Here is a 72089-nt window from a genome sequence, read left to right on the forward strand (position 1 = left end):
AATGTCCTTAACATTTAGACTTCACATATGAAGTTAAGAACATGATGTCATAAAATTTAACAACGGAAGGTGCAAATACATGACACTTTATCCTTAATATTTACACAACACTCATAAAGTTAAGGACATTATGTCCTTAACATTTACACTACACACATGAAGTTAAGGATACTATGTCCTTAACATTTACACTGCACATATGAAGTTAAGGACATGAGGTCCTAAAATTTAACAACAGAAGGTGCAAATACAAGTTAAGGACATTATGTCCTTAACATTTACACCGCACACATGAAGTGAAGGATGCCATGTCCTTAACATTTATACGGCACATATGAAGTTAAGGACATGATGTCCTAAAGTTTAACAATGGAAGGTGCAAACACATGACACTTTATCCTTAATATTTATATAGCATTCATGAAGTTAAGGACACCATGCCCTTAATATTTATACAACACTCATGTCTAGCGCAAGGGTATTTCCGTCCAGGCGGGTAAAATTTATTAAGCATTGACTAAAGAGTAAAGACATCTCTAATTAGTGGTAATTGTGCCCTTACCCCTTCAAGATGAGCTAAATAATAAAAAAAATTAGTGGTGATAGCCAGCAATTAGAATTTAGTCACTATTTTAAATGTATTAGCCAAATAACTACTCTTAATGCAAAAATGATATTTGAACAAAAACACTTCTGCTTAAAATATGAAAGAACTCTAAGAATGACTATTGAAGTATAAAAATTTACTGGTTCAAACTCTAGGAATTGTTCTTGGAATTTAAAATGTGCATTCAAACTCCACCAACAATTCCTAGATTTTGGATTTTTAATAGTTCGAACTCCAATAATATGATATAATCTAGATAACTATCGAGCAATTTGAATTCTAATTGGAGGCAACTTTTATACCCTGACGGCTACATATGCAATTTCGCCAATAGTTAAAGACTATATTATATTTGGTGGCTATACTTGTACTATTTAGCCTCCTAGTATAAATAGCCCTTAAGGCTCTCATTTTAGACTTAGCTTATTTTGACATTGTGAATGAAAACTTATTGAGAGTGTTTGGGATGAATTCATATATTGGTTGATTACTTGTTAAGGTAAACTTGCAGGGGATTGCTTCCCCTTGAGGGTTATCCTATAGTCTAGGGTTAATTAGGTTTTAATTGAATGGGTATGTGAGATAGATTTCAAGTGTTCTTTCAATTTTCTAATAAGTTATTTGCTAAATCTCTATCTTTCTATCCTTTTATTTGTGTTCTTATTAGTTTGCTTCCGCGTTCTTTGTATCATAGCGAAGATTAAAGGATTTGTTTCACAAATTCCTTGATTATTTGCACTGATTTTCATACCAAAAAAAATATTTAAAAAATTGAATAAGCCAAAAAAAAAATCCTAAAATAGCTTGTTTTTCTTGTTGGGTCTTAGTGTTTCGATTTTCATTGGAATCTATGGCTCAAATCTGATTTGGTTTGGTTGATTGTGCTAAATCCATTTGGGGTACTGATTTGTGAAGTTGGGATCGAAGGGCGCGCACTCCATAGCTGCTGGGTTTCGATTTTTTTCTTGAAGTGGCGATTGAGAAAAGAAAAAAAATTAAATAGTGGGTGTTGAATCATTGCGTGAAATCTGCTGAATATCACTATTTGGAACCCAGATCTATTGATTTTGTTGCCTGGAACTTAAAACACCAAGTTGTCCGCTAGGGGTGTCAATGGTTCGGTTCGGCCGGTTATTTTATAAAATTTATACCATACCATTTTTCGGTTATTCTGTTATGTATAACAAAAATTAGACTTTCTGAAACCGTCTTAATCATGTCAGTTTCTCTTCAGTATCAGTACGGTTCGGTTAATTTTCGGTATATTTTAAATATCATTTAAAATTTACCAGTAGAAGTAGAATGCAATAACAGATGTTCCTTTATAGGACTTAGCAAAACTCTCTAGACATTTTTACTGTTTAAAGGGTGATGAATTAAAAAAAATGAAAGATGGCTAGAGTATAGATCCATCAATTATTCTACAACAACGTAAAAGAAACCAAGCAAAGGCAAAGAAAATATAAATCACACGAGTAGAAATATATTAACCAAGCTAGGACTCAACAATGAAGTCTATAGAAGATTAAATATTCAAAAAGATAAATCTAAATGATATGAAAGGAAACATATTCAATACATTGTAGTTTGCTACTCATAATCGCTAGAATACTTTGTGTCTTGCTAATGAAGATACTTGAAATAACTTAGTGGGCGTTTGGACATAAGAATTGTAAAATTCCCAAAAAAAAGTGAAAAAGTTTTTCAAGTGAAAATGTTATTTGAAAATTAGAGTTGTATTTGGACATGAATATAATTTTGGGTTGTTTTTGAAGTTTTGTGAGTAATCTGAGTGATAATTTTGAAAAACAACTTTTTAGAGTTTTTCAAAATTTCCAAAATGCATCTTCAAGTGAAAATTGAAAATTTTATGAATAAACGCTGATTTTGAAAAAAAGTAAAAACTTTTTGAAAAAAAGGAAAAAAATTCCTATGTCCAAACATGCTCAAGTAGAAGTAGCATAATAGGTTTTGAGAATTAGTATTTTGAGTTTAATTACTTCTTGACTTGTAATAGTTTTCATAATTCCAAGGCCCAAAGAAAAATTTAATGCATTATTATTTTTAAATTTACTATATAAATATATTTTTCACATGTAAAATTTATTTGGTACAGTTCGGTATTTTTTCGGCTTATTTTCATAAAATAAAAAACATACCCTAATTATCGGTGCGGTTATACAATTATGTAAAAACCTATGATTTCTTTAAAAAAAAAATCTAAAAATCGGTTCGGTGTATTACGGTTTGGTCGGTTTTCGAATATCCATTGACAACCCTATTGTCCGCCATTGAAGTTTCAATCAAAGCTTTGTCGAAATTCACGAATCTGCGATTAATAAACAAAAGAACTTGGTTCGATTAATTACGTTGGTTTGCTGCTAGATCTGAGTTTATTTTGTGAATACCATTGAGTTGGAGTGGAAACTTGAAGAAGAAACTCCATTGGCAGCGATGGAAAAAAGCTTCGAAGCTTAAGTTCAAATTGCCGGTTTTCGAAATTGAGTTTTATTTGGAGTGGGTGTTGTTCCAATAGATCGGGTACGTCTTGTGGAGCTTGTATATCGAATTTGAGACTGAGTTGTTAAGATTCGAACTACTTTTGGACTGATTTTCAGTACCAAATCCAACGAGGAAGAAGTGCTGCAATTTTTCAGATTTTGTAGAAATAGCCACATCTTGGAGCATAATTTTGAAATAGCCACTTTTGTCGAGTAACCCATTCCAATTTCTAAAATAGCCTTTCTAGCTTGTTTTTTGTGCTTCTTTCGCTCTTTTCTTGTTTATTCTAGCTAGTTTAATTAAGTATTAGTTCATACTTAGTGATAAACTAGTTTTTGTGTGCTTTATTTTATTTTGTGCTAAATTTTTGTGCTTTTTTCTTTAGTTTCGTTGTTAATTTCTTGTTTCCATTGTCCTTTAGTTATTTTATCTTCTTTGTTGAGTCACATAAACTCCATTCTCGCCTCGAAGTTGAAGGTCCACTTGAAAGTGCCTTGATTGAGTTTGATATCAACTTTGGATATTCATCCGGGAGTGGAAAAAGGCTTGAGCGGTATTCTTAGAGTGTGTACCTAAAAGCCAAGTGCACAAGAGTGGTATAATTTGAGTGTAATCTTTGAGGGATATACCAAGGGAGTAAATTGGAGAGGTCCTTTTACTTTTAATTTATTTTCTTTGTTTGTAGGTACTATGTCTTTGAATATTGGAAATACTATAACTCCAAGGGAAGGAGTCTCCAATGAGACCATTTTGGAGGCTTTACAAGCTTTGATTATGAAAGTTGATGACATGGAACAAGTAAAATCTCATGACAACCTTCTTAACCAATGCAAGGCTTGTCACCTAATTTTAACTAAGGAGTGGGAGCTAGTGGAACAACATAAACTAGTTCTACTCCAACCGTACCACACATTGCAAGGCTAATTAATCAATCACAAGCTAGAAAAGAAAGAGTTGAGCAACAACAATAACCTCTTAGGCCACAATGACCGCAAAATGACTTTGATGATGATTTGGACTATGACGATCAATATGATGAACCGGTTAGAGTCCAACCAAGAAGGAATAGACAATGTAGCTTTAGAGATAGAGAGAGGTGGAAGACACAGTAGGGGATATCAAGGTAGGAACTTGGATGATATTTATGATTATAATTATGGTGGATATAAAGAACATGGTAGAAGGTGGGGAGATGAAGAAGAACGTGGTCTTAACAACATCAAGACTTCACTTCCTACTTTCAAAGGAAGTAGTGATCCCGAGGAATTCTTAGAATGGGGAATACAAATGGGAAAGATGTTTGAGCTTAATAATGTATCCGATGCAAAGAGGTTCAAGCATGTCATTTCTAAACTTGTTGGTTATGCTTCTTCTTGGTGGGAGAAAGAGAAACGGGATAGAAATAGAAATAGAGATATTGTCATTGATTCTTGGAGGTTTCTTAGAGTGGTTATGAGAGCGAGATTTGTGCCCGAAGAGTATATGAATGACTTGCTTACCAAATTTTTACAACATGAAGCAAATATACAAGAATATTGTTACGACCCAAAATCCGTTAAAGGTTGTGATGGCACCTAACACCGCTGTCAGGCAAGCCAAAAATAATTGATTAACTTAATTACTCATTTTAGTATTGTTGAAATCATAATTTACTTCAATTAAATAATAAGAGATAAAATTTACAGAGTAAATGGAAATGTTTCCACAACTACCATACTGAACAACCCATAAATACCCCAAAAATCCGGTATCACAAGTGCATGAGCATCAACTAGGAAGTAAAATAAAATACAGTATCTGTCCCGAATACAAATTGGACAGGAAAAGTATATAAATATTTCTGAAGGAGACTCTGCTAGCTGCGGATCGTAACATGGGATGCAACTCACCTAAGTTCGTGCAATAACCGCGCCTCTGCGCTCACAAGGCCACTAGACATATATGTACCTGCACAAAAATGAGCAGCGAGTGTAGTATGAGTACGTAAATCAACGCGTACCCAGTAAGTATCCAGTCTAACCTCAAAAAAGTAGTGACGAGAGGTCTACTCCGACACTTACTATGGGCTAACAATAAAATATCGATGTTATAATTAAGTATGAATTTTCATAATATAGCTGAAAACTCAATAAACGAAAATAATAAACATTCCTCTTACTATATGAAAATCCCGAATTTCATTCTCATCATTTAACAATTTATATCTCAAGCCAATGAAGCAATGCCATATATTATTAGTTCCAAAGAGTTATCATGCGCAAGTCATGCCGAGCTCGTACGATCCGATCTAACATAAATGTTTAAATTATGCATTGCCGAGGGTCGAACGACGCGAACCATAGATGCATCTATCTGCTACCGAGGCGTTCGGTCCGCTCCACAAAAGAGAAAAATACATTTAAATCAATCAATTCAATATTTATTAAGGGGCAATTAATCAAGGAAATATTAATTCTCATTAACGGTCAAGAAAATAAAGTTTAACCTCTTAAAAATTTTGTTTTCAAGTTTCGATAAAATTTAAGCAATTAAATTAACAAGTAGGGCGCAAATATCGCAAGTATAACATGATTTGGGTCCTAGACTACCCGAACATAAGCATAATAGTAGCTATGCATGGACTCTCGTCACCCCGTACGTATGTATCCCCCACAAATAGAAGAACATATTAAAGCAATTCACCTATGGGGTTAATTCCCTCTTACAAAGTTAGAAAGGAGACTTACCTCGCTCCGAAATTCCATAACCGGCTCCCAAGCCTTTCCAACAACTCAAACTGATGCCCAACGCTCCAAAACTAGTCAATCAATGTGTAAATCAATAAATACATACTCAAACGCTAATTGTAAATCAATTTATAACAATTTTCAACTCCGCTCGAAGAATCGATAAAGCAACCCTCGGGCCCACGTGCCCGGATTCCAAAACTTTTCAAAGATAAACACTACCCATAGCATTACGAACTAAAATATATAATTCATTCTCAATTTCATGATAAACTTCGTGGTCAAAATCTAAAAATACCAATTTTTAGGTTTTTCTTCAAAACCCTAAATTTCTACAAATTTCCATGCTTAAATCTATATATAAACTATGTGTTTAACTCACAATGTGTGGGGATCACTTACCTCATGAAGGATGACAAAATGGCACTCCAAAAATCGCCCCCAAGGCCGGCTTCAACGAGAGAAAATAGGTGAAATGAGACAAAACCCGATTTGGCTAACTTATGTATTCTGACCAGGCGACCTTCGTACCTACGCTCAGTGGACCGCTTCTGCGGTATTGCAGGTGTGGCAAAAAGTTCCGCTTCTGCGGAGGTCCCCCAGCTGCCCAGCCCGCTTCTGTGCCAAATCCCACCGCAGGTGCGCATTCGCTTCTGCGGCAAATGGTCCGCACCTGCGGACTTTGCTTCTGCGACCTCCTGGCCGCTTTTGCGGCTCCGCACCTGCGGCCAAAACCTCGCAGGTGCGGTTTTACCAGATAATAGTAGCTCCAACATTCATTCAAGCCCAAACTCGATCTGTTTACCATCCGGAATCCACTCGAGGCCCTCGGTACCTCAATTAATTATACAAACACATACCAAAACACATTACGAACTTAGTCGAGGCCTCAAATCACGCCAAACAATATCGAAACTACGAATCACCCTCCAATTCAAGCTTAATGAACTTTGAAATTTCAACCTTCTACAATCGATGCCGAAACTTATCAAATCACGTCCGATTGACCTCAAATTTTGCACATAAGTCATAATTGACATTACAGACCTACTCTAACTTCCGAAATCGGAATCCGACCCTGATATCAAAAAGTCTACTCCCGATCAAACTTCTCAAAATTATCCAAATTTCCAACTTTCGCCAAATGACCTACGGACCTCCAAATCCACTTCTGGACGCGCTCCTAAGGCCAGAATTATCATACGGAGCTATTCTCAGACTTGAAATTCCAAACGGACATCGATAACATTGAAATGCACTTCAACCTAAATTTATGAAATTATTCCAAATGCCAACCTTCCGTAATAACCATCGAAATACTCCTGGGTCATCCAAAACCCGATTTGGACATACGCCCAAGTCCAAAATCATCATACAAACCTGTTGGAACCTTCAAATCCCGATTCCGAGGTCGTTTGCTCAAAATCAACCCTTAGTTAATTCCTCTAACTTAAAGCTTCTGAAATTAGAATTTTCTCTCCAAACCAACTCCGAACTTCCCGAATTTTAATTCCGACCACATGTACAAGTCATAATATCCGAAGTGAAGCTACTCATTGCCTCAAACCGCAGAATGACGCGCTAGAACTCAAAATGACAGATCGGGTCATTACATTCTCTCCCACTTAAACATACGTTCATCCTCGATCGTCCTAAGAACTATTTCTGAGTTGTCCAAAATTACTGTTTAATACCTCGTGCACCTAACCGGGCTATCACAACTCAGTTGGTCACATTAGCTCGAGCCAGTATGAAATTCCTCTCTTTTATTTAGTCAAATAAGCCTTAGAGCCAAATTGCAACATATGAAATTCTCCACGATACCAGATTCTAACACACGAACACCGTATCAATCACCAGACTCCGTACTAAAACATGATAGTATACCCTTGCTGAATTCACACCTTGCACCGCATAATTCACATAACCATAATAATATCCCCGGACCATAATAGTTGCAATTTCATGAATCTGGTGCCCACAACACACCTCATGATACCTATAAGTACTGTTCCAACTCTCGCAATACTGCCATGACGAAAAACATGGGTAACACTCATAACTACCTGCCGAATAAACGATTCGTGGAGTCTCTCCTCCTGACAATAACCATTACCTTACTCTGAACTGAATAACGATATCTTCTCTTTAATGCACCTTATATAAATCTGGTCACACTAATTTCAAGTCCAATAATCTCGTCTCACCCAGTACAAGATTCTTAGGCAATAAGCCACCTCAAACACTACCAAAAGTCTCGCATGATGCCACAATGTGCCACCAAGCTACAAACTCGAATGTGATACATAAGGAAGAATGAACTCTGGAAAGAACTACTCAACCCACATAACTAATTAAACAACTGAAAAGATGTCATGAACCTTCCTCAGAAAATGAGGAACAAAACACACTAGAATAGATATGGGGAACTGTACTCCACATCCCTCTATTGCGGCGTGCAACCCAATCCACACATGATACCGTTGCGGCGTGCAACCCGATCCAACCATGATACCAGTGGCAGCGTGCCACCCGATCCAAACAGCATACCCGTGGTGACGTTCCACCCGATCCACACATAATAATCTGTAAGGAAATACTTACCGAGCTAGAATGCTCATGCCTGCAAAATACCCGAATGTCGACCACAAGCACGTCAAGTGCATAATACCATCCCTGGGGAGACAAATAGCGCGATATGCTACAAAACTCAAGCACGACTAAGGTGCGATAAATGACATGTATCTCGAGAGCAATTCTGCTCATATAACACCACAATTACACAGAATCTCAATACGAGTGCGAATAATCAAATCGCCTCACAACCCACACGACACAGTAGAGTATTATATGAAATAGCTGACGACGGAATTAACATCCAACCTCCGAATACTCTTTCATAAGGAATGCTATGCTGAATGAACACACCCAGGCTGGTGTAGAGTAAACATCTACATTTGGACCCCTCAACGGACCTCAAACCGATTTTGATTATACCATGCTTGGCAAATAAGCTCTCAAGGATCCACAATGACCCTCTTCCCATGACACGCAAGAGCAACTGTCGAATCCGGAACAAACTTCCACAACTCACAACCAACTGAATAGAGCGCCTTTCAGGCCTAAACTCTCACATTAGCGATGGTACCAAAATCTCCATAATTGGTTTCAATCTTTAATCAATCAAGTGACTACATGTCACACTTATACAATCTTCCCGTGGGATACACTCCCACGACCTTCCGCACCAGGTAACAAAGACTGCACATCCATACCACCAGCTATACAATGTTGTAAAGCGAATCGAAAGTCCACAAATCAGTACACAAAACCTCTTACACATGACACCGGTCTCAGGTGACGTTGAAGACAATACCAGCTTACTCTAAACATCTTAATTATTTCCTGCTCATCCGAGCTCGTGACATTCTCGTCAACACCGAACCGCAACCTTGATCCTCAGCTTCTAATTTCCCATGCCGCTCACTGCCCCTAACATGCCAATACATGAGAGTACAAGAATTTTACCATAACTCCTGAACCACTAATAGGATAAACACTTCATCATATATAAACCTTTTACTTAGCTCATTTCAGGAGAAACATTGCAACACGCGACCAAATTCTCATAACCGCAGAAAATACAACCCCAAGTAGTGGTCGAAACCACCATGACTCTTCTAGGATCCATCTACACATAACATGCCATAATAATCGAATACCTCCAATTCAATCAAATCATGGTGGTCGTCAAGACTCACACGTACCGCCCCAATCACATGTATAACTTACACGCTGAAGGAACTAACCATTGCCACCATCATGCCAATTCAACCATTGCTAACCGATCTGACTTTTGCTAATTTACTCTAGACTTTCCTTAGAAATAACAATGGCTCCATTCAAAATATATCGAACTCAATCGACACTCATCCCGAATGACCCCATTTCACGAGACCACATTGTCTCAGAACCCACAAACTATCTCATACCCTCCTTGGGCGCACATTTGCATCTTCAACTGGTACACCCATTATGATAATTCCTCTATGAATTCGAAGTTATTTCCTCCCTTTTCCTCCAATGCTACACCGCATACCGAAGATAACATAGAGCACTCTAAGCCCCTTTTCGTAATCCGCTGTAATGCTAGATACTTAGCCATACTACGCACTCGAAATCCTTAAGCACCGTATTTCAATTCTTTTTTTGAATCCACTAGGACCGTTGTTGAGAGTCACCTAATCTGACTTGTTCCCAAATACGATCAAACTCCAAGGCCCTGCTTGCACATGAACGCCCTCTCAAAGAAGCACCCGGCTGAATCACCTTTCTTGTACATCACATCTACATGAAGCATAAATCATGAGTCTTCCCAAAGCCTGAACATGAATCGATAAGGCCAATTGTAGCACACATTCCTGAAATTCTTTGCTCAAATCACCACTAATGTTCTCTTTCTTTAGTCGTAATAACCCACCAATATGCCGATAACCAGAAACCTCACAAGTAGACAACCATACAATCCAATTGTAGGCAGTGAGGCTCTCCCACTTAGCTTGAAGCTACCATTACATAACTCTGGAACCTACCAAGATTCCTTCTTCCTTACTGACATGACCTTGCGCAATCGACCCGCCAAATTCCTCGAAATCTTCCTGTTAACCATTTCATGAACGCTCCGAATCACTAGCCATATTCACATGTTCGACCTCTTACCGGGTAGCCAGTAGAATTCTTCGCAGAAGCTTCATCAACACTACGCAACCGTTAACTTGCTCACCGGAGATAACCCACCTGTAGAAATTCCATGCCGACATCTTCCAACAACGTTGCACCGAGTACAATTACCACGAAACTAATAAACCATCCTGAGCTCGTGCTCATTCACCAGCTGTACAAGTCCGTTATCTCCTCATGGACATCAGCTAAAGGTGCAACGATACATTCCAATCTAAATTCATGTTGCCTCCCTCTTTATATTAAGCAACTCCATCCTGTCATATCCAATCTTCCTCAGTGTAGTAGCCAATATTCCAAATTAGTCCGTAGACCTAGTCACTGTCCACCATGAATCCCAAATCACTCTAAACCTTCCTCAAGGCGTGTAGCTATCCTACCACAGAACCCATATGATACTCTGCCACTCTCCCACTTTGGTCAAACCCTCTCCTTTAAGCAACTACTCGACTTTTGTTTCCTTACACTTGGCCTTTTAGAAGTTTAACTACTGCAAGACACCTCCCATATGTCCTTCCTCATCCTTCACTGCCAATTGTTGCCTTAAATCAAAATTCATCTCTGTAGCACCTGAACCAACAGATCGCCACCAACTCTAAACCTCCCCGAATATCATCTTCCTTGAGCCATCAACATTAGGATTACCGATTTGATTCTAAACCACAGCACACTGCGACCTCTGACAGCCGCTTCCCCGGCACCATTCATAATACTCTGCCCCAAAGGCGATTTGAAGAAGGCCATAACACCGGCAAACTTAACACATTCAATCAAGGATGACAACACCACATCATAGATGAAGATTCCACTATGCTCGAAAATACCAAGTTTCGTTACTCCATCAACCCAAACCTGAACATTCTTAGTCCAATTGCCTTTCCTCCACTGGAAATAAAACACTGAACCTCTGAATCATGCATTGAGACAAAACCTCATTTCAAATCATCACTACCCGGACACATAGACAAGTATCCTACCATTACATCAATATTGTGCGATAACAACTCATGAACATCATAGCAATTGGTGCATAGCCCCAAAACCATCAGAAATACAGCTACTGAGCTGAGATGACCGAACATCCTTTCATAAGGCGACGATAGTAGCCCAATCGAATATGCATGGAGAAACATTCTGCACTACATTTGTAGTGCCATTAAAATTCCTTGATTCCAAATTAATAACAAGCGCTTCATGTCATATAAGATTAAATAGGAAGGGAATGTAGGCATAAACCTTAAAGGAATCAAATTGTACAATGAGGAATCAAGAAGGGAAATGCTCTTAATTGTCCTGTAGCCTCTCGAAGATAAGTATAGACATCTCCGTACGGATCCGTAAGACTCTACTAGACTCGCTCATGACTCGTGAGACCTAAGTGAATCTAGTGCTCTGATACCAAGTTGTCACGACCCAAAATCCATCAAAGGTCGTGATGGCGCCTAACACAGCTGTCAGGCAAGCCAAAAATAATTGATTAACTTAATTACTCATTTTAGTATTGTTGAAATCATAATTTCCTTCAATTAAATAATAAGAGATAAAATTTACAGAGTAAATGGAAATGTTTCCACAACTACCATACTTAACAACCCATAAATACCCCCAAAACCCGATGTCACAAGTGCATGAGCATCAACTAGGAAGTAAAATAAAATACAACATTTGTCCCGAATACAAATTGAACAGGAAAAGTCTATAAATATCTCTAAAGGAGACTCTGCTGGCTGCAGATCCTAACATGGGATGCAACTCACCTAAATCCTCGTAATAACTGCGCCTCTGCGCTCACAAGACGCTAGACATATATGTAACTGCACAAAAATTTAAAGCGAGTGTAGTATGAGTACGTAAATCAACGCGTACCCAGTAAGTATCCAGTCTAACCTCGAAGAAGTAGTGGCGATAGGTCGACTCCGACACTTTCTATGGGCTAACAATAAAATGTCGATGTTATAATTAAGCATGGATTTTCATAATATAGCTGAAAACCCAATAACCAGAAATAATGAACAATCCTCTTACTAATAGAAATTCCCGAATTTTATTCTCATCATTTAACAACTTATATCTCAAGCCAATGAAGTAATGTCAAATATTATTAGTTCTAAAGAGTTATCATGTGCAAGTCATGCCGAGGTCGTATAACCCGATCCAACATAAATATTTAAACTGTGCACTGCCGAGGGTCGAACGGCGCAAACCATAGATGCATCTATCTGCTACCGAAGCGTTCGACCCGCTCCACAAAAGAGAAAAATACATTTAAAACAATCAATTCAAGATTTATTAAGGGGCAATTAATCAAGGAAATATCAATCTCATTAACGGTCAAGAAAATAAAGTTTAACCTTTTAAAAATTCTATTTTCAAGTTTTGATATAATTTAAGCAATTAAATTAACAAGTAGGGTGCAAACATCGCAAGTATAACATGATTTGGGTCCTAGACTACCCGAACATAAGTATAATAGTAGCTACGCACAGACTCTCGTCACCCCGTGCGTACGTAGCCCTTACAAATAGAAGAACATATTAAATCAATTCACCTGTGGGGTTAATTCCCTCTTACAAGGTTAGAAAGGAGACTTACCTCGCTCCGAAATTCCATAACCGGCTCCCAAGCCTTTCCAACAACTCAAACCGATGCCAAACGCTCCAAAACTAGTCAATCAATGTGTAAATCCATAAATACATACTCAAACGCAAATTATAAATTAATTTATAACAATTTCCAACTTCGCTCGAAGAATCGATAAAGCAACCCTCGGGCCCACGTGCCCGAATTCCAAAATTCTTTGAAGATAATCACTACCCAAAGCATTACGAAATAAAATATATAATTCATTCTCAATTTCATGCCCAAATTTGTGGTCAAAATTCAAAAATACCAATTTCTAGGGTTTTCTTCAAAACCCCAAATTTCTATAAAAGTTCATGCTTAAATCTATATATAAACCATGTATTTAACTCATAATGTTTGGGGATCACTTACATAATGAAGGTTGACAAAATGGCACTCCAAAAATCGCCTCCAAGGCCGGCTCCAACGAGAGAAATGAGGCAAAACCTGATTTGGCTAACTTATGTATTCTGACCAGGCGACCTTCGTACCTGCACTCAGTGGACCGCTTCTGCGGTTCTGCAGGTGTGGCAAAAAGTTCATCTTCTGCGGAGGTCCCCCAGCTGCCCAGCCCGCTTCTGCGCCAAATCCCACCGCAGGTGCGCATCCGCATCTGCGTCAAATGGTCCGCACCTGCGGACTTCGCTTCTGCGACCTCCCGGCCGCTTTTGCGGCTCCGCACCTGCGGCCAAAACCTCGGAGGTGCGGTTACACCAGATAACAGCAGCTCCAGCGTTCCTTCAAGCCCAAACTCGATCTGTTTACCATCCGGAATCCACCCGAGGCCCTCGGGACCTCAACCAATTATACCAACACATCCCAAAACACATTATAAACTTAGTCGAGGCCTTAAATTACGCCAAACAGCATCGAAACTACGAATCACCCTCCAATTCAAGCTTAATGAACTTTGAAATTTCAACCTTCTACAATCGATGCCGAAACCTATCAAATCACGTCCGATTGACCTCAAATTTTGTACACAAGTCATAATTAACATTACGGACCTTCTCTACCTTCCAGAATCAGAATCCGACCCCGATATAAAAAAGTCCACTCCCGGTCAAACTTCTCAAAATTATCCAAATTTTCAACTTTCGCCAAATGACCCCAAAATGACCTACGGACCTCCAAATCCACTCCCGGATGCGCTCCTAAGGCCAGAATCATCATACGAAGCTATTTCCAGACTCAAAATTCCAAACGGATATCGATAATATTAAAATGCACTTCAACCAAAATGTATGAAATTCTTTCAAATGCCAACCTTCCGTAATAAGCGCCGAAATACTCCCGGTTCATCCAAAACCCGATCCGGACATACGCCCAAGTTCAAAATCATCATACAAACCTGTTGGAACCTTCAAATCTCGATTCCGAGGTCGTTTGCTCAAAATCAACCCTTAATCAATTTCTCTAACTTAAAGCTTCTGAAATTAAAATGTTCTCTCCAAATCAACTCCGAACTTCCCGAATTTTAATTCCGACCACATGTACAAGTCATAATATCCGAAGTGAAGCTACTCATGGCCTTAAACCGCCGGATGACATGTTAGAACTCAAAATGACCGGTCGGGTGGTTTCAAATTTGGAAGCTTACTTTGAAGAGTTGGAGACAACTAAGGTTAGAGCCAATCTTGATGATAATGGAAGACTCATGATTTCTAGATTTTTGTAGGGGCTTAAGCATGAAATCTCTAGCCAAATAACTTTGCACAAATTTATTACTATACATGAGGTGCCACAAGGAGCTATCAAGGTTGAAAATAAACTCCAAGAAGAGAGGCAACTCAAAGAGAGCGAATCCAAAAGTTACAAAACTTCATGGAGCAAAAACAAGAAAATTTGGCAATCTCTTTCTAATGACAACAAGCCAAAAGTTGAATCCAAGTGGTAAAATGGCAAAGGCAAACCAAAGGTGGAGGCTAAGGTGAGAGGTAACAATTCTAAACCTTATTTCCAAAATTCTAACTCTAATAGGTGCTATAAATGTCAAGGATATGATCATAAAATAGTGTATGTCCTAATAGAAGAACCATAATCCTTATGGAAGAAGCTTATAAAAGGCAAGAAAGTAGAGAATCATGTAAAGAAGAGGAGGCCGAATGTGAAGATGAAGTAGAATATGACACTCCTAATTTACCTTTGTATGTTGTTAGGAGAGTGTTGAGTGCACAAGTGATGGAAGATATGAACCAAAGAGAGAATTTATTCCATGGAAGGTGTAATATTAAAGATCAAGTGTGTTCTTTGATTATTGATTGTGGTAGTTGTGCTAATATTGCTAGTGCTTCTATGGTTGACAAGTTGAACTTGAAGACTCAAAAATATAGCCGTCCTTATAAACTCCAATGGCTTAATGAGTGTGGTGAACTTAAAGTGACTAGACAAGTCTTGGTGAGTTTCAAAATTGGAAAGTATGTTGATGATATTCTTTGTGATGTGGTTCCCTGCAAGCATGTCATTTATTGTTGGGGATGCCATGGCAATATGACAAGGATTCTCTAAATGATGGAAGGACTAATAAATATTCTTTTGAAGAAAATAAAAAAAATAGTCCTTACTCCTTTGACTCCATTTCAAGAGAGTAAGACTATAGGCATATGAAAGAATTGAGTGAGAGAGCCAAGAAATAAGGAAAAGAAAAAGATTGAAAAGAATAATAAAAAGAAAGAAGAGAGAAAACAAGAGAGTTCAAGTGTGTAACATTCTTCTTATAATTCTTTCATGACTAATGCTTTTCTTGCTAGTTGTTTGGCATATTGTGTAGATCCATTGACGAAAAATTCAAGAGGAAGTCTTCAAGAAAGAACTCCAAGTGAGGTGACCGAATCTACCCTAGCCCAAAGTGAAGATTCTTCCATTCTTCAAGGAGCTAAAATAGAATCTTTAGAAGTGCATTATGATTGCTAAGCCTAATACTCTTTCTTCTTATGATGAGCATAGTGATATTTCAAGTGATAGTTTGGATACATTTATTGATTAAATTGATTCTTTGAGTTGTGAAGTTACACTAAATAATGATTCAAGTTGTTTTGATGGTTAGAATGACCTATTTGCTTATGAAGAGGCATTGATTGAGGTTGAGGAAAGCATAAGGGTTGCATCTTTATGTGATTTTGTTGAGTTTGATCCATTGATTCCTATTGTTCATACTTTTATATTTTGAGTATCATTATTTAATTGGTGATGATTGCTTATTTGAAGGTGAATTGAGTGATAAAGTTTTAAGCTTTAGGCCATTTGATTCTTTCTTTTTTGATTGTGAGATAGAAGCTTTTGAGTTTGGTTTGGATTTACCAATCAAAGGTTTCATTTTTGAGAAGTCGTTTGAGATTACTAATGAGATTGTTTTGGAAGCTAAACTTTTTGAAAAAGAAGAAATTTCTTTACTTGGTGTAAACTTTCTAACCTTTTCAACTCATATATTTGATAGAGCTAGTTTGTTCCACTATACTAGTGCTTTAAGTTTAAAATAAATTGATAACTTTCATGTGGATTGGTGTGATGAGTTTAAGAAAAAGCATGCTAAATCTATCTTGAATGACAATATTGGTGAAGCCAAGATACTTGTTTTGTTTGAACATACCATTCATATTCTTAATTTCTCATGTCGACTTGAATTCAAGAATGACTTATTTATTTGGATTATGCTTATGCTTGGACTTGATAAAGTTATGAGAGTTAATAATTTTCTTGACAATTCTTATATTGGGTCACACTTGGTGTGTAGATTGGAGGTATTTCATGATAATTTTCATATTTTAGTTAGCTTTTATGCTCTCTTTTGTCCATGTGTATCATTAAATTTTGGTTTGAATGGTAGATTTATCTTACTTATCGTCTTGGATGCTTGAATTTACCATAAACTTGTTTATGTCCAAGTTGAAATTTTACTAATGGAAGCTCCCTTTCTTTTGTTTAAAGGTCCAAATTCGAGGATAAAGTTCTTTAAGGGAGAGAGGATGATACAATCTAGATAGCCATGGAGCAATTTGCATTTTAATTGGAGGCTACTTTCATAACCAGACGGCTACATGTGCAATCGCCAATAATTAAAGACTATATTATATTTGGTGGCTATACTTGTAATATTTAGCTCCCTAGTATAAATAGCCCTTAAGGCTCTCATGTTAGACTTATCTTATTTTGATATTGTGAATGAAAATTCATTGAGAGTGTTTAGAATGAATTCCTATATTGGTTGATTACTTGTTAAGGTGAACTTGCAAGGGGATTGCTTATCCTTGAGGGTTATCCTATAGTCTAGGGTTAATTAACTTTTGATTGAATGGGCATTTGATACGCTCAAATTATACCTATATAAATGGTGTAAGGCGGTCGACGTCAAATATAATGACCCAACTAGGTTGGGGTCGAATCCCACATGGAATAGGTGTGAAAAGGTTACTTGAGTAGCGTGAAACTTGACTTAAGCCATAGTTCTACTCCGTTAGTTTAAAAAGAGTTTTGTAATTGTGAATTGTCAAGAAAAGCTATTTTGTTAAGAGAATTTAATTAATTTGATTAAGAAACCAAGGTTGTGTCCCTATCAATGGAATGTAATGCTATCGGTGTTAATATGATATATTTCTAATGAAAGGTCCTTTTGATATGCAAATGGTTCCTAAATGACTACCCAATATTTTTAACATAAATATTTAAATACACAATGACCCTTTATGATTACCCAATCGGGCGATTTTAATAGTATTTCCTCTTTATGATTTTTCCAAATATAAAAGAGTTACAATTAAGAACAACCAATTTATGCCAACTAGACACCACTTATCCCTAAGCGATTCTATTAAACAAGATTTAAAACCTTGAGTTCTTGCTATTTAATTCTACCAAACCCTAACCCACTTTTCCAAGTAAAGATAGAGTAAAATGACACTAGTCAATGTTTGCAACCATCAACCATAAATGAAGTATGAGAAATGAATAAAAATCAACCAACCATTATATATATATATTTAATGGTAAACACCCATTAACATTACACCCACTTAGGGTCCACAACCTTGGTATTTAAAGTTAACTACTCATACTAGAATACAAGAACAAAGTAATAAATAAAGTCATAAAGCTTACAAAGAGGACAAAGTCTTGGATTCTCTCTCAAAAGCTTCCAAAATAATTATGTATTCAATGCTCTAAGTATAGCCTCTTTTTCAGACAAGATGTTTCAAAAAAACCCTAGTCATTCTATTTATAATGGTCCAAAAGTCGTGGACAGAAAGTGACAAAAATGATCCTGCAGATAAAATCTGCAACTGCATAATGGGCCACATAAAGCATTCGTGCTCCGCACATCTCCCTTTTTTAACCGCAGATCTGATCACAGAGTTTCCAGTTGTTCATTACATTTTGGTTGTGAGGTCTGCATGTTGGTTTCACGGCCGCATATCGTACCACAAAATCATCTTTGCTGGAAACCCTTCTGCATTTGTGCGATCACTATGCGGTCCGCATAGGAGTTGTGCGACCGCAAAATGAATCGCAGATTTGACTCTCAGATAGTGGGGTGGTCTGTTTCACTCTGTGATGGGTCTGCAGTCCGCACATCACTTTTGCGATTATAAACCTATTGCATTTATGCCTTTCCATGGGTTTTTGTCATCTTTTTCATGCTCTTGGTTCTTCAAGTCTTGTTTGCTGCAAAACACCAAAACTACATAAGAAATGACTTATAATGCTTTAAAAGATGAGCTAAAGCCTATGTAATTTGTATCAAAAGTGCCGCATTTCTACGACACGTCAATATTTGAGATAGATTTCAAGTGTTCTTTCAATTCCCTAATTAGTTCTTTGTCAAATCTCTACTTTCTATCCTTTTATTTGCGTTCTTGTTATTTTGCTTCAATGTTCGTATCATAATATTTTTAGATTTGAGTTTACACTATGCTAATGCTTTATTTTTGTCCCTCTTCCATTTGCAGTAGTTCATTTAGTTCTTATTGTTGCCGAGTTTCGACGAGTTCTAGCGCTAAACTTCTCTAATGACAAACTGGACACTTCTCAGGAAATCCAAAGCCTTAAAAGCTAAAATCTGAACCCTTGATTCAGAATTTGGAGAAACGTGAACCTCATAAAATATCTTCACAATTAACTCTTTAAAAGTTCTACATTTTATAAAGAACTGGGTGCTTAACTAGTGAAGACGAGAAAGAAAAATGTTCAATAATTCTCAAGTGCTTTACAGACGATCGTGGAGAAGAAGCAATCTTAAATACTACTCTGCTGCTATTGTTTGCTGAATTTTAAACAAAAATATTGTATGAATTCCAGCACCATATGTTGAATTTTTTCCTATAAAGGTTTCGAACCCCATGATTCATTCTTAGACTTCCAAACTCAAGCATACAGTGCTAAGGTATCACATATACGAGAATTTTAAACTCCCAAAACAATTTCTGGAGTTTGAACTTATAAATTTTATAGTTCAGTAGTCGTTGCTGGAGTTTTTTTATATCTTTGCCGGGGGAGTTATTTTTATCCAAATATGTTTTCGTATCAAAAGAGTGGCTAAATACAAATATCTTTTTAAATACTGACTAAACTTTAATAGGAGGGGTTAAAGTGGCTATTTTCCAATATTTTCCGCTAAATAATGGTCAAAAAATCACGACCCAAAATACCACAAATGGTCATGATGGCACCTAACCTCCAAGACTAGGTAAGCCATTATATAACATAAATCAAATCAAACAAACGATATATAATTTAACTAAAATAGCATAAATAGTGGAATAAATCTTCAACAATACATAGCAAAGATACTACAATATCAAATTCCTCCAAACCTGGTAGCATGGAGTCATGAGCTCGAAAACGAAATACAAATAAAATCTCTCAATAATACAATATTGTCTGAATATGTAGATAACAATATGAAAGATAGGAGAATGGAACTCCAAGGGTCTGCGAGCGAACATGCAGCACTACCTCGGATCTCCTCTGACAGCTACGAAGCTCGCTCCTGAAGTCTTCTGCTGCCAATGCCCAGATCTGCATAAAATGTGTAGAAGTGTAGTATGAGAATGAGACGACGTGTACTCAGTAAGTATCAGGACTAACTTCAGTGAAGTAGTAATGAGGTTCAAGTCATGTGATACTCACTAATCAAATAAACATGTGCAGTTCATATTTATCCACAAAAAGTCTATAACAAAAGATGCAATATCATCGAATATCATATTAAGAGATATCAACTCAACATGGATAATTTATTCTCGACTAACAAGTCATCAACATATAACAGAGGCATCGAGTATTATATTACAATTCAACATCGAAAGCATATAGAATACATAACAATGCATAAAGGATTCACTTGCATGGTCAAAGGTTTCATCTTTATGCTCATAACTCACCATCATCAGATTCTATATCAGAATCAACATCTTTCAATTTATCATAAAACCATGTGTACGCCTTCAAGAGAGAAACATGAGAGGGCAACCTTAGGGGATGGATCCAACTTCACACGCTACACAATATAATACTCATGAAAAACAGTAATAATATCATCATAACTGCATGACAAGACCTCGTGCCACAATTATAACAATATCCTCATAACCGCACGGCAAAGACCTCGTTCATTTCCAAATCAATCCGCTCAATATGTCCATATGTACTATCATTATAACAATCCGAAATAACATTTCATCATAAAAAAGGTATATACTCACAATTAATCAATAAAGATTACAAGGACATAATAATGATGAAGTGCGGATGGGTGCATGGTATGTGAAATATGACTACGTCTAAATCAAGTATAATCATAATATCACAACTAGCCCATCTTGTCCAAATAGGAGATAATAATCCTAAATATGATCATTAGCATAAAAGGATAAGCTTATGTAGTCATACAATTGATTAAATCATAAATCATAGAAAGCACATAATCCAAACCAGTATTTTAAAAGGCGTGGGCGTAAGGCGAGACGTTTTACATATGTCTCAACGAGGCGTAAGCCCTATAAGTATTTAATTTTTAATATTTTATAAAATAATATAATGACAATAAATATTTATAAACAGGTAAAATTACATAAAAATTGAAGAAAACTATAAATATGTGAAATATATATGCTCCATCCCCACAAAACACTAGTCAAACAATCTATTATACGCTACTTACAAGCAATGTTTTAAAAGGCGGGGGCGTGAGGCGGGGCGTTTTACTTGATATGGGGCGATGCCTAAGCCTAGAGGCGGGGGGAGGGGGGGAGCGTAAGCCCGATGGTTCTTTAAAATTTTAATTTATAAATTAATAAAATAACATAATAACACAAAAAAATATAAAATATAAATTAAAAGTTAAAAATTAAAAGAAAATTAAAGGAACTTATAGAAGAATAATATCCAGCATGATTCTTAAGTATAACTAATGCATACAAATCATGTATAACGTCTTTAACTTTCAAATAATTAAAAACTTACAATTTCTTTAAGAAAAATGATCAAACTCCACATTTTACCTTCCTAAAAGTAAATAATTAATAAAATCTTATTAGTACAATAATTAAAATATTACTCCTTCATGAATAAATATAAATTAGTTTAAGATATCAAATTAAGAAAAGTGTATAACAAGGACGGACAAATGAACTAAGACACGACCAATAACAAGTGAAGATATAAATTCGCAATATCATGTCTCATTATTAGAGTTATGCTCAATCTTCATATTTATATCGATGAATAGAACTTTTATCATTAAATTTTTAAAATTTTTTGAAGGTCAACGATATTAATTAGGAAATTCAACACGTGATTTGCGTTAGAACTGTTAGGCGAGCCCCGAGCGTTGGACGTTAGGCGTGTTTATGGCACACGGTCGGGCGCTTGGGGCGTAAGCCTTACAGAACTAAGCCACATACATGAGCCCCAGTGTGTTTTGCAAGTGCCCCGCCCAGGGGCGAGCCCCATGCGAGTCCCAGAAATGCCTTTTAAAACACTAATCCAAACAAGGCATAATAGAAGCCTAAAGTCTAATCTGGTCAAGAATCATACATAGCGCCCGCATATATGCTTGTCACCTTGCATATAATTCGCTTTCCACACATTCCAATTAGACAAATAAGGTCAAATCCTAAGAGTTATTCCCGCACAACAAGGTTAGGTAAGATACTTACCTTAACAATCAAAATCAACTTTCCAAAATTGCTTTTTCTTAAGAAATCACCTCCAACCGGCTCGAATCTAACCAAATAATACTCAATAATGTCAAACAACATCATAGGAATCAATTCCAAACAATAAAGATTTAATCTTTAATTACTTTTTAAAAGTCAACAAAAGTCAACCCGGACCCACATTGTTAAAACCTGAGTCTAGGGTAGACCCCGACTACCCATAGTCCCACGAGTCTAAATATGTATTTAGTGTCCAAATCCAAGTCCAAATCATATCTCAAAACCTTAATTTTTACTCTCTTAAGTTGTAGGCAAAAACCTCAAATTTGTCTCAAAATTCCACATTTTAGGGGTTAATAATCCATATCGATTCTTCAAATAATACCATAAATGAGTAGAAATAACTTACCCTTTAGTCTTGTGTGAAAATTTCCTTGAAAAATCGCTTCTCTCCAAGTCCAGGGTTCATCATATGAGAGAATGAGCTAAAATTCCGAAATTTCAACTTAAAATAGTCTGCCAGGGTACTCTTCACGAACGCGGCACGTGCCTCATATTTGAAGCACAAATATGCTTCTGCCAAAAATCCTCTTCACGATCGCAAAGCTCCACCCGCGAACGTGATGCCTTACCTACTCATCCTATCGCGAACGCGACCCTGCCTTCGCGAATGCAAAGGCCAAACCTCCAACTCCCAGCTCCTTCTTCGCGAACGCGACTGCCCTATCACGAACGCGAAGAGAAAATCTAATCATCCCGAAATAACACTCCGCGATCGCGAGACCTGCTCCGCTATTGCGAAGCACACCAAACACCAGCAAAATCTTCCAACTTAAACATGCTCTGGGTGGTCGGAAACTCACTCGAGCCAACTAAGAACCCGTCCAATCATACCAATAAGTCCATAAATACTACCCTAACCTATCCAAAGCTACTAAACACATACGAGACCATTACACCTACGAATCAAAGACCAAATCATAAGTTAAACTTCTCTTAAGTTCAAGAATTTCTAAGCTTCCAACCAATCGGGCGATTTATGCCAAACACTTCGGATCATAACCAAACTTTGCACACAAGTTTTCTTAAACAAAAAAAAAACCTATCCCAAGTTCCGGAACAACAATCCGAGTACGATATCATCAAAGTCAACCATGAGTTAAACTTAAGAACTCTCCAATTCTTCAAATTTCCAACTTTGGAAAATAAACTCAAAATTCTCTAGGAGCATCCAAAACCAAATCCAAACATATGTCTAAGTACAAAATCACCATACAAACCTATTAGAACCATCAAATTACCAATTCGAGGTCATTTACATAAAAGTCAAACCTTGGTCAACTCTTCCAACTTAAGGCTTCCAAAAAGACCCACATATCATAACACATAAAATACACCTACGGGAAGCATCAAATAGGAGAACGAGATTCAAATACTTAAAATGACCGATTGGATCATTATATTCTCCACATCTTAAATAAACGCTCGTCTCCAAACAAGTTTGAAAATATGCCTGAACTGTTGAAAAAATGCGGATATCTGCTCTGCATATCTGACTCGATCTTGTAAGTAGCCTCCTTGCTCGGTTAGGTTCTCCAAAGCACCTTCTATAACGCGATCTCCTTAGATTTGAGCTTCAAACCTGTCTATCAAATATGGCTACCGGCTCTTTTTCGTAGGCCAGATTATCATCCAACTGCAGTGTGCAGAAGTCCAAAGCATGCGACATATCTTCATGATACTTCCAAAGCATAGAAACATGGAATACTTGATGAAATCATGAAAGACTAGGATGAAAAGCAAGTCTATAAGCAACCTCGTCAATTTTTTAGAACACTTCAAATGGACCATTAAACCTCGAGCTCAACTTGCCTTTATTCCCAAACCTCACCACGCCATCCATAGGCGAAACTCTAAGAAGAACCTTCTCACCTTCCATAAATGCCACATCGCAAAACTTCCTATCCACATAACTTTTCTTCCTGGACTGCCCTGTACGAAGTCGCTCCTTAATCAAATTCACCTTTGCCAAAGCATCCCAAAATAGATCTATACCCAACAACCTATCCTCACAAGGCTCAAACCAACCAACTGGAGAACGATATCGCCTCCCATACAAGGCCTCAAACAGAGTTATCTAGATACTAGACTAATAGCTTTTATCATAGAAAAACTCTGCTAATTGTAGAAACTGATCCTACTAGCCTCTGAAATCAATAACACGACTCAAAATATATCCTCAAAGATATGAATGGTCATCTCGGACTGCCTGTTTGTCTGAGGGTAAAATGCAGTACTCAACTCCATCTGCGTGCCCAATTTGTGCTGCACACACTATCCAAAAAATCTAATGTAAGTTGACTACCGTTGTCTGAAATGATAGAGACGGGTACACCATGCAAGCAAAAACTCTCTCTGATGTAGATCTGAGTGAACATCTCTGAAGTATAAGAAGTCATAATCGGACCGAAATGCACCGACTTGGTCAACCGATCAACAATGACCCAAATGGCATCAAACATTCTGAAAGTACGTGGCAAACCTTCCACAAAATCCATAGTGATGCGCTCCCACTTCCACTCCTGTATATCAATCTTCAGAAGCAAACCAACCGGTATATTGATGCTCATACTTGACCTATTGACAATTCAAACACTGTGAAACATGCCCAACAATGTCCTTTTTCATCCTCCGCCACCACTATTGATGATTCAAATCACGATACATCTTCCTAGCACCATAGTGAATAGAATATCGTGAATTATGAGCCTCCTCAAGAATCAACTCTCTCAAACCATCAAAATTAGGAACACAAATCCGACCCTGAAGTCGTATAACACTATCATCCCCAATAACGACCTTCTTAGCACTACTTAGTTGCATCGTGTCCTTAAGTACCAAAAAGTATAGATCATCATACTGGCGAGCCTTGATATGCACAAACAAGGAAGACTGTACAACAACACAAGCAAGAACTCTTCTAGGCGCAGAAATATACAATCTCACAAATCTGTTGGCCAAGGCCTGAACATCCATAGCTAAAGGCTCTCCAACTGGAATAAATGCCAAACTCTCCATGCTCTCCGCCTTCATGCTCAATGCATTCGATACCACATTTGCCTTACCCGAATGGTACAAGATAAATGATGTCATAATCCTTCAAAAACTCCAACCACCTCCGCTGCCTCAAATTTAAATCTTTCCGTTTAAGCAAATGCTGAAGATTCTGAGGATCAGTAAATCTCACATGATACACCATATAAGTAGTGCCTCCAAATCTTAAGCGCATGCACAATAGGCGCCAACTCTAAATCATACACTGAATAGTCCTTTTTATGGGGCTTCAATTGGCACGAGCCATAGGCAATCACCATACCATCGTGCATCAACACAGACCTAAGGCTAACACGTAAAGTATCATAATAGAAAGTATACATCCCCGATCCTGAGGGCAATACCAAAACTGGAGCTATAGTCAAAGCAGTCTTGAGCTTCTGAAAGCTCTCCTCGCACTTGTTAGACCATCTGAACAGAGCGCCCTTCTTAGTCAATTTGGTCAATGGAGTTTCAATAGATGAGAATCCTTCTATAAAGTGACAATAGTAGCCAGCCAAACCCAAGAAACTCCCAATCTTTGTAGCTGTAGAAGGTTTGGGCTAGCCCTGAACTACCTCAGTCTTCTTCGGATCAACCTTGATACCATCACTAGACACCACGTGGCACAAGAATACCATCTAATCCAACAAAAACTCACAATTAGAACATAGCATACAATTTCTTCTCCCTCAGAATCTGAAGCACAATCCTCAAATGCTGCTCGTGCTCCTTTATACTACGGGAATATACTAAAATATAATCAATTAATACCATTACAAATGAATCCTAAAAAGGCTGTAATACACTGTTCATCAAATGAATGAAAGCTCTGGGGCATTAGTCAAACCAAAAGACATCACCAAAAACTCATAATGCCCATAACAAGTCCTGAAAGTCGTCTTAGGGATATCTGAAGCCCTACTCTTCAACTGATGATTACCCTATCTCATGTCAATCTTCAAGAAAACCTTGGTACCCTGAAGCTGATCAAATAAACCATCAATGCGAGGCAATGGATACTTGTTCTTGATGGTAACCTTGTTTAATTGTCTGTAATCAATGCACATCCTCACGGAACCATCCTTCTTCTTCACAATTAGTACTGGTGCACCCCAAGAAGAATAACTCGGCCTCACGAATCCCTTATCCAATAACTCTTGAAACTACTCTTTCAACTCCTTCAACTCAACTGGAGCTATGCGATATGGTGGAATAGATATAGTCTGAGTTCTCGACACCAAACTAATACCAAAATCAATATCCCTATCGGGTGGTATGCCCGATAGGTCTGCAGGAAACATATCAGGAAACACTCTCACTACGGGGGCTAAATCAACCGTAGAAGTATCAACACTAACATTTCTAATAAAGGTTGGATATGCCAAACACTCCTTCTCAACTATAAGTTGAGCCTACATAAATGAAATCACTATACTGGGAGTATGACCCGAAGAACCCCTCCATTCCAACCTTGGCGACCCCGACATGGCCAACTTCACGGTCTTAGCATGCCAATCAAGTATAGCATGATACAGAGATAACCAATCTGTAACCAAAATAAGCCATATTAAGCAACAAAAGATCAATCCTATTCTTATAACCCCTAATAGTAACCACACAAGAACGATATATATGATCCCTCCCAGTAGAATCACCGATAGGTATAGATACATAAATATGAATATCCAAAGAATCATGAGGCATATCCAAATATGATGCAAATTAGGATGACACATACGAATAAGTAGAATCCGGATCAAATAATACTGAAGCATCTCTATGACATACTGAAACAATACTTTTAATGATTGCATTAGACGCAACCGCCTCAGGCCTACCAGGGAAAGCATAATAACCAGCCTAGCCTCTACCTCTTGGACGACCTCCACTCGCCTGACCTCCATCTCTAGCTGGTTGTGCAGATGGTGTAGCAAATGGTGCGAGAATCATTGGTTGGGTGCCCCGCTGAGGTACACTCATCTGAAGAGTGGGGCAATCCCTCCTCATATGCCTCAAATTCCCACACTCAAAATAAGCTCTATGCTGACGTGTCTGTTGATATTGAGTCTGCCCCAATAACTAGAATGACCATTGTAATAACAACATGCGGGAGGTGCACTGAATGATGACTGCCCTGAAAGTACTCTGAAACCCATGTCTAGCGGAACATCACGTGAAGTATGAAGTGCTGACCAAACTGGCCTACTGGAGTAGCCTCTACCATGATGACACTTGCACCATAGTGGGCAACAATAAATCCTCCTTTACCACGAAGCTTCTTAGCCTCTTTGTCCTCCCTCTCCTGCCCGCAGATACGCTCCAACCTCATAGAAATCTCTATATCCTGGCGAAAGGTAGTCTCAGTCTCAACCTCTCGTGCCATTCCAAACCTAAGATTGTAACTGAGTCTCTTAATAAATCTACGTACCCTCTCCTTCTCAGTAGGAACTAGAAAAGCTACATAGCTTAACAACTCTGTATACCTCATTTTGTACTGGGTAAGAATCATACTCTCATACTGCAAGTGCTCAAACTGGTTGCGTAACGTATCTCTCCTAGTAAGTAGAATGAACTTCTCTAAGAAGAGAGTCAAAAAGTAAGCCCACGTGAGAGGAAGTGACCTTGCTGGTCTACCCTTCTCATATGACTACCACCACATCTTACCTGGCCCTCTAAACTGAAATATGGTAAAATCAACTCCATTGGAATCCACAAGTTCTAAATTACATAGAATCTCATGAAACCTATCTTAGAACTTCGGAGCATCGATTGCAAGATCACCATTATAACATGGAGGATCTAAATTTTGGAACACATAAATCCTCTCCTACTCCTCAATAGTCATAACATGTCTAATCTCAGCCCTGTCTTTAGTAGTAGGCTGAACCGACCCAACTGGTGGAACAACCAGAACTCTTGGATTCTGAAACATAGCAATAGCCTGCTCCGAAGTGTAAATATCTAGGATTCTATGCTCCCCCTCTAGTCTAAGAAGTAGATGGAATCATAGGAACTATACCGACCTATCCAAGCTATCAAAGTAACTCAAGATTCAGTTCATAGTATCCTGAAGCACTAGGGTAGTAATAAACACTCGAGAACCTGAGTCGGACCCGATGGAACATCATGAACTGGAGCCTAATCCTCAACTGGAGCTACGTGTGGCTCCTTACAAACTGACTAGCACGAGCACGAGGAACTGCAGGTGCTCTACCTCTCACATGCGTGATCATATATGCTTTGACCGTAACTCTACCCCTGCCCCTATCATGACCTGAAACCACCATCAGATGTGATGGCGCTTAACCCCGCTTGCTAGGTAAAAAAATCATAAACATTTGTGGAATATAATAGTAAAGATAGAATGATTGAATATGAAAGTCAAATAAGCATAAATAGTACTGAATCATTACAACAAATCCCTAGAAACTACTAACACTAAGTCATGAGCTCTAATATACGAATACAAGTTTGAATACAATATACTGTCTGAAGTAACAACAGTAATGAAACATAGAAGGAGATGTCAGGGACTACGATCAGGAAGCATCTCTACCTCGGGTCTAAACTACTACTGCAATAGTGCTCAACTCTTAACTAGGCCCGAACCTTGGTTCTGCATAATTAAGTGCAACGTGTAGTATGAGTACAACTGACCCTATATACACAGTAAGTATCATGAATAACCTCAGCAAGGTAGTTGCAAGAATTGCCAATTTACCCACTTATCAAACCTGTTCAGTTCATAAATAAGTAAGTACACAACAATGGTACCGTAATCTAAGCATGGATTATATGTATAGCCAATCAGTGCGCAGAGAGAAATATGCACAAGTTTTGTAACAACTCAACAGCTCAACAAATAGAGTAGATATGCATCCAAAGTTAATGAATCATCAATAATTGCATATGAAGAAAATATGCATAAGTAATCAAGGCAAGGTGCACCGGTTAACATATAGAGAAGATATATGCGGTGATTCCATTCATCAGTCAAAGCAACATATAAAATATATATGCCTAAAGAGGCATATATATATTCCGGAGTTAGCATATAGAGAAGATATGCGATAAATCATGTATACATCCAAGGTGTTTGTATATAGAGAAGATACACATCAAAAACCAAACACTCAGTTTTCCTTATACCTCGTGTACGTCATCAAGAAAGAAACACGAGAGAACGACCTTAGGGGGATGGATCCGTATCCACACACTGCACGGACAACTCATGTGATATAATTATAACAACTGCATGGACAACTCACGTGCTATAACAGATCGGCCCGCATGGATCACTCATGTGTTATCATTCCAATCCATATCACAGAAATCATATACAAGAGTACATGTATACAATCAACGGATATCGAATCACATAATCATGGAGTGATAAAATAACATGCTTAGGTGTATGCATGTGATATGTCATACAACAGTAATATCATGTTTGAACAGGAAATCAAACCTACACATTATCTCTAGTATGATTCAAGAATTTCACGTAGTCATACAGACATGTGAAACATGATAGCAAGAAGCATAGTATCCAAAACAAGGCATAATACAGCCTAAAACCTACCATGAATATGGATAAAATCTAGTGCATGCGCATACGCTCATCACCTCGCATGTACGTCACCCCTACCACTTAGCCAACATCAACAATTCATGCAACTAGTCTATCAGGCTAAAGCTAGATAAGATACTTAACTCAAACGTGCAAAATAAATACTCCAAGTACGCCTTCCCTCGCAAATCAACCTTCGAATGGTTCAAATCTAGCCAAATAACACACCACGGTATCGAATAATGCTAAAGGAAAGAATTATGGAACATAAAGGCTCGATCATTAATAAATTATACAAAATCAGCCAAAAAGTAAACCTAGACCCACTTCTCAAAACCTGACAGAACTCATAAATCCCGACTAAGCATTCGAATACGAGTCTAAATATACAAGTCTCATCCAAATTCGACTCCAAATTGGGGTTCAAACTCAATTATTCACTTTCCAAAATCTAGTACAAAAACTCCAATTTTTCTCTTTCAAATTCAAGTTCTAGGTGTATAAATCCATGGAAAAAATGAGATAAATAGCCAAATCCAAGTAAAAAATCCGTACTTCCAAAGTAGTAGTAAAGGTTCTATTCAAAATCTTCTTCTCTTGAAGTTTAAGGTTCAAAATATGAATGAATAGGTAAAATCCCAAAATTCCAACTTAAAATAGTCTGCCCAGGGGTACTTTTCGCGAACGCAGCACGCTCCTTGAATTCACGAAGCACAAAAAGCTTCTGCAAAAAATACCCTATGCGAACGCGGAGCCCCTCCGCGAACGTGATACCTCACATGCCCATCCTTCTACGTGAACGCGGTCACTCCTTCACGAATGCGAAGGCCAACTTCTAGGTTCCAACTCCTTCTTCGCAAACGCTACTAACCCATCGCGAATGCGAAAAGTAAATCTTCCTAGTCCCAAAATAACACTCTGCAAATGCGATTCATCCCCATTATCGCGATGAAGGACCTGACACTAGTAAAATTCAGCAACACCAACAATGCTTTGGGTCATCCAAAACTCACCCGAGCCACTCGGAACCCTGTCCCAATGTACCAACAAGTCCATATTCACTACCTGGTTCTTAAAAAACCTCCAAACACATATGCGATCATCACCACAACTGATCGAAGGTCAAACCACACATTGCACTTCTCTTAAGCTCAAGAACTTTCAAACTTCTAACCAAGCGTCCGATTCATGCCTAAACACTTCGAATCAACAACAAACTTTGCACACAAGTCCCATTCAACAAAAGAAACCTACTTCATGTTCCGGGACAACTATCCGAATCTAATATCATCAAAGTCAATTCCCGGTCAAACCTATGAACTCTTCAAACCTTCAAATTGTCAACTTTTGGAAAATAGAGCCAAAATATTCTTGGAACCTCCAAATTCAAATCCAAAAATATGCCTAAGTCATAATAATCATACGAACCTATTGGAACCATCAAATCATCAATTCAAGATCGTCTACTAAAAAATCAAACCCTAGTTCAGCTCTTACAACTTTAGCTTCCAAAAATAACACCAAGTGTTCCAATCACTCTCAAATCTTCCCGAAACCAACCCGATCATCCCCGAAAATTATCAAACATCAAATACGCATACAGGGAACAAAAAATAGTTCTTAGCTGGGTCGTTACATTCTCCCTCTCTTAGACAAATATTCTTCCTCCATTGGTTTAGAATCATACCTGAAGTGCCAAAAAGATGAGGATATCTGTTCTGCATATCATGCTTGGTCTCCCAAGTCACCTCCTCGACGGGTTGACCCCTCTATTGAACCTTCACTAATTCATTCTCTTTCGATCTCAACCTCCAAACCTGTCTAACCAATATAGCTACCTACTCTTCTTCATAAGCCATGTTCTCATCAAGATGCACTAAACTGAAATCTAACACATGTGAGGGATCTTCATGATACTTCTGAAGCATGGAAACATGAAACACTGGATGGTCTCCAGACAAGTTAGGTGGCAAGGCAAGTCTGTAAGTCACCTCACCAACTCTCTTAAAGATCTCAAATTGACTAATATACCGAGGACTCAACTTGTCCTTCTTCCCAACTCCCATCATGCCTTTTATAGGCGAAACTCTAAAGAAGAAACTTCTCACCCCCATGAAAGCAATATCACGAACTTTCTTCAGCATAACGCTTCTGCCTGAACTGCACGATACGTAGCTGCTCCTGAATTAACTTTACCTTCTCCAAAGTATCCCGAACCAAATATGTACCCAACAACCTAGCCCGGACAGGCTCAAACCAACCAGCTGGAGAACGACATCGCCTCCCATATAATACCTCATATAGAGCCATCTAGAAACTAGACTGGTAGCTGTTGTTGTACGCAAACTCTGCTAGTGGTAGAAACTGATCCCACTGGCTTCTGAAATCAATAACACACGCTCTCAACATATCCTCAAAGATCTGAATGGTCCGCTCGGACAACCCCTCTATTTGAGGGTGAAATACAGTACTCAACTCCACATGCTTGCCCAACTTATATTGAACGGCTCTATAGAAATGCGATGTAAACTGAGTACCCCAATCCAAGATGATAGAAATAGGCACACCATGTAAGAGAACAATCTATTAGATGTAGATCTGAGCCAACTTCTCTATAGTGTAAGAAGTCATGACCGAAATATAATGGGTTGACTTAGTAAACCGACCCAAAATGATCCAAATAGCATAAAACATCCTCAAAGTCCTTGGAAAACCAACCACAAAGTCCATAGTAATACACTCCCATTTCAACTCTGCTATATCTAACCTCTAAAGCAAACCTCCCGATCTTTGATGCTCATACTTGACCTGCTTACAATTTAAACACTGTGAAACATGCCCAACAATGTACTTCTTCATCCTTTTCCACCAATAATGTTGCTTTAAGTCATGATACATATTTTCAGTACCTAGGTGACTAGAATACCTCAAGCTATGAGCCTCCTCAAGAATAAACTCCCTCAAACTATCCATATTAGGAACACAAATCCGACCCTAAAGTCGCAGTACACCATCATTACCAATAACTACCTCCTTAGCACAACTTCACAACACCGTGTCCTTAAGGACAAGAATATGGGGATCATTATACTGACAAGCCTTATGTGCTCAAACAAGGACGACTACGTAACAACACAAGCGAGAACTCTACCGGCCTCAGAAATATCCAACCTCATAAATATATTGTCCAAGGCCTAAACATCCACATCCAAAGGTCTCTCCACAGCTGGAATGCATGCCAAACTCTGCATACTCTCCGCCTTCCAATTCAAGGCATCCGCTACCATATTAGCCTTTCTCGGATAATACATAATAGAGATATCATAATCCTTTAACAACTCCAACCACCTATGCTGATCAAATTCAGATCATGTTTCTCAAATCAATGCTCGAGACTCTGATGATCCATGTAAACCTCACAAGAAATGCCATACAAGTAATGCCTCCAAATCTGGAGAGCCTGCATAATAGTTGCCAACTAAAAATCATGTACCGGGTAGTTTTTCTCATGGGGCTTCATCTGGAGTAGTTTTATATTATTATATGGATGTCACATAAGAGTATTGTCTTGGACATGTTGTGTTTAATCTTATTGGTGCCTTAACTAAGTTGTGGGAGTAGGAATTTATGAAGTAATAATCTGAAAATCAATTTTCAATTGTTGTAATTTGTGGACTGTTAGGAGTTCGTTTTTATGTGGTGTTGTGGCTAAAAAATCAGTATGTATAACCTGAGTATATTGTGGTTGTCATTATTGAAATGTATTCAAGTTCTAGCTAAGTATAGGGATGGAAAAGTGCAAAGTAGCACTTGGTTGTTGTATAAGATTGTGTGGACTATTTTGGTGATGTATTGTGATGGATATAAGGTTGGATATTGATTTAATATGTTTGTTGATATTTTGTACATGTTGGTCTTGTTTGTGTATTTGAGGAAAGTGAAAAGAATAAGGGGAGGTGCTGTCCAAAATTTCGTAGATGAGCTAGTCGCTCATTTGTGTTGAGTTCTAGCTTCCGTAAGCTTCACAACGGCCCCTTATTGTTTGTTGTAGATTGAAGTAATAACAGGCTGAACTGACATCGTGTGTTTAGGTTAACAACAAAGGTATGTTAAAGATATCCCTTATTTACTTTTGGCATGATCCATATGATACAAACAAAACGAGCAAACGCACAACTTTCATACAAACAAAACGAGCAAACGCATAACTTTCATAAATGGATCTATTCATAGAAGTAATAGGAGTGCCTATATTCTTGATTTCCCATGTGTCTTATGATTATATCATCTGTTCATGGGTCTTAGTAAAATACGTAAGTTGATAATGTTTATCCGAGAGATCTTATTGACTTACTTCATTATGCATTGCATTTATTTATACATGTACATTGACCCATGACCAGATGGCATTATATACGCGTATATTATATGTATATGGGATATGTGGAAAGGTTACGACGTTATATACGCCCCACCACCCAATCAGCTGGTATACGTTGATGATTCCGCCCACAGAGGCCGAGATGATATAATGGGATAACCTCATAGGATTGATGATGTTATGTACTCATATACCTATGCATGGTATGATAGTTACACCCATATGCATGACATTATAAATGTTTCACGATTCACAGAGATATTTAGACTTACATGTTGAGTTCTTTACACCATGTTTCTTTCATGCCTTACATACTCGGTACTTTATTTGTACTGATGTCCCTTTTGCCTGGGAACACTGCGTTTCATGCCCATAGATCCTGATAGACAGGTTGACAGTCCTCCTACTAGGCTATCAGCTCAGCGGAAGGTGTTGGTGCACTCCACTTGCTTCAGAGTTACCTATTTTGTTAGTATGATTTGGACATGTATTGATTGGTATGGCGGGGCCCTGTCCTGACCTTTATGATGTTTATGTACTCTTAGAGGCTTGTAGACAAATGTCATGTATATGCATACTTGTATGGCTTTATCGATCTATGTTTTGAGTGTACAAATGATCATATCGGCCTTATAGGCATGTATATCACGTGTATAAGGTTTTATATCATATTGGGTCATCCTATGTTTAGTATCCCCTTATGTTGTATTTCAGTTATCTCATGATGGCCCTTCTGGACCATTTACCTATGATGGTGTGAAAAGAAAGATATGTTATGTTGGTACTCGGTTGAGTAAGGCACCGGGTGCCTGTCGCGACACTTCGATTTGGGTAATGACAAAAGTGGTATCAGAATAGTTCTGTTCTAGGGAATCTACAAGCCGTGTCTAGTAGAGTCTTATTTATGGGTGTGTTGTATACCACACTTATAAGCAGGAGGCTACAGGGCATTTAGGATTGTCACTCTTTCTTCTTACTCAAGATCGTGTGGTAGAGCTCAGTTGTAAGTATTTAAACTCCTAAATTCTATTTTATTTGTAATACAACGATGCCTACATCTAGAAAGACGGGTGGTAAGAGATTGACTGTGGCTGTGGAAGAGTTGAGTCAGAGGAACTCGATTTTGCATCAAGCTTATGTGAGTAAATGTGAGGTCTTCAGTAGATAATGTGTGTACTAAGACGTGTAAGCTTCTTGATAAGGAGCCCTAAGGCATGAATATCTATCCACCCATATGGTTTAAAGCAACGAGAGAATCAGAAGGTAGATACAAGTTTCAACAAGTAAAAGAAGCAAGGTGAAGAAGGGTACGAGATACCCAATTAGTGAAGATTATCAGTATTTACAATTCAGGCAGAGAAATATAAGCATTTTGAGTTACCTTTAATTGTAACAGAGGTATGTACAATTGGCACACCCATCTTAGTTATGCTCCATGGGAGCCAACATATATAGCTTAAGAGAAGGACGGGATATCAGGATCCAGCTGGGGTTAGAGTAACGCAAACTAGTGGATGGATTGTTAGTATTAGCTGACATTTCCAAAGGATTTTATAATAAGCGGCATCGTGAGAATTTCAGAGATAGCATTCCAACAATAATAGAATGGACAACAGAAGAATAACCTTTAAAGTTCATTCAAGAAGACGCTTCCCTAAAGCAAGCACTGTGAGCAGAGTTAAGCTTAAGGGACTAAGTGTGCCACTTACACTAGGTGTCACCCTCATGAGTAAGAAATTTTGTTATCCTTGATATAGAAGGATTACTGCGAGGCGAGTAAGAGTCAGTGAATATGTGAAAAAATGCCAAAGATCAAAAGAGAGGGAAAAATGATGGGATGTGGTATTAAGTAGGAGTTATATGGTTTAGGGAACTATGGAATAGTAAAGGAAGAATGCGATAAAAATGAGAAAGGGATGAGATTGCACTTATAAAAATCCCAAAGATAGGTTACGACTCCAGAACATTACGCAAGCACGACGGCAAGGAGGGGCAATAAAGGTTCCCGAACAGGATGTTATTGATAAATAAATACGAATGAATACTTGATACATAAGGAGCCAGTGCGAGAGGTAAGTTAAGACAAAGGACATATCCCAAGAGAGATTACGCGGAACATAGATATGAGAATGGACCAACGAATAGTTAGTAGTTGATTCAGGAAGAGCCTAGTTATGGCTAGATAAGAGGATACAGACAAATCAGCAAATCGTGCAAGATAAACATAGTGAAACCCAATATGGTAAATTCAGTCTCGCAGTTATAACATTGTAATCCTTGAGAAATATTCAGATAGGAGTTGGGGTAGTTAAAGGTACCGTATTGGTGTTACGAAAATAAAGAGAGTGCCACTGGGAAGACAATCAAAATATCAGTTCAGAATCAACCCTACAAGCATAAGGCTGTGGAAGTAAGTAACTAAGGATAATTATAGGCGAGGAAGAACATCAAATAAAATTCTGGCGAGTATAATATGTAATAAGCTAGCAACTTTACAAGAGTCAGAGGGTCCTCCCTAAGTACTACAATGAAAGACTAGCTGAGGAAATAATGAAGAAGGCTTGAACCTAAGCATAGTAACTTGAAGAAAAAATGGTCATGTAAAAACAATCTCACTACAGCATTGTATGCACTCCATAAGAAAGTGACACCTACTGTGGCTAATGAATGGGAAGTGAAAAAAAATCCAAAAGTGACATTTGAGATCATATGAGTTACATGGAATTCTAGTATTTGTGAGCACTAAGATAAGCGAATTATTCATGCAGCAGGTAGCAGAATGACCAGGAAAAGTAATTGCTTACGTTTAAAGAAAGCTGAGAAGGAATGAAAGGAATTATTTTATCAATGACCCAGAGTTAGTTACGTTATAAACGCATTTAAGATTTTGGAGTATTATCCATGCATCATATAAGTTGACATTCATACAGCCGTAGAAGACTCCGATATAAGTTAAAAGAAATAATTGAGCCCGGGTCATAGACAAAGGATTGAATTGTTAGAAGAGTATATCATGTATATTTCATAGCGTCCATGAAAGGCTAAAGTAATAACTAATACCCTGAGCCACAGATCGGAAGATAGCTGAAGCCTATATAAAGGTTGAGAGAGAAGAGGAAACTAAAGAGTTACATCAGCTAAGAAAATCAGGAGTCTGATTATTGGACCTAGATAATTATAGAAATCGTGATTGAAACCATTGCAGAATCACTCTTAATATCAGAGGTACAAGAGAGATAGTACATCAGCCATATTCTATAACGGCTCTACAATAAAGCAGTTAGAAGAGTACCAGCCTCATAGGAAGTCAGTATGAAGCTTCCATAGGAATGTGTATGCACCAGAGGTGCAAGTATTATAGTAGAGCTTCAAGTTGTAGATGTGAATTATACTTTTGTGGAAGGGAGGTTATGAAAGAGATGGAAGATACAATGCGAGATTTTAAGGTAGGTAAGGTAAAGGTAAAGAAGGTACGTGATACTCACATGCAGAAGGTTGTGAATAGTTCGTACTTCAGATAGAAGGCTAGAAGCACTGGGATTCAGTATGAAGAAATGAAAGCGGTGTCGTCAGTAGCACGTCTTCCAGCCTATGGTTTTGAGGTACAAAGAGGTTTAGTAATGAGAGCAAATAAGAGTTAGAGGCGACATGATGTCTCACTTGAGGTTCCAAAATAACATAAGAAAATCTATGGTGCTATGAAATTATGAAATACGATTATTGAAGTATAGTATAATCCATAAGGAGGATCAGGCAAATAACTTCAGATGTTCATCGATGAGACGTGAGCCCTAGTGACAATGTATTACGTAAGAGGTTTCAAGTTATTACTAGTGGATTATAGATCAACATTAAGGTGAATCAACAATGGAAAAAAAGTTCTTAATCTAGGAAATAGGATATAGCAATCGTCGTAAGTTCGATAAAGTACCAAACCAAGAACGTCACTACACCTCGCAAAGTGAGACCTAGAGATTGTCTAAAAGATGGAGGAAAAAGGAGAGAAAATTCTCATAGGCACGCGTACAAGGACATATTCACACAGGCTGCATGAAGAAGGTAGCAAAAGTTATGAGATTGGAATAATTCCTACCACATGTCATGGTGTGATAAAGATGCCTAAGAGGGGAATGCCCTTTCCTTTGGATTTATTTATAGAACAGTTGCCTTGATGTCAAGGATAGTATTAAAGTATTTATGGATTATGAGTTGATAAGCGCATCAGCCAACATTCAAGGACGAATGTTCCAAAGGGGGGAATGATGTTACACCCCATATATTTGGACATAAAAGTATGTTGTAAGTCAGTTGATGTAATCTCAAAAGGAATGAAATCCATCTACAAGGATAAGGAAGGTTTATCCAAGTCTTAAGTAAGTTAAGTTGAATGAGACTTGGAAAAAAACAAATGAGATAATGAATACATAAAATATGGCTGCTTGCTTACCGGATTACTTGTTTGAGCTACTTGCTTACCCTTCCTACTAGCTTGAGCTACTTAACACATGTCGTGACTATTAAATGAGGGTAAGATACGTGTCTAAGTGAATAAGGGCAGTATGTGACACCTATTAATTAACCAAGCAGGTGACAAGCATGTGTGTCACCTACTTGCTAAAAGGGAAGGCCCAAATTAGTCCACCTAAATGGACATGTGTAGGTTAGCCAAGAGGGCCCTTTTAGGGGCTGAATCAAGTCATATATCCTCATAATATCCAAGTAGTAGAAACATAAAGAGAGCCACTAAATTGTCTCCCAAATTGACCTACTCCAAACTCTCAAAAATTTGTTGATAATCTTCTTCTTCTTTCAATTCAAGTTAAAGGGTAATCTCCAATCTTGTAGGATCTGATGTGAAGCAAGTTAATGGACATAAAGGGCAATATAATACCATTCTTTTATCCCTATAAGATATGATATAGGTAAGAAAATCCTCCCTCCTTCATATATTTGAGTTTATCTAAGTTCTAGCTAGGATGTTTGGTGAAAGACTTGTGAAGTAGGGGCTGGAAAATGAGTTGAAGTTGTTGTGGTGTTATGGACTGTTTGGAGTAGTTTCATATTATTATATGGATTTCACATAAGAGTATTATCTTGGACATGTTGTGTTTAATATTATTGGTGCCTTAACTAAGCTGTGGGAGTAAGAATTGATGATGTAATAATCTGAAAATCAGTTTTCAATTGTTGTAATTTGTGAATTGTTTGGAGTTCATTTTTATGTGGTGTTGTGGCTTAAAGATCAGTATGTATAACCTGAGTATATTTATGTTTGTCATTATTAAACTGTATTCAAGTTCTAGCTAAGTATAGGGATGGAAAAACACAAAGTAGCACTTGGTTGTTGTATGAGATTGTGTGGACTATTTTGGTGATGTATTGCGATGGATATAAGGTTAGATATTGATTTAATATGTTTGTTGATATTTTGGACATGTTGGTCTTGTTTGTGGATTTGAGTAAAGTGAAAAAATAAGGAGAGGTGCTGTCCAAAATTTCGTAGATGAGCTAGTCGTTTATTTGTGTTGAGTTCTAGCTTCCCTAAGCTTCACAATGGCCCCTTATTGTTTGTTGTAGATTGAAGTACTAACAGGCTGAACCGACGTCGTGTGTTTAGGTAAACGACAAAGGTATGTTAAAGATATCCCTTCTTTACTTTTGAAATGATCCATATGATACAAACAAAACGAGCAAACGCACAACTTTCATAAATGGATCTATTCATAGAAGTACTAGGAGTACATATGTTCTTGATTCCCCATGTGTCCTATTATTATATCATCTATTCACGGGTCTTAGAAAAACACGTAAGTTGATAAAGTTTATCCGAGAGATCTTATTGACTTACTTCATTATGCATTGTATTCATTTATACATATACATTGACCCATGACCAGATGGTGTTATATACGCATATATAATATGTATATGGGATATGGCGAAAGGTTACGGTGTTATATATACACCACCACCTGATCAGCTGGTATACGTTGATGATTTCGCCCATAGAGGCCGAGATGATATGATGGGATGCCCTCAGAGGATTGATGATGTTATGTACTCATATACCTATGCATGGAATGACATTAACATGCATATGCATGACATTTGAAATGTTTCACGATTCACAGAGATATTCAGACTTACATGTTAAGTTCTTTACACTCGGTACTTTATTTGTACTGATTTCCCTTTTGCCTGGGGATGCTCTGTTTCATGCCCGCATGTCCCGATAGATAGGTTGACAGTCCTCCTAGTAGGCTATCAGCTCAGTGGAAGGTGTTGGTGCACTCCACTTACTCCAGAGTTGCCTATTTTGTCAGTATGATTTGGACATGTATTGATTGGTATGGCGGGGCCCTGTCCCGACCTTTATGACATTTATTTACTCTTAGAGGCTTGTAGACAGATGTCATGTATATGGATACTTGTATGGCTTTATCGGCCTATGTTTTGAGTGTACAAATGATCATGTCGGCCTTATTTTATGTCACGTGTATAAGTTTTAATATCATGTTGGGTCATCCTATGTCTAGTATTCCCTTATGTTTTATTCCAGTTATCCCATGATAGCCCTTCTGGCCCATTTACCTATGATGGTGTGATAAGAAAGATATGTTACGTTGGTACTCGGTTGAGTAAGGTATCGGGTGCCCATCGCGACCCTCCGATTTGGGTCGTGACACTAAGCATAAAACTTTTTCTCACTCAAAATCTAAAGCACAATCCTCTAATGCTGCTCGTGCTCCATAGAACTACATGAATACACAAAATATCATCAATAAATGCAATGACAAAAGAGTCCAAATAAGACTAGAACACACTGTTCATCAAATGCATAAAAGCTGCTGGGCATTTTACAAAACAAAAGACACCACCAAAATTTGTAATGGCCATAACGGGTCCTAAAAGTCATCTTAGGGATGTCCTTATTCTTCACAAACAACACCGGTGCACCCCAATGAGAGACACTCGTCCTGATGAAACCTTTATCCAACAACTCCTGCAACTACTCATTCAACTCAGCTGGAGCCATGCGATACAGTGGAATAGAGTGCCCGAGACCAAATCATTACCAAAATCTATATCTCTATCGGGTAGCATACTCGGTAGGTCTGTAGGAAACACATCTGGAAACTCCCTCACAACTAGAACTAAGTCAATAGTAGGAGTATCAACACTAACATCTCTAACAAAGGCCATATACGCTAAACATCCCTTCTTAACCATTCGTTGTACCTTAAGTAATGAAACAACTCTACAAGGAGTATGAACAATAGAACCCCTCCATGCAAACTTTGGCAACCCGGGTATCGCCAATGTCACAGTCTTAGCATGACAATCAAGAACAACGTGGTACAGAGATAACCAATCCATACCCAAAATCACCTCAAATTCATCCATATTAAGCAATAGAAGGCCAACACTACTCTCATAACCCCCAACAGTAACCAAACAAGATCGATATACACAATCTACCATAATAAAATCACCAACATGTGTAAATACATGAACAAAAATATTAAGGGAGTTACGTGGCATATCTAGACAAGAAGAAAAATATGATGACACATAAGAATAACTGGAATCAAGGTCAAATAATACTGAAGTATCCTCGTGGTACACTGAAGCAATACATGCGATCACAACATCTGAAGCAACTACCTTTGGCCTACCCAAGAATGTAAAATAATAAGCTTGTCCTCTAGCAGACTAACCTCCACCTCTAGGGCGACCTCGAACAGACTGGGCTCCACCCCTAGCTAATTGTGCAGGTGGTGTAGCTGCCAACACTAGAACCATGGACTGGGTGCGCTGACGTGGTACAATGCTCAGAAGCTTGGGGTAATCCCTCTTGAGATGACTCAAGTCCCCACACTCCAAACAACCCCTACTCCGGCTAGGCTGCTGGCTTTGTGATTATCCTTGAGATCCTGAATATACGTTCAAAGAACCATGAGCAAATGGAGCATGATATGAACTCTGTGCTGGAAGTGCATTGGAAAAAGACTGGCTTGGGTGAGCACTATATGAACTATGCCTGACTGAAGAACCATGAGAAATCTAACGGGCTGCCTGAGTAGTCCTGAAAGGACGACCTCTACTGTGATGTGCCTGGCCTCTAGATGAGGCGCCACTAAAACCTCCCAAACCACGAGGCCTTTTTGGTGTCCTGCTCCTCTCTCTCCTACCTACGAACACGCTCTAAGCTCCTGGCAATCTCAACTACATGGTGAAAACTAGTATCAGTATCGGCCTCTCGGACCATCTTGTATCGGATACCATAGTTGATGCCATCAATGAACCTTCTGACTCTCTCCCTCTCAGTAGGGACCAAAAATACTGCATGACGAGCTAACTCCGTGAACCTCATATCATACTGGTCACAATCATACCCTCCTGGTATAGATGCTCAAACTCACTATTCAACTCATCTCTACTAGTATGTGGTATAAATTTCTCCAAGAAGAGAAGTGAGAATTCAGACCAGATGAATGGTGTTGCAACAACTGGTCTACTCAACTCATAAGTCTTCCACCACTTGTATGTTGGCCCTGACAACTAGAAGGTAGTAAAGTCAACCCCATTCGAGTCTACTAGACCCAATGTGCACAAAATCCAATGACACTAATCTAAGAAGCCATGTACATCCTCAATAGTCTCTCCACAAAAATGAGGAGGATAAAGTATTTAAAACCTCTCTAGCCTCTTCTGCTCCTCAGCAGTTAAGGCCGGTCTGGTCTTGGGCTGAACAACAATGATTGGATGCACCGGTAGGACTCCCGGTGTCTAGTAAACCTGAGCTAGTTGCTCTAGCATATGTGTGACAGGAGTCTGGGCTCCTCCCCCAGCCTGTGAAGTAGTTGGAACAATAAGGATCATACCTTCCTAAGTCAAACCCTTGTACATGCTTAAAATATGAGCCAAAGTCTCCTGGAGTCCAGGTGTAGCAATAGGCCCCTCTGTAGCTTGAGCTAATCCCACAAACTCAACATGATCTGGAATCTGCTCCTGAATTGGAGCTACTGGTGGCTCCATAGCGGTTGCTCGAGTAGGGCCCTTAACTGCAGCGCGTGCTCCCTCTTTGCCTCTGCCTCGGCCCCAATATCTCGCAGCTCTAACCTGGGGCATTGGGGCATGCTAGTTGTTCCATAAGAACGTTTCCTCACCATCTATGAGAGAATTAAAGAGCAGAGATTCTAACTTCGGGATAAACAAATCCGCATGATAGAGAGTGAAAGAAAGAGAAGTTTTGCTAACAGCACTGTAGCCTCTCGAAGATAAGTACATACGTCGCTGCATAAATCTGCAAGTCTCTACTCGACTTGCTCATGACTCGTAAGACATAAGTAACCTAGTGCTCTGATACCAACTTGTCACGATTCGAAACCACCATGGCCTTAATGGTGCCTAACTCCACTTTCTAGGAAAGCCAATCATAAACATTTGCGGAAGATAATAGTAAAGATAGAATAATTGAATGTTAAAGTCAAATAAGCATAAATAGTACTGAATCATTACAACAAATCCCCAAAAACTAGTAACACTGAGTCAAGAGCTCTAGTATACAAATATAAGTATGAATACAACATACTATCTGAAGTAACAACAATAATTAAAAAAAAGGAGATGCCAGGGACTGCAATCAGGAAGGCGCTCTACCAAAGGTGTCAACTGCAACTGCAACTACAACTGCAACAGTGCTCAACTCTCAACTGGGTCCGACCATTGGATCTACACAATTAAGTATAGAGTATAGTATGAGTACAACCGACCCCATGTACTCAGTATGTATCATGACTAACCTTGACGAGGTAGTGGAGAGAATTGCCAATGATACTAACTTATGAAACTTGTTTAGTTCATAAATATGCAAGTACACTGCAATGGTACCATAATCTAAGCATGGATTACAAGTATATCCAATCAGTGCACGTAGATAATATATGCACAAGTCTTGTAATAGCTTAAGAGGTCAGCAAATAGAGAAGATATACGTCTAACGTCAATGAATCATCAATAGTTACATATAGAGAATATATGCATAAATAATCAAGTTAAGGTGCACAGGCTAACATATAGAGAAGATATGTGTCATGATTCCATTCTTCACTCAAAGCAGCATATAGAGAAGATATGCCTAAAGAGGCATGCATACATTCCGAGCTAGCGTACAGAGAAGATATGCAATAAAATCATGTATACACCCAAGGTATTTGCATATAGAAAAGATACGCAAAAAACTAAACAATGATCAGTTTTCCTTATACCGCATGTACGTCATCAAGAGAGAAACACGAGAGGATGACCCTGGGGGGATGGGTTCTTATCCACATGTTGCACAGACAACTCACGTGCTATAGTTATAACAACTGCACATGCAACTCAAGTGCTATAATAGCTCACCCCGCACGGACCACTCACGTGATGTCATTTCAGTCCATATCATAGAAAGCATATACAAGTGTATATGTATACAATCAACAAATATCGACTCATATAATCATGGATTGATAAATTAGCATGCTAAGGTGTATGCATATGCGAAGCGTATGACTACAACTCAAATTAGGTGTGTATGCCATACAACAACTAATCATGTTTGAACAGGAAATAAAACCTACACATAACCTCTAGCATGATTCAAAACGTTCATGTAGTCACACAAACATAAGAAGCATGATAACAAGAAACATAGTATCCAAATAAGGCATAATACAGCATAAAGACTACCCCGAACATGGATAAAACCCGGTGTACACGCATACGCTCGTCACCCCGTATGTACGTCACCCCCACACTATGCCAACATCAAAAATTTAAGCAACTAGTCCCTCAAGCTAAAGCTAGGCAAGATACTTACCTTAAATGAGCAAAATCAATACTCCAAGAATGATTTCCCTTGCAAATCGGCCTTCAAACGAATCAAATCTAGTCAAATAACACACCATGGTATCAAATAATGCTAAAGGAAACAATTACGGCTCGATCTTTAATCAATTATACAAAGTCAACCAAAAAGCAAACCCGTGACTACTTCTCGGAACCCGACAAAAACTCACAAATCCTTACTACCCATTCAAATATGAGTCCAAATATACAAGTCATCCAAATTTGACTCCAAATCGGTGTTCAAATCTCAATTATTCATTTTCCAAAATCTAGTACAAAAACTCCCATTTTTCTCTTTCAAATTCAAGTTCTAGGTGTATAAATCCATGGGAAAATGAGATATAAAGCCAAATCCAATTGAAAAATCCTTACCTTCAAAGTAGTAGTGAAAATTGCTCTTCAACATCTTCTCCTCTCGATGTCTAGGGTTCAAAATATGAAAGAATGGGTAAAATCCTGAAATTCTAACTTAAAGTAGTCTGCCCAGGGGTACTCTTCGCGAACACGACACGTGCCTTGTGTTCACGAAGCACAAAAAGCTTATGTAAAAAATACCCTTCATGAACGCGGAACCCCTTCGTGATCGTGATGCCTCACCTGCCCAGCCTTCTAAGCGACCGCGACAATTTCTTCGTGAACGCGAACGCTAACTTCTCGTTTCAACCTCCTTCTTCGCGAACGCGACTGACCCGCAAATGCAAAGAGTAAATCTTCCCGGTCCCAAAATAACACTATGCGAATGTGATTCACACCCGCGATCGTGATGAAGGACCTAACACCAAAAACATTTTGCAAGACCAATAATGCTCCGGGTGGTCCAAAACTCACCCAAGCCACCTAGGACCCCGTCCCAACATAACAAAAAGTCCATAAATACTACCCAGACCTATCCAGAATGTCCAAACACATACAAGACCATCACCATAACGGATCAAAGGTCAAACCACACATTGCACTTCTCTTAACTTCTAGAACTTCCAAACTTCCAACCAAGCATACGATTCATGCCTACACACTTCGGATCACCACCAAACTTTGCACACAAGTCCCATTCAACAAAACGAACTCTTCACACCTTCAAATTGCTAACTTTCGGCAAATGTATCCAAAACATTCTAGGGACCTCCAAATCCAAATTCGGACATACGCCTAAGTTCAAAATTCCATACAAATTGATTGTAACCCTCAAATCGTCAATATGAGGCCGTCTACTCAAAAGTCAAACCTAGGTCAACTATTACAACTTAAGCTTCCAAAATTAAAGTGAAGTGTTCCAATCACTCTCAAATCTTCCCGAAACCAACTCAGACCATCCCCAAAAATCATCAAATATCAAATGCATATACAGGAAATATCAAATAGGGGAATTATACTTAAATACACAAAATTACTGGCCGAGTTGTTATAGCCCCATCCTCTGCCACTCCCTGCTCTGGCCTGGGGTACCGGCGCCTGTTCAGTTGCTCTGGAAGAAAGTATTCTCACCATCTATGAGAGAATAGAAGAGCAAAAAGTCAAACTTTAGGATGAAATGCAGTCACACGATAAAGTTAAGAAGAAAGTGAAGTATTGTCCCATAGCCTCTCGAAGATAAGTACAAACATCTTCTTACCGATCCACAAGACTCTACTTGACATGCTAATAACTCGTAGAACCTATGAACCTAGAGCTATGATACCAACCTTTTCACGACCCAAAATCTCACAAACGATCGTGATGGCATCTAACCTCCAAGACTAGATAATATATTATATAACATAAATCAAATTAAATAAAACAAGATATAATTTAATTGAAATAGCATAATTAGCGAAATAAATCTTCAAGAATAGATAGCATATGTGGCATGCCCCGACCTTGGGGAGCACGACCGTCGCTCGACCGAGACATCTCAGTCAAGCAAGTCTACTTGCTGCCTTCTACCCAACCTTACCCATGAACAATTTCAAAATTAGTAACAAGAAATAGACATGAGAAGAGTAAAGTGTACCACATCCCTTTTCTATTACTTATAGGAGCTTCATTTACAATTTCCAAAATATTAAAAGTTCATAGTTACGAGGGAAAAACATCTTTGACAACTAAAACATTTCTTGTTCATTACCCCAAATCGAACACCACCCACAACATGTTTACATAGCCTCTAAGTGTAACAGAAGAGTAGTATGAAAATGCTGGTGACTAGGCCCCCGCAAAGCCTCAAAACACAATGTACAATATCAAGTGACATAAGGCTCCAGAATATAGTAGGGCTCACCAAAATCTGCTGAGTAGAGGGTAACTGCTAACGAGGGTTAAAGCTGCATGCTGACGAACCACCTGCATCCATATGGAATAGTACTAGTATGTAAAAGTAAATACCCTCTCATGGAGTAGAGTACCAACACAAAAGGAGGTAAACATGGAATCAATAAAGAACTCAAGTAATAGTAAATGCCAAGTTAAAACATAATCAATTCCAATTAAGTATTAACAATTTTGGTTGGGAGATCATTAGACATCGATCATCTCACCATGCACGAGGCAAGGAGTCCGATCACAGCTCGATCGGCTAATCCATCTCTGCATAAATGAATATGGATCAACATGTGATGCAAATCAAATATAATAATAAGAAGGAGGAGCCACCATGGGCACGACATGGCATCCGATAGCTACCTGATCGGCTAGGTCGTCTCCCCACATATGCCGTATGAGTTGACATCAACTTTTTTCTAGAAATAACCGCATCCCAATTAAGGGGAATAATCTCAATACAATACACTACAAGAATTCATCCCTCAATCAACTCCTACACCGGCACGTGTAGTTTCAGGTACGTGCCTTTACAACCCACCCTTCCTCAGCTTGCTAATGATACTCCCAAAAATATTTTTGTATTAAAAGGGAATAGAAATATAAATGTATTCATTTCATAGCCTTTCATACCATATATAACTTCATTAGAACTTTTAACCAATTACAACATCTTCATTTTGTTGGCACTCTTGGCTATACATAATGTTCTTCATTCATGGCACGATGACCACATTTCATATTTCACACTTTCATTTCTTTAGATCCTATGATCATTATCATAAACACCAATATATAGACATACCGAAAATCATAGCTTTAAGTTCATTAGTAATGAGTGACTTAAATAAATTGAATTTCATTCAAAGTGTTGAGCATAATGATTGGCATTTGAAACACAAGTTGGAATCTTAAGCGATTAATACACAATTTATTCTCGGAATACTTTTTCTAAAGGGGAGCATGATCTTTTTAGCTTTAACTCATAAGTATGTAGAACTCAAACACATTAGGAACACTTACAAAGGAGAGCATGGTAATTTACAATTAAAACATGGACTCAAATCCTATGCATTAGTTACAACAACTACATTTGGACATTTTCCCACGGAGGTGGGGAGCATAACACAATAGGGGTAATTTGAACATGACTTGAGTACATAAACATTTAGGCATTTCAATCATTGAAGCAATTTGGAACAGTAGGAATAGAAGTTTAAACACCTAATAAGCAAAATCGACTACAAGGTCCCATAATAGAAATTCATCTACCCCCACCATGAATTTTAAAGAATTTAACCAATATACTATATCCCTACAGGACCCATCAACCATCATTGATCACATGCATGCCCAACCATTTGCTTCAAACCCACCAAAATCACATTTCCTAGTCTTCACATACTCTGAAATTCGAGATTGAGGGCTTATGGCTCCCGATCACCATCCCACAAGCCCCACCATGATAACATCCTACTTAAACCCATTATTAAACTTTTCATAAAAGCTAGGGATGAAGTCTTATCTTTTAAGTAGAAGGTCTTGTGAGTTTCCCTCTTGAATTCCCAAGGGTTGAGCAAGAATTGGAGAGTTGAATTGTTAGAGCTTCTCCCTTTTTCTCTAAATTTATATCCTCACTATAAAACATCATGTTATAACTTATAAAATGACCACCTAAGGCCTTATATGAAAATAGAGTCGGATTAGAAAATTTTCAAAAATAACCCCCCGATGTCAATTATATGATGCAATTCTGTGGTAGTAGAACATATCTGTGGCTAGAAAAATGGCCACAAAATGGTATGTAAATTCCACGATGCAATTCTGCGGTAGCAGAACAAATCTGCGGCTAGTGGAATAGCCAAAAAACGGTCTTCAAATTCTAGTTTGGGTCTGGTCAGATCCGCGATGCATTTTTGCGATAGCAAAATGGTTATGCGGCCAGCAGAATTGCCACAAAATGGTCTTCAAAATCTGGGTTGGGTCTGGTCAGATCCGCGATGTATATTCTTGATAGCAAAATGGTAATGCGGCAAGTAGAATGGCCAAAAAATGGTCTTCAAATTTTGAGTTACTTCTGAAGCATTTCGTGGTGTTTCCACGTTCAGCGGAAGAGATCCGCTATAGCATAATGGACCACATAATCTTCTTTTTCTGTAAATTCTTCTACCAACTCCATGATGCATTGCACAATCCAAAAATCCGTGTTGTGGCATATTAGCTTACCTTGGTACTATAAAAACATAAATTCTTGGCGAACTTTTACGGGGCTTTACATCCTCCCTAGCTTAGGATCATTCGTCCTTGAATGAGGAATAGAGTCCGCCTAAAACATTCGACATGACTTAACTCTTCATTCACACACCTCATGTTCCAAATTTGGATAACTCCCTAGATTTTCAGAAATTTTGGCAGAGTTACTGTCACGCCCCAAACTCGGGGAGCGCGACCGACACTCAACCGAGAGAACCCGGCCGAGCAAGCCTATTAGATTTTCTTCTACCCAAACTCATCCATGAATAAAGAGGAGATGTACTCCATTAATAAAACACTGAAAAAGTTCTATTAACAACCTCCCTTTTCATTCCCATTAACAGATTCATTCATAATTTCCAAAATATTACGAGTTTATAGAATTAATGTAAAATATGATTTTCAAATACCAACATTTCTAGTTCAATTCCCAATATCAACCACAACCCACAACCTGTATACGGAGCATCTAAGTACAATAGAAGAGTAATATGGAAATGCCGGTAACAAGGCCCGAGCTATACCTGAAAATACTGTACATGAGAAACAAAAGATACATGACCCCGAAATGAAGTGGGGCTCACCAAATCAGCTGAAAAGAGTGTATTGCTATCACTGATCAATGCCGCCTGCTGTAGGACCACCTGCATCCATTAAAGATGAAGCGCCCCCGGCAAAAGGGACGTTAGTACTGTCGAATAACACTAGTATGTATAGCTAAAAATTCTCTTTCAAAATATAATGCCCATATGATCTATACGTTGAACACATAATATAATGTAATTGAAACAACATGTACATACAAGCACAACGAAAGTGGCACCTATTGTCTGTATTAATAAGGTGTCTCATTAGACCGTCCTTAGTGTTCACATATCATATTATACACTTATGCATTTCATAGACAGTCCATAGTGTTCACATATCATATTATACACTTATGCATTTCATAGACAGTCCATAGTGTTTATTCATACCATACACCCATACTTCTCATACACAATGCACCAATACATTTCATAGACAGTCTATAAGATTTCATAACACAATATATGTATGCGTTTCATAGATCGTCCACAGGATTTCATAACACAATATACCTATGCGTTTCATAGACCGTCCATAGGGTTTCATAACACAATATACCTATGCGTTTCATAGACCGTTCATAGAAAAGTTCAGAAATCATATACTTCAAATCTATTTGAAATGGGAACTTCAAACACAAATGGTTTCTTCCCAAAGAATGAGGCATACCAACCAACACTAGAAACACACATGAAAAATCATAAACAATCAATACACCATTTACTCTTGCAATACTATTCCCCAGAAATGACAATGTATAATTTCAACACATGAGTATATAGAACTGGAATCACACTAGATATATTTATCAAATAAAGCATTAGTTAAAGCAGCCACTAATTGGCATGAATTGAGTACAAAAGCTCTTAGGCAAATTCTATTTTTCAAATCACTTTTAACACAATTGAGTCGAGGCTCATTTCATATTCTTTATCGCATTCTCTCAAATCATTTGCACTACTAGCCACAATCATAACTTAACTTCTTGGCACGTTGGCCACACTCTATATCCCCAATTCAATTATTTCATTTCCAGTCACCTTTATAGGTTATCAACAATAAGACATTTCCAATCAAGACTTTAGGTACCCATATGAGCAATTTAGAGTCTCAAGAATATTGAGCTTTTCTCATACAACTTGGCATACTAGCTTTCATTTGAAATATGATTCAAAGCCACAACATTTCAATACGCAACCCACACTTTAAAACTTACGGGAACATTATGAAATTCAATTCCAAGAGAGAAAGTTTAGCGAACATACCTCAAATTCTTCACTTAATGATACTATAACGATGCACTACACTAATCAACTTCAATCTACAATAACAACATCCAATGAGACCAATATTACTAACAAATCCCATAGGTTCATTGTATTCATAAATTTCATCGCCAAGATTACCATTCATCTTCTCTCTTATTTTCTCAAAGGTACTATTCATGCCATGTACTAGAGTTTTATAATCCAATCTTTCAACCATTAAAACTTGTAACAAATGCTTAAAATACTTGTAATTATTCATAATAAACGAGTTTGAAGCATTAGAATTACCTCTAGTAGATCAATCTTGAAAAATCACAACTTTGGTGATTTTTGTGTTCTTGAGGATTTGATGATAAAATCTTATATTTGGATGTAATAATGATGTTAGAACTCATGTATATTGAGTAATAATCAACCCAAAATATCATTAACAACTTACCTTGGTTGATTGGACTTGATTTGAGCTCAAAATCGCCCCTTCACCTCAAGAACCCTAACCCCCAAATACACAAAATACCCTCTTCCCCTGCTTTTGTATTTATAGGCCCAGAATTCTGGGTTTCAGATGCGGCCCTGGATGATTCGCATCTACACTTCACTCCTCTTTGAAGCTCGTATGCGGACTTGGACGCTATGGCAGCACTTCACTGCCAGCCTCTCTTTCGGACGCGACCTCGGATGCTTCGCATCCACAGACTCCTCCGCCAGCCTTTGGTAATTTGGTCATAACTTCTTGTAGAAATGTCCAAATGACGAACGGTTTGAAGAGTTAGAAACAAGACTCGAAGACCTTTAATTTCGTAGGTTATACATCATATAAAGACTTATATATATATATATATATATATATATATATATATATATATATATATATATATATATATGTAAATATGCTCGTCCAAAGTATATTCTTGTGCGTACTCATTTGGAACTTTAGTCTATCATGAAATTTCTAACTTGACATGGACTTAGGGCTCTCCCTAAACCCCACATCACTTATAATATAACTCTTACACTTATTATTATATACAATGGATATTCATACTATAATAGTCCTTGTCTTCATACAAAATAATATTAGCGCACATCGACTTTCTTAATAGCGCTTAAGTACTTAAAAATTTTCGGGGTGTTACATTCTCCCCCACTTAAGAACATTCGTTCTCAAATGTTTCACAAGTCACTTCTAAGAATAGAGTTATCCTTATACCTCCAACCATTATACATAGGAACTCATGACTACATCGATCTCATACTTCTTTTCCAAAATTTTAACTTACTTATGGCCCTTAAAATTTGGCTATCTTTACAAATTCGTAAAGGTTTCGGCAGAGTTTCCCCTGTAACTGGGCCTGTCCACCTACAAGAAAATCACAGAAACACATCCTAACAACATATACATAATCTAACGACATAACACAATACAAAACAACACCAACTGTGGCCTCACAAGCGATATATGTTATTACCAGAAGGGAACACCCTTTATATCACGGTACAAATGATACATAATTCATAAAAGGTAACTCTTAGCATTTTCATAGAGCATAACCTTATAAATACATGGCTATTCAAACAAATAAGGATATTTCTTCTTCATTTCTTCCTCGGCCTCCCAGGTTGCCTCTTCAACCTGCTGGTTTTGCCAAAACACTTTCACGGAGGCAATTCCTTTATTTCTCAACTTTCGGACTTGCCGCTCAATAATAGAAATCGAAATCTCTTCGTAAGTCAATTTCTCATTTACCTCAATAGTCTCAATCAGAACAGTGAGTGTCGGATCTCCAACTACTTTCTTCAACATAGACACATGAAATACCGGGTGCACCAATGACATCTCAGGTGGTAGTTCAAGCTTGTACGCCACCTCACCGACCCTATGAATGATTTTGTTCGGTCTGACATACCTCGGACTTAGTTTCCCTTTCTTACCAAATCGCATTACACCCTTCATATATATTTAGCCCAAACAGGGCCTTTTTTGAAACTTGAGATCCTCCTATATTCGTCAATGATGACTTCTTGTTTTCCTTATAAGTGTAGGACTTAGTCCACCTGATTCCATCCTCGATGAGTAACTCACCTTTTTCCCAGTATTGTAGTCACCAATAGTGTTTCCTGGTATTGCAGCCTAAGAGCTATCATGTTAAACATGTTTGGTTCGTAACAAGTATTCATCCTCTCTCAATCTGTTTCAAAATTTTCCCCTTTGGTCTAGACAATATGTTGGTACTATATTTCCTTTGTGACTGGAGCATTCACTCCCATCCCATTTTGCCCTTAATTTATAGTTGAAAACCTTATTGTGCCACACACTTGTCTGCCTCCCATGAACTCGTAGTATCATTGTGCCTGGTTTGTTGAGTTTATCACACCACCACTTCATCACCAGCAGTCTCACTTTCCAATGTAATATGTATACATGAACTCCCTCTAAATCTTTAAGTTGATATTGAGTGTCACTCAAGTCGGCTGTATTATAGTTTATCCTTTATATCTTCTATTAACACTTGTGCTATAGGCGAGTCCACCATTCTGATACGAACTATTTTGAGATAACCATGACCATTTCAATTTATAGATTTTCTTCCAATTCTTATCGCTTCTTCCTAGTTAGTGAATAACTCTGCGCTATTCCATATGTTACGTGATCTTTTCCCTTAGTTGGGAATTCATCCTGGTCGCCTCTTGACACTTGTTAGGATATCCGTGGGAAAGTGTGTTAATTCATATATCACTTAACACTTCCTTGGGTTCCATTTCCCCTAACCTTCTAACACATATAAAACCCTTTTGCAAACGCTACTCTTAGTTTCTAGTATTGTTGACCCTGTCATGTATATTGCCACGTACGAAGAATTTACATTTTTTAACCTTCCACATTATTTTCATACTAGTGGTTTATCATATGCATATCCTCTTAGAGAATCACGTTACCTCTTACCACTTTTCTAGACTACACATGTCTTCAACGAAATATCCAAACATCATAGCTACACGACCCAATTCTCATTTTATTGAACTTAAGTAGCCTCACCATGGCCCTTCCCTCACCACTTGGGGTGAATGTTTCACATTTCGAGACAAATCTTGAATTTAACAATTTGAAGGACATATGTTTCGCATCTCTAGTCCTCCTGTATATGATTGACTATTAGGGAGATTTAAGTCCCCATGGTATTAACCTCATAAGTTCTCTACTCTTATTTAGCCACATAAGCTTGGGATCCAAATCCCTCATGTCAATATTCTTTTTGGAGTGTAACACAACTTCGCACATTCATGGGATTTTTATAACTTTCATAGTGATAGGGTCTTCTCATTGCGGGTTCAATTGACTCTCCTTTCATAACTTCTTGTCTCCCGTGAGAGACATACACATTTATCATTACTCTCTAGGCCATGCCTTTCATATATCACATGCCTATGTAATAAATCTTTATCTTAGAATCATACACATGGTTCCCACACTATCCACTTGTACTAGTTAAGCTTAGGTCTCATTAATCACGTCAATGCCTCTTTGGAAGTGGGTAATCACTTCTAGCAATCTTCTCATATAAAGTATGCTCATGGTACTATATATTTGTCTCATATGGTCATACCATTCATTCAACATGATACATGTGCCATCTATTTAATATTCAGCCCTTTACCTATTCGTCATGTCACAAGACAACATTACATGGAATAAACCAAAAGAGCATTTAAACTTACCTTGAACCTCAACGCACGAGTTAGAGGAAGAACAGTTTAACAATCAGTTTCATCGCACGATTCAAAATATCAAAGAAGGGTATTATTCCTAAATGTCCATGTAGCATCCTAATTATAGATGTGGTTGACAATACACCGATAATAAGGACTCTACTAGATACGGCTCCGAGACATCCTAGGACACTTTAAAACCTTAGGCTCTGATACCAAGTTTGTCACGCCCCAAACTCGGGGAGCGTGACCGACACTCAACCGAGAGAACCCAGCCGAGCAAGCCTGTTAGATTTCCTTCTACCCAAACTTATCTATGAATAAAGAGGAGATGTACTCCATTAATCGAACACTGAAAAGGTTCTATTAACAACCTCCCTTTTCATCCCCATTAACGACTTCATTCATAATTTCCAAGATATTACGAGTTTATAAAATTAATAAAAAATATGATTTCCAAATACCAATATTTCTATTCAATTACCAACATCAACCACAACCCACAACCTGTCTATGGAGCCTCTAAGTACAATAGAAGAGTAATATGAAAATGCCGGCAACAAGGCCCCGACTATACCTCAAACACTGTATATGAGAAACAAAAGATACATGACCCCGAAATGAAGTGGGGCTCACCAAATCAGCTAAAAAGTATGTACTGCTATCACTGATCACTGCCACTTGCTATAGGACCACCTGCATCCATTAAAGATACAGCGCCCCCGGCAAAAGGGACGTTAGTATTGTTAAATAGCACTAGTATGTATAACTAAAAATCCTCTTTCAAAATAGAATGCCCATATGTACAAACAAGGACAACGAAAGTGTCACCTATTGTCTGTATTAATAAGGTGTCTTATTAGACCGTCCTTAGTGTTCACATATCATATTATATACTTATGTGTTTCATAGACCGTCCATAGTTTACACATATCATATTATACGCTTATGCATTTCATAGACCGTCCATAGTGTTTATTCATACCGTACACCCATACTTCTCATACACAATGCACCTATGCGTTTCATAGACAGTCCACAAGATTTCATAACACAATATACATTTCATAAACCGTCCACATGATTTCATAACACAATATACCTATGCATTTCATAGACCGTCCATAGGGTTCATAATATAATATACCTATGCGTTTCATAGACCGTCCATAGGGTTTCATAACACAATATACCTATGCGTTTCATAGACCATCCATAGGATTTCAGAATACAATATACTTATGCTTTTCATAGACCGTCCATAGGGTTTCATAACACAATATACCTATGCGTTTCATAGACCGTCCATAGGGTTTCATAACACAATATACATATGCGTTTCATAGACCGTTCATAGAAAAGTTCAGAAATCAAATACTTCAAATCTATTTGAAATGGGAACTTCAAACACAAATGGTTTCTTCCCAAAGAATGAGGCATACCAACCAACACTAGAAACACACATGAAAAATCATAAACAATCAGTACACCATTTACTCTTGCAATACTATTCCCCAGAAATGACAATGTATAATTTCAACACATGAGTATATAGAACTGGAATCACACTAGATATATTTATAAAATAAAGCATTAGTTAAAGCAGCCACTAATTGGCATGAATTGAGTACAAAAGCTCTTAGGCAAATTCTATTTTTCAAATCATTTTTAACACAATTGAGTCGAGGCTCATTTCATATTCTTTATCGCATTCTCTCAAATCATTTGCACTACTAGCCACAGTCATAACTTAACTTCTTGGCACGTTGGCCACACTCTATATCCCTAATTCAATTATTTCATTTCCAGTCACCTTTATAGGTTATCAACAATAAGACATTTCCAATCAAGACTTTAGGTACCCATATGAGCAATTTAGAGTCTCAAGAATATTGAGCTTTTCTCACACAACTTGGCATACTAGCTTTCATTTGAAATACGATTCAAAGCCACAACATTTCAATACGCAACCCATACTTTAAAACTTACGAGAATATTATGGAATTCAATTCCAAGAGAGAAAGTTTAGCGAACATACCTCAAATTCTTCACTTAATGATACTATAACGATGCACTACACTAATCAACTTCAATCTACAATAACAACATCCCATGAGACCAATATTACTAACAAATCCCATAGGTTCATTGTATTCATAAATTTCATCGCCAAGATTACCATTCATCTTCTCTCTTATTTTCTCAAAAGTACTATTCATGCCATGAACTAGAGTTTTATAATCCAACATTTAAACCATTAAAACTTGTAACAAATGCTTAAAATACTTCTAATTAATCATAATAAATGAATTTGAAACATTGAAATTACCTCTAGTAGATCAATCTTGAAAAATCACAACTTTGGTGATTTTTGTGTTCTTGAGGATTTGATGATGAAATCTTGTATTTGGACGGAAGAATGATGTTAGAACTCATGTATATTGAGTAATAATCAACCCAAAATATCATTAACAACTTACCTTGGTTGATTGGACTTGATTTGAGCTCAAAATCTCCCCTTCACCTCAAGAACCCTAACCCCCAAATACACAAAAGTACCCTCTTCCCCCGATTTTGTATTTATAGGCCCAGAATTCCGGGTTTCGGATGCGGCCCTGGATGCTTCGCATCTACAATTCACTCCTCTTTGAAGCTCGTATGCGGACTTGGATGCTATGGCAGCACTTTACTGCCAACCTTTCTTTCGGACGCGACCTCGGATGCTTCGCATCCACAGACTCCTTCGTCAGCCTTTGGTAATTTGGTCATAACTTCTTGTAGGAATGTCCAAATGATGAACGGTTTGAAGAGTTAGAAACAAGACTCGAAGACCTTTAATTGTTTAGGTTATACATCACATAAAGACTTATATATATATATGTAAATATGCTCGTCCAAAGTTTATTCTTGTGCGTACTCATTTGGAACTTTAGTCTATCATGAAATTTCTAACTTGACTTGGACTTAGGGCTCTCCCTAGACCCCACATAACTTATAATATAACTCTTACACTTATTATTATATAAAATGGATATTCATACTATTTAGTCCTCGTCTTCATACAAAATAATATAATTAGCGCACATCGACTTTCTTAATAGCGCTTAAGTACTTCAAAAATTTTCGGGGTGTTACATTTTCCTCTATATTAGGGCCTATCCACATGTAAGAGAGCCCCAAAAACCAATCCTAACAACACATCCACAACCCCACGAAACATAACAACATATAAATGACACAAATCTCAGCATTACAAGTGTCACATCACCAAAAACGGTATCTCAACATAAGTTGTACATGTTTTAATCATAACACATAGGAAGTACACCTTTTTTTTTTTTCTAAAGACAACAATTTGGTTATATAAATAAGTGAGAATATTTTCTTTTCCTAACAGCCTCGGCCTCCGAGGTGACCTTCTCGATTCATAGACTTTGCCATAGCACTTTGACTGAGGCAATCTCTTTATTTCCTCAACTTCCGAACTTGTTTAACATGGATGATAATTAGGTACCTCTCATAAGTCAAAACTTCATTAACTTCACTAGCCTTCTCTGGGACGATGAGCGAAGGATCTCCAACTACCTTCTTAAACATAGGCACACGAAACACTGGGTGTACTAAGGACATCTCTTGAGGTAGCTCGAGCCTGTGCACCACTTGACCAACCATCCTCAGAATTCCATAAGGTCTGATATACCTTGGACGCAATTTACCTTTCTTAACAAATTACATAATGTCTTCATGGTGATAATCTTGAGAAGCACTCATCGACTTTCTTCAAACTCCAAATCTCTACGTCGAACACCCGAATTAAACTTTTGGCGACCTTCAACCTCCTCCTCCTCCTCCTTATTCTACGATGTGTTTGACTGAATATGACCATAGAGTTTCCTGCCCAGTATGTTTGATCATGGAATGATACGTTTTGCATGTTTGAACCTTCAACCCCAGATAGTTAATACAAATTGGAACATCAAGGTTTGAGATTGAGCTGGAATTGTTCAAGAATCTATCAATGTGTTGAGTAGCGGCGTTTCTAGGAGTTATACCTAATAAGTAACAAGGTAGTGCTGGCATAGTTGACCATTGCGATAAAATCATTGATTCAACAAAAAGAGACCTAGAGTCAACTAGTACATATGGATAACGTGAGAACCATGTATATGATCTCAAGATGTAAAAGAAGTGAGTCATTTTAGACATGTGATATATCAAAGGCATGACCGATAGGATAAGGACACTGACATAGGTTACTCTTCTGGGACGAGGAGTCATGAAAGAGTTAGTGTTTAGTTCTTTATGCCACATGTGCCTTGTTTGGAAATGATAAGTCTAAGGTGCGATAGCCAAGTACGTGACATAAGATGGCTCCTTGAATTTAGGGAAAATTAGTTGAACTCAAGGTGAGGGGATTCTTGCACCATGGGTGTGATAGAGGTTTCAAAAATATACGAAGTCGCATTACGCTCTAATGGTAATTAACACAAGGAACATTAGATGTGTGTTTGGATCTTGTGAGGTTATTACTCTAGCAATTTAACCCTTCCCAATAGTTGATCATATACGAGAGGACTAGAGGTGTGATAGACTTGTCCCTCAAGTTAAGACGTCCAAAACATGTGTTAAAATCTGGAACGTCCACCCCAAGTAGGAAAGGAAAGGTCGCAGTAAGGCTACTTAAGTTCAACCACACAAGAGTGAGACCATGTACCTAGGACATCTTAATATTGGGGTGACATCATGCATGGGTTAGAGGGGTTCTAGAGGTTAATGTGATACTCCGTAGAGAAATGCAAAAGATGAACCCCTGTCCACCCACGGATGTGGAATGCTATGAAGGTAACTCTCCGCATATGAAAATATATATGGAATGGTAAGCGATCCTAGAAGCAGAGTGCTAAATATAGTGGAACCCGAGGAAGTATTATAGAGTAGATGGGGAAGGTTTGCAAGTGTTCATAATGAGCCCACAACAGGTTTATGACTTGGCAAGTACATAGATGCCCAAGAGAGATAGGACAAGCATGAGAAACATAGTGATGCTATAGTAACTCAAAAGTGTATTCGGACTTGATGGGGAGTCTATTAATAACCCTTATTGACGAGCTCGGAACATATACTTAAATTATGCCCGCTAGTCAGATATAGTATAATAAAATATCGTATCCATAGTGATTGGATTTAAATAGTATTCTTGTAGTTTCTAGCTTGATTGCTATTCAAGATGATCAACAATTGAGATTTATAAGATATCTAACTAAAATTAACTAAGAATATAAAGCTATTGACTAATGACCATCGATACAAGGAATAAGCAAAGAAGGTTATCAATGAGAGAAGATAGGGTTTTGATAGGATAGGTGTACGATAATTGTTTGGGCTCTAAATCTAGATATTAATGTTTAAGTGAGTCTCTCGAATTCACTCAATTATTAGTTCAAACATTCATCTAAAACTCCTCTCTCGATTAAGTCTCAACCTCGCAAGATGAACCAATTTAAACACGTGAAGATATGCAAGGAAGGAATGATGCAATCCTTGTGCTCTTGTTCTTCCAACTCCTCCTTAGCCTACTTAGGTCCAATATGTGTCAAAAGTTCAGAAAATAATGTTTTTCAATGTATTTATACCAAGTAGGGTCAGGCCCAGATGAAATCACCTTTTTCTACCCGAAATAGGAAAATAACTCTTTAAATATTGCACAGGCGCACCGCATGGCGTGACGCGCCATGCGGGGAATTAGTGGAGAATTCCAGAGAGTTAACTTCTGACAGACAGCAGGAATTTGTACAAGCGCAATGCCCCACGTGCAACGATATTGGGGATTTCTCAGAGAACAGATCAAACTTTGATTTTTGACGTCCAGACTTGGTCCTCGACCCCCGAACACGATCCCGGTTTAATCCCTTGGGATTTTACTCAGACTTCAAAGATACAAATAGCTCGAATTAGCTCCACAACAACTACATCATTCGGAATCATTCCCACAAGGCATAAAACCCACAATAAGGGCAAAACACTCCCAATTAAAGCTCAAAACAAGTAAAGTGCAGTGAATTAAAGTGCAATAAGTGACTAAAATAAGAGATTATAGTCTACCATCAATACCCCACTCTTAAACCTTTGCTCGTCCTCGAGCAATCAAACTACACTTTATATAAACACGACCTTTTTTAACAAGTCTCATAACTCATCACACCAAGAATATTTAAAATAGATTAAGTACAATACCGTAACATCATAGCCTCAAACTTTGACTCAAAAGCACCACACATTATTTATAACCCGCTCACTTATTCTAACACAGAGGTCAAGCATTACCTTTTCTTCGTGAATCAAGTGCCCTCACATAACAATAGAGAGTAGTTCCACGCACAATAGAAATTAAGAACAATTATGAACTCAAGATAGAAAGAATTTGCTCACTCTCAGAAAAAACATTCATATGCCACAAAGACGTACCATAAGCTTGCCCGTAGTGTACTACTCTACTAATTGAGTTCATTCAGTCAAGGATCAAATAAGACTTTATTTGGTTGTAATGTAGGCTCCGGGATGGGTAAGATACATTTTGGATATAAGTGTGACTACACCTCCCTAAGCACTTTAATACAGACATTTCATTGTTCAAAACCCCACACTTTTGTCAAATCATAACTCTACCCCCATATCAATATACATTAACTCCCTACTTATTTAAGCACAATTACATCAAGAGTCATCACTATCAAAGAATATTTTGCACAACAATACACATTTTTTTTCTTTTCTTTTTTCTTTAAATTCAAGTGGCTCTTACTTTTTCAATACAATGCACTTTTCTCCTTATTTCATTAGTTCTACTCAAAAGCAAAACCAACCACCCTAGACTTCAACTTTTACAAAGTTCTTAACAAATACAAATGTTCACGGGAGGTAAACGGTTCAAATAATTGGTCAATTCAAACAATTGGGTAAGGCTTATAATATGGTTGCCAAAGAAACAGGGTTACATGCTCAATGGGGTTTACTAAGATACATAACAATTCGGTAGGTAAAAGCATGTATCTGGCTCAACGAAGAAATGCCTGTATCCCTTCCAAGACTGAATACAACTACTATTTCACTTTGCAAACACACGGGGTAAGTTCTAGACATCAAATGCAATGCACAGAATAACACAAAACCTCACACACACATGGCACATAACTCACTCAGGATCAGACTCATCAAGACACTCTAGTCAAAGTAATTAAGCAAAGTTAAGATCAAACAATTTAAGATACTTATACAAGAGTCAAAAACTGAGCCTAAGCGTCACACTAAAGCACTCACATTATTCTCAAGGTGTAATATAGTCAAAAGATATTTACTTCCATCTAAACCATAGCACAAGGTTTCCTACTCCTAATAAAAATAAAAACTAACTACATCCGGTTCAAACAAAACCCTTGAAAAAGAACCGCGATATAAAGAAAAACCAAGGGGGACTTTTTACACTACCTAACAAAAGAAACATGTCGGATGATATCCATCGTAGGGAAAAATCGAAAATGTTGAAAACATTTCCCAATTTTTATTTTTTTCCAATTATTTTCTATCTCTAACTACTATAACTAACAAAAAGAAAACTAATATACATACATACAAATATCCCCCATCCTACACTTTAAGTTGTGTCATGTCCCCATGATACACAATTAAAAAGTATAAGGTAAAGGAAACTTCCCTGGATGTCATGTCGGGGTCTGAGTCGAAGTCGGGCTCCATTCCTCACGCCTGAACCAATGCACACATCCATGCCGATAGCTTTTTCTCAACCTTTTTGGGGTACACCCTACACTTATCTTTCTCGCTCAATGCAGCCTTCTCTTTCGAGCCCTTCAATTTCCATTCAACACTAGCAACTGATTTTTATTTTTACATCCCCTTTTCTACATCCATCTTGAAAGTCACAGTCTCCTCACCCCCTCTAAGCATGAGTTTTCTCTCATGTATATCTAATATCGCTCTGCCCATAGCTAAGAATGGTCTTCCTAGGATGAGGGGGACCTCCTTGTTCTCCTCCATATTCACCACTATAAAATCTATAGAAAATACAAACTTATCCACCTGAACTAACACATCTTCCACTATCCCCTCGGGTATTAGAGTCATTTGGCCCGCCAGCTGCAACGATATTGGTGTAGAACTTATCTCTCCAATCTCCATCTCCAATTTCCTATAAATAGATAGATTCATTAAGTTAATTGCAGAACCCGAATCACATAAAGACTTATCAAAATTTATAGTTCCTAATGAGTAAGGTATGGTAAAACTCCATGGATCTCCACACTTTTGTGGGATTTTATTTTGCAATAGCGCACTGAAATACTGAAATGCTCAGTGAGCTTCACCACTGACGTCTCCTCGATTTTCCTCTTCTTTGTAAGGATCTCCTTCAAGAATTTGGCATAAGCAGGCATTTGTGAGAGCACTTCTGTGAATGGCAAATATACATGAACCTATTTCAGCACATCCAGAAATCCCCAAACTGCTTGTCCAGTTTTTCTCTACTTTGCTTTTGAGGGAAGGGTAAAACATGCATATACTGGCTCTCCTCAGGTTCCTCCCTTCTCGATTTTTCTTCCTCCTCCTCCTCCTCCTCCTCCTCCTTCTTCTTCTTCTTCTTCTTCTTCTTCTTCTTCTTCTTCTTCTTCTTCTTCTTCTTCTTCTTCTCAGTTTTCATCGGGCCTTTCTTCTTTTTATCAACATCATTATTCAGCTGCTCCCCACTTTCTTTTTCAAGTATCATATCATTTTGGATCGAGGTGGGATCTTTTAACACTTGCCCGCTTCTCAAGGTTACAACATTCACCGTTTCTTTGGGACTCTTTTCAGTGTCAGCGGGGATAGTGCCTGGAACCCTCTCAGATAATATTGTTGCAATCTGTCCCATTTGCTTCTCCAAATTTCGAATTGATGCACCTTGTATTTCAAATCTTTCATCTATTTTCATAATGAAGGAGTTCATAAGATTTTCTAAACCAGGCTGATTGGGTTGTTGAGGCTGAAACTGCTGCCTATGCTGATTCATAAAACCAGGAGCTCTTTGTCCCTGAAATCTGGGGTTGTTTTGTTGCCACACATTTGCAGTACCACCAGCTGAACTCTATGAAAATCTGGGGTGCTTCTGACCCATTGCATTAACGTTATAATTTCCTAATGTATTCACTTCCTCAGTTGAGGCTTGACACTCATGAGTAAGGTGTCATCTTCCACATACATCATATGCTACGCGAGTCTCATTTTGTATCAAGGCTAATGTCAACTTCCATATTTCTTTAGCCATAGCATCAAGTTTTACCTGCACAGATGTATTAGCATCAACCTGGTGAACACCCGTTGATCTTCTTCTTTCAGCACTCTTAGAGGGCCACTGATTTGCATCTTCAGATAACTCATCAAGAATTATAACTATCTCCTCTGAAGTCTTCTTCATCAACGGGCTTCCAGCTTCATTGCTCAATGTTCTACGCGAGGCTGGTGTTAATCCATCCCAAAAGTCCTGGAGTTGCATCTAGAGTTCAATTCTACTATATTGACACTTTTGAACAATCTCCTTAAACCTCTCCTATGCTTCAAAAACAGTTTCCGTATCTTTCTGGTAGAAGTTATGGATTTCTCTTTTAAACTTGCTCGTTTTAGCTGAGGAGAAATATTTATCAAGGAATTTTCTGGTCATCTCCTCCCAAGTTCTAATTTATCCCGTGGGCAAGCTTTGAAGCCACTGTTTTGCATCATCTTTAAGAGAAAAGGGGAATACCCTTAAATACACTACATCTTGTGACACACCATTGTATTGAATGGTGTTCAAAATCTCCTCAAAGTCCATTAGATGTGTGTTTGGATCTTCGTTTGGCTTCCTTATGAAGACACAACAATGCTGAAGGGTTGAAGCAACCCTTGCTTCAACTCGAAATGGTTTGTTGCAATTGGAGGTGGTGTAACACTTGATAAACCTTGATTGTAGACACGTCTAGCATAATTTCCAAGTGGTCTCCAAGGCTCGTGAGCTATATTTACGAACTGGTCTGCAACCAAGGGTTGATTTTGAGCAATTCTCCGACCTCTCTCTTCTTCATAGATAATCTGCGCATCTCTAATAGCTGCTTCCTCAGCATCCCATGCAGCTTGTTCCTAGTCATTGGGCTGCCTCTCTCGCAGCCAAATCTACAATATCATTATCGTTTCCAACCATAAGTTCTTTGGTTGAGGATTGCCCATCCTTTTCTGATCTCTCGGTGAGATTTCTTTCCTTCATCAACTATCGCACACGTTTTTCAATTTCTGGCTTGTATGGTAGCACTTCCTTCGCAGAAGTTCGAGTCATGCACCAATCTTAACCTGTAGCATGCGCACAGTCAAAGAACACAGACCGTAAAAAGAGAAAAATAAAATTAAATAAAAAGAAAAAATTCCTGAATTAGCACTACAAACTTTTTCAAACACTGTTGATTGCCAATCCCCAGCAACAACATCAAAATTTGACGAGCTCGGAACACACACTTAAATTATGCTTGCTAGTCAAATATAGTATAGTATAATATCGTATCCACAGGGATTGGATTTAAACAGTATTCTTGTAGTTTCTATCTTGATTGCTATTCAAGATGATCAACAATTGAGATTTATAAGATATCTAACTAAAATTAACTAACAATCTAAAGCTATTGACTAATGACAATCGATACAAGGAATAAGCAAAGAAGGTTATCAATGGGAGAAGATAAGGTTTTGATAGGATAGGTGCAAGATAATTGTTTGGGATCTAACTCTAGATAATTCACTTCTAATATTTAAGTGAGTCTCTCGAATTCACTCAATTATTAGTTCAAATGTTCATCTAAAACTCCTCTCTCGATTAAGTCTCAACCTCGCAAGATGAACCAATTTAAGCAAGTGAAGATATGCTAAAATGCGTAATGGATTGGTCTTTAGGAAAACATCTTTCGATTATTCTCCTAACTAGGTTTAATCAACGATTCAACTAGCCTCTTTCAATTACTTAGAAGAATCTATGAACTCAACCAACAATATAATGCAAAGATATCACAAGTTATGCCTCTCTCAATTACATGAACAAGTGAATATATATGCAACTGTTAAATCATCCAACAACGCTTCGATACAAAAAAATAGAGTTATAACCCACACAATTATCAATACACCAAATCCATCAAACTCTAAAGAGAACTACTCCATAGATATGGAGAAATTCATCACAAATAAAGTTAAAGCAGAGGAAAACAAAAATTCAACCCAAACTCGGGTCTTGAGTGAGGAAGGAATGATGAAATCCTTGTGCTCGTGTTCTTCCAACTCCTCTTTAGCCTCCTTAGGTCCAATATGTGTCAAAAGTCCAGAAAATAACGTTTTTCCATGAATTTTTACCAAGTAGGGTCAGGCCCATACGAGATCACCTTTTCCTAGCTGAAAAAGGAAAATAACTCTATAAGAATTTCATAGGCGTGCCGCATGGGGTGACGTGCCATGCGGGGCATTAGTGGAAAAATCCAGAGAGATAACTTTTGACAGACATCAGGAATTTGTACAAGGGGCGGTGGGGATTTCTCAGAGTACGAATCAAACTTCGATTTTTGACGTCCAGACTTTGTCCTCGACCCCCGAACATGATCCTGGTTTAATCCCTTGGGCTTTTACTTAGACATCAAAGATCCAAATAGCTCGAATTAGCTCCACAACATCTACATCACTCCGAATTACTCCTACAAGGCATAAAACACACAATAAGTGCAAAACACTCCCAATTAAAGCTCAAAACAAGTAAAGTGCAGTGAATTGGAGTGCCCAGGGATTGGCGCAACTAATTTTCAACTAAGGGAGAATAGTCAGAACATGTCGCAAAGGTGGAAAGAGCGGATGAACCCTTGTTACGAGCTAGACACATTTTTGTCATAATAACTCTCAAGCTGTAATACGAGGCCACTTCATTGGTAGCTACAATTGTAAGGCCCGATAAATACTTTCCTAAAAACCCGAATTTCGTGATGCCGAAGTAGGCGTAGAGGTTAATAGTAGTAGAAATTCTTCGCCACGAGCTTGTGAGCCGTGGTTCGGACTTTTTGGATTGAACAGTGCCTGGGGAGTTAAAGGAAAATGTTGGGCAGAAGTAGGTATTTGTGCGGCCCGTTCTATGGCCGCAGAACCACTCTGCGGACCGCAGAAATGTCGCAGAGTGAGGCAACTTTCTAGGGCATTTTTGATGTCAATTTCATGGCCAATTATGCGTCCGTATAACTGTTTCCCGGGCTGTACTTTGGTCGCATAGTCATCCTTAGACTTTTGCGGAGGGAAGTTCTGCGGAGCATTTTGCAACCGCAGAATAGGTCTGTGGGCCGCATAACAGGTCTGCGGGCCGCATAACAACCGCAGAGTGAAGCAGGCTAGCCCAGTTCCCAGAGCCACCTTTCGCGGTCATTTTACGGACTGCATAATCATTATGCGGTCGCATATGCGACCGCAGAACCTGTTCCAGAGCTTCATTTTTGGGGTTTTTTAAACCCGACCCTATTCCGTTAAAACACATCCCATAGACCATTTTGAGCTTATTTCTGATATCTTTGGAGTGAGAGAGAGAGAGAGAGTCATAGAGGGAGAAAGTGATCCTCATAAAAACTTTCTCCTCAATTCTTGCTTAAACCTTTGAAGATTATCAAGAGAAGCACCCTAGGTCTTCATCCTAAGAGGTAAGATTCTATCATCAAGCTCTTAAATTCGAACTATAACAAGAATGGGCAATTAGTAAGGTAGTTCATGGGGATGGGAGTGCTTACCTTGCATGTATGTATTCTTAAGGTACGTGGGGAGGTTGTGAGTTAAAGATAGAAAAGAATGGGGTGTGGGATGGTGATGTATTTCATAAAAAGGCCATGTAGGCTTAATACACACATAGTGTTTGATAAAATGCTCAACTAAGCTAGAATCATGATCGTTTTCCTAATTTTTGGTTCAATTTTTCGCTATATTGCTAAAATAGATTGAAGTTGATAATATTTCGGAACATCTTAGAGTTTTAAGAAGCTCAATTGAGGTATGTTGGCTAAACCCCCTCTTCTTAGAATTGAATACCATGGTATTCATGAAATTGATGCAAGTCCCATAATGAACGTCCTAGAAATTGCTATCCCGTATGTGCTTGTTTTGAAAATATATGTGTAATATGTATTCCCATGCTTCCATCATGTTATCTCGCTGTCTGAGGAAATGTTCATTCATGTCAAATTCGACTAAAGACTGTTATGCCAAATTGTGTGAAAAACCTCTATGTGCCTTAGATTATATATTGCTCACATGTAAAATCAAAATGTCTTAAATGAAAAACCGTGTTGTTATTGATGATAATAAAATGTTGGAAAGTGGAAAAGAACCTGAATCATGAAATACGGCCAAGCGCCAAGAATAACTTTATAATTGGGGACACTCGTGCCATTGTATTGAAAAGATGGGAAATAAATATGAAGTGAGATGACTAATTGAAAAAGGGTGATGTCTCGAATGATATGGCTTAGCCGGTCGGGCCGAGATCGGACTCCGTGTAAGAACAGGGTGGTATTGTGGATGAAATTATGAATATGGTTGATGTCTCAGATGATATGGCCTAGCCGATCGGGCCGAGATTGGACTCCGTGTAAGAACACAATGGTATTGTGGATTGTGGCATATTGGCACTAAAAACCATCCAACCTAATAATGCGGGAATTGACTTAAAAATCTATGTGATTCTTAACTTGATGTTTTAGTGTTATTTAAAGCTCATATTGCATTCTTGACCGTTTCCCCCTGTATTATTGTTCATTCTATTGAGACAATGTTTTAGTTTTACATACTAGTACTATTCGACAGTACTAACGTCACTTTTGCTGGGGGCACTGCATCTTTAAATGGATGTGGGTGGTTCTATAGCAGACAGTGTTGATCACAGATAGTGCTACATCCTCTTCTCAGCGGAGTCGGTGAGCCCCATTTCATTCCGGGGTCATGTATTGTACCTTTTGTTTATATTGTTGTCACTTTTTGAGGTATAGCCGGGGCCTTGTTGCCGACATCATTTTTACTCTCTTTTGTATCTTTAGAGGCTCCGTACACACTATGTGGGTTGTATATGGATGTTAGAAAGGTCAACGGATCATGTTGTATTTTGGGCTCTTGCTCCACTCAGTCATAAGTATGTATGTATTTTGAAACTTAATAATGATGTAACAAAATGAAACGACTTACTAATGTATATATGTATGAACTTTCTACTGCCTAACTAATGGGAGCATGCCTTCTCTGGATCATAGGTGAGTCGGGTAGATAGTGTCTAGCAAGCTCGCTCGACCGGGTCCACTCGGCTGAGTGCTGGTCGCGCTCCCCGAGGTTGGGGCGTGACAACAATATTGGAAACAAGGTGAGTTACTGAGGATGGAACTAGGTGGATTAAAAGTCACACTAAGGTGGGAAAACAAAAGATCTTCCTATGACGATTTTGTGAGGTTCTCAAGTTTCAGTGAAGCCTTATGTGGACAAGTGACCCTTTTGAATAACATATACACATACGATAGGCGCTGAGATATGCTCTTATGTTTCTTAGACAATGAAAAGGGTTCATGATAATGTTCACAAAGGGAGTAAAGCGATTCCTTATATCCTATGAGCCACATACACATGAGAGAAAGTGTGTTAAGAAAGACAAGGTTTCTTTACATTAGACTTGATGTCATGTAGGTTAATATTATGGAGGTGGGTTCACAAGTGAGCAGATGTTATTTATTTGAAACAGAAAGTTCTATAAGAAATTCGTTAAGTATAGTCCTTTTTTGGGAATTTGGGGAAGTAAGTGGAGAGTATTAACCTAGGGTCATAACTCGATTCAAGGAAATCATTATATAACTCAATTCCTTAAGAGGTTGTGTGCAAGAGAGTAGCGGTAAAGAGGCTTCACGAATAATGCATCTCGACCAAAAAGTGGGTACATGTAATATTTTATGACTCAATGTCTTGTTAAGATCATATTTATGTTAGCTCTTCAATATAGATGTGCACATATGACAAGGAAAATTATGTTGTGTTCATAATGATATACTAATGAGTGACTTACTTAGTGACCTTAGGTTGCTGGGGCAGTGCCGTAACTGACGCCCTTCGACTCCACACCCATAACATGCATTGATACGATAGATGCATACCCCCGAATGACACCCCTTACACTTCACGGAACGAGGATAAGATCTGCTAGGTTGGCTCGTCTCATTGGTGAGATATTTGGTACCATCTATTTTTCTTACACCATGAGCATCCTCCCTACCCTTCCTTTTGGCCCTCATCGCGGGAGGGTTAACAATCTCTGTGCCGGCTTGCTGTGTGGGCCATTGGAATTTCCCAAGCCTGCCGCCACTAAATTTCTTCTGAGCATACTTGCGACACGACGCCAAATATTCCTTTCTGCACGCCAGGCAGATCTGGCTGGGGGTACCTAGCCTGGGGAATTTGACCTTCTTGTGCCTCCTCTTTCCACAACCATAACATATTTCAAGAGTCATCCAGCAAATCCCCAGGTGGTGCTTCTTACAAATCGAACATTCCGGCTTATTGGTACAAACAACCCTCTTCCGTTCCTAGGTGTCCACGCCACATGATCTGGTGGCATTGTGTCATTAAGGGGAACAAAGGGCATTTCCCCTATCAACTAGTGCTTACGATCCCTCCATGGCTCCACCCATTCTCCCAACGAACTCTTGTAAAATCTCCCCCCAGATTCAATGGCAGGGTTACAAGAAATAGACATTAGAAGAGTATAATGTACCACATTCCTTTTCTATTACTTATAGGAGCTTCATTTACAATTTTCAAAATATTAAAAGTTCATAGTTACGAGGGGAAAACATATTTGACAACTACAACATTTCTAATTCACTACTCCAAATTGAACACCACCCACAATATGTCTACGGAGCCTTAGAACACAATGTACAATATCAAGTGACATAAGGCCCCAAAATAGTGTAGGACTCACCTAAATATGCTGAGTAGAAGGTAAATGCTAACGAGGGTCAAAGTTGCCTGCTGACGAACCACTTGCACCCCTTAAAGATGCAGCGCCCCCCGATAAAAGGGACGTTAGTATATATGGAATAGTACTAGTATGTAAAAGTAAATACCCTCTCATGGAGTAGAGTACCAACACAAAAGAAGGTAAACATGGAATCAATAAAGAACTCAAGTAATTCTAAATGCCAAGTTAAAACATAATCTATTCCAATTAAGTATTAACAATTTTGGTTGGGAGATCATTAGCCACCGATCATCTCACCATGCACGAGGCAAGGAGTCCGATCACAGCTCGATCTGCTAATCCATATTTCCACGAATGAATATGGATCAACATGTGATGCCACTAAAATACAATAATAAGAATGAGGAGCCATCATGGGCGCGACATGGCGTCCGATAGCTACCCGATCTGCTAGGTCGTCTCCCTACATATGCCGTATGAGTCGCTATCAACTTTTTCTAGCAATCACCTCATCCTAATTAACGAAAATAATTTCAATACAATATACCATGGGAATTCATCCCTCAATTAACTCCTACATCGACACGTGTAGTTTCAGGTGGGGGTCTTTACAACCTACCCTTCCTCAGCTAGCTAATGATACTCCCAA

The 72089-nt window shown here is 38.2% G+C and overlaps 2 protein-coding genes and 1 non-coding gene across 3 annotated transcripts; 1 reads left to right on the forward strand and 2 right to left on the reverse strand.

Annotated features, from left to right (window-relative positions):
* Positions 1 to 24177: 24177 nt before the first annotated feature.
* On the reverse strand, positions 24178 to 25502 carry LOC138900063 (uncharacterized). The gene is made up of 3 exons (XM_070186767.1): positions 25075 to 25502; positions 24827 to 24986; positions 24178 to 24486 (listed from the first exon to the last, which is right to left on the reverse strand). Exons 1-3 carry the CDS (start codon positions 25500 to 25502, stop codon positions 24178 to 24180), a joined length of 897 nt encoding a protein of 298 aa, XP_070042868.1.
* A 1106-nt stretch (positions 25503 to 26608) lies between these two features.
* Positions 26609 to 27933, reverse strand: LOC138900064 (uncharacterized). Its single transcript, XM_070186768.1, has 3 exons — positions 27639 to 27933; positions 26916 to 26991; positions 26609 to 26807 (listed from the first exon to the last, which is right to left on the reverse strand). The coding sequence occupies exons 1-3, from the start codon at positions 27931 to 27933 to the stop codon at positions 26609 to 26611; spliced, it is 570 nt and encodes a 189-aa protein (XP_070042869.1).
* A 37019-nt stretch (positions 27934 to 64952) lies between these two features.
* Positions 64953 to 65059, forward strand: LOC117279828 (small nucleolar RNA R71). The gene has a single exon (XR_004510242.1). It is a non-coding gene; the product is annotated as a small nucleolar RNA R71 (small nucleolar RNA).
* Positions 65060 to 72089: the final 7030 nt, after the last annotated feature.

Source organism: Nicotiana tomentosiformis, chromosome 10, assembly GCF_000390325.3.
Source record: "Nicotiana tomentosiformis chromosome 10, ASM39032v3, whole genome shotgun sequence".
Lineage (NCBI taxonomy): Eukaryota > Viridiplantae > Streptophyta > Magnoliopsida > Solanales > Solanaceae > Nicotiana > Nicotiana tomentosiformis.

Bases quoted from the DNA above. Each gene is read 5' to 3' on its own strand.
- LOC138900064 (XM_070186768.1), bottom strand. From the start codon at position 27,933: ATGAGGTATACAGAGTTGTTAAGCTATGTAGCTTTTCTAGTTCCTACT. The intron at 26,992-27,638 runs GTCAGCACTTCA...TTTTGGTTACAG, and splicing joins TACTCCAGTAGGCCAGTTTG to ATTGGTTATCTCTGTATCAT. The intron at 26,808-26,915 runs GTTGGAATGGAG...AACCTTTATTAG, and splicing joins GCCATGTCGGGGTCGCCAAG to AAATGTTAGTGTTGATACTT.
- LOC138900063 (XM_070186767.1), bottom strand. From the start codon at position 25,502: ATGACATCATTTATCTTGTACCATTCGGGTAAGGCAAATGTGGTATCG. The intron at 24,987-25,074 runs GTATCGTGATTT...AATTGTCAATAG, and splicing joins CACTATGGTGCTAGGAAGAT to GTCAAGTATGAGCATCAATA. The intron at 24,487-24,826 runs GTGCATTTCGGT...TCTAGTATCTAG, and splicing joins TTGATCGGTTGACCAAGTCG to ATAACTCTGTTTGAGGCCTT.